This window comes from Aptenodytes patagonicus, chromosome 10, assembly GCF_965638725.1.
Source record: "Aptenodytes patagonicus chromosome 10, bAptPat1.pri.cur, whole genome shotgun sequence".
Classification (NCBI taxonomy): domain Eukaryota; kingdom Metazoa; phylum Chordata; class Aves; order Sphenisciformes; family Spheniscidae; genus Aptenodytes; species Aptenodytes patagonicus.
The window spans coordinates 24,701,540-24,773,314 of record NC_134958.1 but is presented as its reverse complement, the minus strand read 5'-3'; the positions used below and the strand labels follow the sequence as shown (position 1 = coordinate 24,773,314).

The 71,775-nt window shown below is 46.2% G+C and overlaps 2 protein-coding genes and 1 long non-coding RNA gene across 4 annotated transcripts; 2 read left to right on the top strand and 1 right to left on the bottom strand.

Moving 5' to 3' along the window:
- Positions 1 to 20,682: 20,682 nt before the first annotated feature.
- Positions 20,683 to 59,132, top strand: LOC143165203 (uncharacterized). 2 transcript variants are annotated; one of them, XR_012996220.1, is made up of 4 exons: positions 20,683 to 20,804; positions 24,938 to 25,048; positions 25,754 to 25,844; positions 58,581 to 59,132. It is a non-coding gene; the product is annotated as an uncharacterized LOC143165203 (long non-coding RNA). The 2 variants fall into 2 exon arrangements; XR_012996221.1 differs by lacking the exon at positions 58,581 to 59,132 and adding an exon at positions 27,814 to 28,147.
- Positions 49,880 to 50,821, top strand: LOC143165200 (olfactory receptor 12D1-like). The gene has a single exon (XM_076348656.1). The coding sequence runs from the start codon at positions 49,880 to 49,882 to the stop codon at positions 50,819 to 50,821; it is 942 nt and encodes a 313-aa protein (XP_076204771.1).
- Positions 51,877 to 56,022, bottom strand: LOC143164986 (olfactory receptor 6B1-like). The gene is made up of 2 exons (XM_076348139.1): positions 55,095 to 56,022; positions 51,877 to 51,923 (listed from the first exon to the last, which is right to left on the bottom strand). Exons 1-2 carry the CDS (start codon positions 56,020 to 56,022, stop codon positions 51,877 to 51,879), a joined length of 975 nt encoding a protein of 324 aa, XP_076204254.1.
- Positions 59,133 to 71,775: the final 12,643 nt, after the last annotated feature.

The window sequence follows — 71,775 nt, the reverse complement described above, 5'->3', positions numbered from 1 at the left end:
AACAGCAGAATACGTAAGACGTAAAAAAGCATTGCTGCTTCTTCACCTTCAGCCACATTCATATTTCAATTCTGCTCATCTGTAACTTCCTGCTACAACCTTTGATCTCATCAAAAAAGCTTCTAACTCATAATGTGCATCGCTCCTGATGCTTTCTTTCTACTATTGTGCCTACATTTCATTAAGCCTGTTTCAAGTTTCACACTTCTAATGGTTGCCGTCTCTTCCAGACAGTTCTTTGATCTTAAAAATGGCACGATTTCCGTTTTTTTATCAACAGCCACCAGAAGGTGCTCCAAAGTATCATACAATCATCAGCATTTCTTTCGAATGTTGCTGAGAATAAAGGAAGAGGATGCCTTAGCATGTGATCGCAAACTGTTTTTGTTATTGGACTGTATACTTTGCCTAAAGAATGTCTTTTTGTTGAGCAGCAGCAGGTGAATGGGACAAAAGCCAGCACCTCATCTCCTACCGCACTGTGATGGAGCAAGACTGAATTTGCAGGAGCCGAGTGAGCTGGTGCAAGGTCCAGACAAATCGGCTCATCCCACTGAAAGCTGATCGTACTGCCCCACTGAGACAATACGATCAGTTCTGTCAGTATCGCTAGTCTTCTAAAATGCAAACGAGTAAGCACATGCTTTCACTTTTTTTCTGTTTCAGGTAAGTCTGCTTATCGCTATGGGTAAGTTCTTTATACAATAAAGAAGAGAGTCCTGAGATTATTTTACTGGGGCAGGTAGGCACAGGTATTTCTAGCTTACAAGATAGACTGCAGGTTGGGTAGGAAGGCTCTGCAGAGGGACCTGGACAGGCTGGATCGATGGGCCCAGGCCAATTGTATGAGGTTCAACAAGGCCAAGTGCCGGGTCCTGCACTTGGGCCACAACAACCCCATGCAGCGCTACAGGCTTGGGGAAGAATGGCTGGAAAGCTGCCCGGCAGAGAAGGACCTGGGGGTGCTGGTCGACAGCTGGCTGAACATGAGCCGGCAGTGTGCCCAGGCGGCCAAGAAGGCCAATGGCATCCTGGCCTGTATCAGAAACAGTGTGGCCAGCAGGAGTAGGGAAGTGATCGTGCCCCTGTACTCGGCACTGGTGAGGCCGCACCTCGAATAGTGTGTTCAGTTTTGGGCCCCTCACTACAAGAAGGACATCGAGGTGCTGGAGCGTGTCCAGAGGAGGGCAACGAGGCTGGTGAGGGGTCTGGAGAACAAGTCTTATGAGGAGCGGCTGAGGGAACTGGGGTTGTTTAGCCTGGAGAAAAGGAGGCTGAGGGGAGACCTCATCGCTCTCTACAACTACCTGAAAGGAGGTTGTAGTGAGGTGGGTGTCGGTCTCTTCTCCCAAGTAACAAGCGATAGGACGAGAGGAAATGGCCTCAAGTTGCGGCAGGGGAGGTTTAGATTGGATGTGAGGAAAAATGTCTTTACTGAAAGAGTGGTGAAACATTGGAAGAGGCTGCCCAGGGAAGTGGTGGAGTCCCCATCCCTGGAGGTATTTAAAAGACGAGTAGATGAGGCGCTTAGGGACATGGTTTAGTGGGCATGGTGGTGTTGGGTTGACGGTTGGACTCGATGACCTTAGAGGTCTTTTCCAACCTCAATGATTCTATGATTCTATGATTCTATGGTTCTACAAGACGAGTATTCTTCTCTGGACATTCAATGCAGTGATGATTAATATTGATGAATGCAACTAATGAAAAAATAATTACTTCCAAAATATTCCTTGTAAAGAGGTTAAAACACATATAGATACATTTCATAGTCTTTCTTGTCCATTCCACTGTCCTATGTACTTTTATTGAAAATAGGTGATTTTTGAAAGTCATTACGAGCGACCTCCAGCCCAGTCACGCTCTTTCTCATACTTCTTTAGCTTATTATTTCAGCATGAAAACAGCAAACAAAGAGAAAACTTCTAAACGGATTTCACAATAAAAGAACGTGAGCATGTAGCCTAAAGGTAATTTACTCACATATGCGTCCACCCTAAAAAACTGATCATATTTCTCTGAAAATACTTTTGGTCTGATCTTTGAACAAGCTCTGTTGCAAGCATTAGATTTGATAATACTACAGACTTCTCAAAATTTTAGTCAGTCACCTGCATTTGAAGAGGTATAGATGCAGTTCTAATTTTAAGACTCTTGCTTAAATACAAGTGCAAAGAAAAGACTTTGCATGCTGAAGCTTGCCTATTTTTCCAACTACATAAATTACATAATAAAAAAAAGATAATTCTGCACAAACCTCACCTCACTACCAATCAGCGTTTTTCTCACTGTAGTAAGGCCCTCTGATAGTGAGCCAGAAAGCAAAGCCGAGGACAAAACACCTTATTTTGTGGAGTTAAAAGACTGAGCATTTCTGTTCTCCTGTTTTCTTCCACATCTACTTGGCATTCTTCTAGCTGAGAGATTAATACTGCAGGTGTGATGAAAAGGACTACCGCAAGTTCCCAGGGGCTCGTAGTTATTCAGGTAGGATGCGAGGAGGAAGCTTTACAACCTGTACCAGAAATCTCTGAGGACCTAGTTAGAGGGGGGGGAGGGGGGGGGGGAAGTCTTTTTATCATGTCCAGAATGTGCAAAACATCAACAACATCCTGCGGGAAGTAAATTTCCTATTGCTTTGATCAGTGTCCTGAGATGGGATTTGTGAATCAAATCTCATTGACTGAGTTGCAGAGCAACGAACAAAGTGTTCCCTAAACACGATGTGTAGATGAGCCACCTGCAAAACAGAAGACAGAAAATGAAGCAGCTCACAGAGACTAGCAATAGAGGCATGAGTCGCCCAACCTCAGCTGAACTGGAGCAGTGTTTGGGCAACGATTCCTAAATCTCTTTCAACTACCAGAATTGGTGAAACCAAGTATACGTTCCATCCATTCTGATCCGTTAGGATTTCTAATGTTTTATTTTTGTTGGCATTTGACAGATAAGGAGGAGTTTCTGGCCTCTTTGTAGTCAAAACCATCCCAAATTTCTTGCATCTTAAACTTCGTTTTCAATCCTGCGGGAAAATGCCCACAACTGTTTACAGAAGAAACACGTTCAATTCTAGTCCAAGTAGTTCAAATGTCGGTGTGTAAATCCCGCTGGAAATTTTGAATCACACAGATGCCTCTTTCTAGGAAGCTGGCTTTAACATTTCCTTTCTAAAGCTCCTGGCAGCTCAGCCCCAGCCTGATCGCGGGTTTGAAAACTCAGTATGCTCAGCATAGTTTTGTAGACACACAGAATAACGTAGGTTGGAAGAAACCTCTGCAGTCCCCAGTCCTTCTCCCGCTCAAAGCAGGCCAACTGGATAGGGTCGTGTCCAGTAAAGTTTTCCACAGTTTCAAGGATATTTAGGCAAACTCTCTGGGCAGCCTGTTCCAAGTCTGAATACCCTAAAGGTGAAAAAGTATTCCCTCTGGTATCTAATCCAAATTTCCCATGTTCCGACTTGCGCCCATCACCTTGCGTCTTATGACCGTGCTCCTCTGAGAAATATTTTCTCTAAGAGAATCCACCCCCACGCTAAGTAGTTGCAGACAGCAACATGATCTCCTTCCCCTAGGAAGGGACAAGGATGAAGAAACCCAGTCTCCCAGCCCCTCCGTGTCCTCGAGGTGTGCCAGACCACGAATCACCCTGGTGTCCCTGTGTTCCTCCCCCGGACTCGCTCCACTAGGCAATGTCTTTCCAGTCCTGGGCAGTCCGACGTTGGACACATTCTTCCGGATGTGATCTCAGAAGTGCCAAAGAGAGGGGAAGGATCGCTCCCCTCCACCTGTGCTCTTGCCAATGCAGCCCAAGATGCATTTGGACTTCCTTGCAGCAAGGGCACACTGCTGGCACACACTTGACTTCTTGTCCACCTACGCCCCAAAAGTTGCTTTTTCTGCAAAGCTGCTTTCTACCCAGTCATCCCCTGGCCTGCCCTGTGGCGTGGGATTGTTCCTTTCTTCCCAGATGTGCAAGTTTTCATTTGCTTTTGTTGAACTTCAGGGGAAGTTGCAGTCAGACCATTTTTCTGGCCTGTCAATGTCCCCCTGAAGACGGGCTCTTCCCTCCAGTGCGTCACCACTCCCTCCGGTCTGGAAGCATCAGCAAACATGCTGAGAGTGCGCTCTAGTCCATCATTCAGGTCGTTAATAAAGAAATTAAGCTGTAGTAGCCACAGTACTCATCCCTGAGAATTGCGACTAGTAGCTAGCTGCTAGCAGGACTTCTTACCACACAGCCGTTTGAGCCTGGCAATCCTGACCGTTGACATTGTTCTCTGCTTGCCCGGTGCATATCTTCCAAATTTAGATCTAAGGAGTCTGTAGGAGACTGTACTGAAGGCCTTGCTCAAATTAAGGTATACAACATCCACTGCCCTCCCATGTCTATCCAGACCGTTACCTCATCATAGAAGTCCGTGAGATCGATCAGGCCTGAATTGCCCCTCTTGTATTCATGCTGGCTGTTGCCAGCCGCCGCCTTGTCCTTCATGTACCTCAAAATGGCTACCAGAAGGATTTATTGCATCACCTTCCCGGGTACTGAGGTGAGACTGTGGTTCCTCAGCTCCTCCTTGCTGCCCTTCTTGAAGAGGGGTGTGACGTTTGCCTTTTTTCAGGCATCAGGACCTCTTGCGGTCACCATGACCTTTCAAAGACAAAAAAGAGCGGACTTGCAGCGGCATCAACCAGTTCCTTCAACACCACCCTTGGGCGCTTCCCATCCAGTCTCATGAACTTTTGTATGTACAATTGACTAAGTGCTCTAACGGTGTCTTCTGATCCTGCTCCTGCTGCTTCACTCCCACATACTTTGCTAGTAGGCTTAAGGAACTGGGGACCCTGAAGGCAGAACTTATCAGTGAAATGCCAGGCAAAAAAAGGCATTGCATTCCCCAGCCTTTTCAATGTCCTGGGACACGAGGTCTGCTGCCCATCGACCAGTGGACTTACATGTTCCTTAGCCTTTCTTTTTCTGTCAGTGTACTTCTAGAAACTCCTCTTCTTGCCCTTCCAATACCTCGCTAGTTCCAACTCCAGCTGAGCGCTGGCTTTCCTAACTCCATCCCTGCATGGTCTGTATTCCTTCTGGTTTGCCTGTCCCTGTTTCCACCTTCTGTGCACTTCCTTTCTTGTTTGAGCCAGGGGAGTCAGGAGTCGCCCCAAGGGCTCCTGGTATCCTTTCTGAAGCAAAACAGCCGCCCACACAAAATGTGGGAGCAATACAGAGATTTGGCTGCCCTACATACCACTCCAATAGTAAGACAGTTTTGGTTATTCCCCTTCCCATTGTCCTCCAATAATGTCCTAGCGGACCTTGCATCTTCCCACACACCCGTAAGGTAGCATCTCCTCTAAATGCACACACATACCCTCTGCTTCATTTTGTGTCACACCATCATTTGATTACCTATGAACTCTTAAGGAATCTTAACAAATCACTTAAATGTCTCAAGTCTAAAGAGGAGCCATATTGGAGTGATGTATTGGGCAGGCTACTCTGGTAGTGTGCTTCAAGATATTATTGACCTGAACAATGAGGGGAGGAAAGTTGTAGAGAGAAGAGTATCCCTGGGCACCTGGAAAGATGTGTCAGCCTACCTTCCTGCTCATTGCATTAAGAAGTACTAAAAAGTGACACTCAGAAGTAAAAGAATGACAGACAAACAAACAAACAAAAAGCAGGAAACAACCCTCATTATTGCCCATAACGACAGCCACAGTTACCTCACAGCAAGCAGGAATCAAAGAACTGTTGAGCAATGCTGACAGGCAGGCAAAGTCTTTTTGTCTAAAAGGCTAGGGCATATACAAAGTCAGGGAAGCACCAAGCCAGGCATTACTCCAAAAACCAGGTGGTATAAAGGTGGACAAACAGCTCTTGCAGGAAGCGTGAGCCACTTGGGCCAACTGACCTGTGGAACGGCAGCAGCTGAAGGAAACGGCAGTAAGAACATAAACACAATTATCTCTGGTCTCTCTGGGGCTGAACGCAGAGCGTAGCATCATTCCAACTTTGTGTGGTTTTCCCCTTAAGGTTGTTAAGCGATGTTAGAGCACGGCCACCTCCTCCAGCTGCTCTGGCCCAGGACCCTCCCGCCCAGGGGGGGAGACGCGGCTGCTGCTTTTCTGTCTGCAGGTTCAACCAGCAGCAAAGCTGAGCACGTACCCCAGACGCGCGCACACACACACACACAGATACACACACAGAGAGGACACTGACACAGCCGGTCACGCAGATTGCCACAGATAAGGCGCTGCCTTCAACAGCACCTTCATGCAGGACTCACATAAAACATAAGCACAGACAGCCAAGTCCCCTTCCTCCTCTTCACCTGGTAGAGGTAGAAGTTCAGTAGTGAAAGCACACACACGACACACTCTGGGTTCACAAACATGCACACATATGCAGATCCCTCAAGTACCAGCACGGCCTGTCTGCCCGTCCCTGCCCAGGTCCCAGGCCCCCTTACCCACTTCACGGGTCCCCTACTCGCCATCCGGTATAGCTTGATGCTCGCTGGCAAACACACACACACTCACACACTCGCCTGTCCTGGTTTCGGCAGGGATAGAGTTAATTTCCTTTCTAGTAGCTGGTACAGTGTTTTGGATTTAGGATGAGAACAAAGTTGATAACGCACCGATGTTTTAGTTGTTGCTAGGTAATGCTTACACTAGCCAAGGACTTTTCAGCTTCCCATGTTCTACTGACTGAGAAGGCTGAAGGTGCACAAGAAGCTGGGAGGGGGCACAGCCAAACTGGCCAAAGGGACATTCCATACCACGGGATGTCATGCTCAGTACATAAACTGGGGAAAGCTGGCCGGGGGGGCCGCTGCTCGGGGACTGGCTGGGCATCGGTCGGCGGGTGGTGAGCAATTGTACTGTGCATCACTTGCTTTGTGTATTATTATTATTATTATCATATTATTATTATCATCATTTTATTTCAATTATTAAACTGTTTTTATCTCAACCCACGAGTTTTTCTCACTTGTGCTCTTCCAATTCTCTCCCCCATCCCACCGGGTGGGGGGGAGTGAGCGAGCGGCTGCGTGGTGCTTAGTTGCCGACTGAAGTTAAACCACGACAGTCCTTTTTGGCGCCCAACGTGGGGCTCGAAGGGTTTGAGATAATAACAGGTTAACCGGAGTGTATTAAAGAACTTATATCTGTTAGTAGTTGTGGGTCACAATGTTGGTTTCTCTGTTCTCGATATTGATTTGTATAATCTGCATCGCGCTCTTTTTCCTGCTGTACATGTTAAAGATTGGTGTTGGGTTTTGCAGTTTGCTGTGGTCTGCAGTGAATAGTAATGTCTCGCTTGTGAGGTTTGTTTTTAGAACATTGACCTTGACGTTAGTGTGGTATGTAAACTTCGCAATGAAGCCGTTACTGTACCACGGAGATCATTTCGTGGAGACAACTAGCAATTGCAGTAACTTTTCTGAGAGTTTTTTTACGGAGGAAATACAGAATGGCAGGGTCACTACCTTCTTCTATAATGTTTCCTCCTTCATTACAGTAATTTTTCAGTATTTTGAACATCCTTGGGCAGTTAAGATACTTCTATTAATACTTCTTGGGAATACTGTTTCGGTTTTGTCTAAAGTTGGTAAGCAATTTAAGAATATCATCCAGAGATCTGCCCCAAGGCTGAATAATTATGAGTGGCAGGGTGTGTGGGACAAGATGGGCAAGTACCTAGGCCAATGGGCACCCCCAGTGTTTTGGAACTTCACCCCTGAGCAAGTGCAGAATCCTGAAAAGTTAGTAGAATATTTGGAAAAAGTATGCTGTCACCCTGGCAACTCCAGAGAGATGCAGCTCATTGCAACGTGCTGGGGCCTGGCCCATGCCTACCGAGCCCTGTTCAACACCATTCAGTGCCCTCAAAGGGAAGGGAAGGTCTCTGGCTCTGACAGTAAAACGACATGCACTGCAGCCACTCAGACCCCGGCGACATGCACTGCAGCCACTCAGACCCCGGCAACAGGCCCTGTGGCCACTCAAACCCGGGCAACACGCACTACGGCCACTCCAACCCCAGCGACATGCACTGCAGCCACTCAGACCCCGGCGACATGCACTGCGGCCACTCCAATCCTGGCGACATGCACTGCAGCCACTCAGACCCCGGCGACATGCACTGCGGCCACTCAGACCCCAGCGACATGCACTGCAGCCACTCCAATCCTGGCGACATGCACTGAGGCCACTCAGACCCCGGCGACATGCACTGCGGTCACTCAGACCCCGGCAACAGGCCCTGCGGCCACTCAGACTCCGGTGACATGCACTTGCACTGTGGCCACTCCAACCCCGGCAACAGGCCCTGCGGCCACTCGGACTCCGGTGACATGCACTTCCACTGTGGCCACTCCAACCCCGGCGACAGGCCCTGCGGCCACTCAGACCCCGGCGACATGCACTGCAGCCACTCAGACCCTGGCGACATGCACTGCGGCCACTCCAATCCCGGCGACATGTACTGAGGCCACTCAGACCCCGGCGACATGCACTGCGGTCACTCAGACTCCGGTGACATGCACGTGCACTGTGGCCACTCCAATCCCGGCAACAGGCCCTGCGGCCACTCAGACTCCAGTGACATGCACTTGCACTGTGGCCACTCCAACCCCGGCGACAGGCCCTGCGGCCACTCAGACTCCGGTGACATGCACTTGCACTGCGGCCACTCCAACCCCGGCGACATGCACTGCGACCACTCCAACCCCGGCAACAGGCCCTGTGGCTGAACCAAAGAACCAGCCTGTGCCGGTATCAGTCGCCCCTGTACACAAGAAGAAATTTTGGAAGCGGAAGTCGGCTCGTTTAGTAAGGGAGGAAGAAGCTTCTTCTAAAAGGGAACCGGAGGAAGAACTGTACGAATACCCTGGAGAAGGGCCATCACGAGAACGGGAGGAGGAGAGCCGGCCGCTGATCGGGGAGGAGGAAGAGGAAGAACTCATAAACGAGGCAGTGACCACCCGATCTCTATCCCTGAGTGAGCTGCGAGATATACGAAAAGATTTCAGCTGTCGTCCAGGTGAGCATATTGTCACCTGGCTGCTCCGATGCTGGGATAATGGGGCCAGTAGCCTGGAATTAGAGGGTAGGGAAGCCAAGCAGCTGGGATCCCTTTCTAGGGAAGGGGGCATTGACAAAGTAATTGGAAAAGGGACACGAGTCCTCAGCCTTTGGAGGCAACTCTTGTCAAGCGTGAAGGAAAGGTATCCCTTTAAGGAAGATGTCATATGTCGCCCAAGCAAGTGGGCCACCATGGAGAAGGGTATCCAGTTTCTGAGAGAATTAGCTGTGCTGGAGGTGATTTATGATGACCTGAACAATGAACAACTATCCAAAGATCCAGACGAAGTCAAGTGCACACGACCCATGCGGCGGAAGTTTATAAGGAGCTCACCATCGTCATACGCCAATTCATTGGCAGTGATAACCTGGAAAGATGGAGAGGAACAAACAGTGGATGAATTGGCTAGTCAACTCCGGCAATACGAGGAAAGTCTTTCTTCCTCCATCGTCTCGGCTGTGGAGAAACTGTCCGAAAAACTGTCCCGGGAGATCCAGCAACTCAGAGAGGATAGGTCCTACTCCTCACCTGTACGGACCAGTATCTCGGCTATTAGAAGTAAGCGTTCTTTTGCTCAAGAGAGAGAATATAAAGGGTACACACCACGGGGCACCCTATGGTTTTATCTGCGTGACCACGGAGAGGACATGAGGAAGTGGGATGGGAAACCTACCGCAGCCCTAGGGGCACGGGTACACGAATTGCAAGGGAAAACAATCACAGAAAGAGGTTCTTCCAGGAAAATTGCTGCTCCAGTTTCCAGCGGGCAGTTCCCCAGAGAGAGTAGAAGGGCTGATCTTACTCTTGATCTTAATGAAGAAACTTCTGACCCGTACGTACAAGAAATGAGAAATGAGTACTGTGATGAGGATTAGAGGGGCCCTGCCTCCAGCCAGGGGGAGGAAAGGGACAACCGGGTTTACTGGACTGTGTGGATTCGGTGGCCTGGCACGTCAGACCCACAGAAGTATAAGGCTCTGGTAGACACCGGTGCACAGTGTACCCTAATGCCATCAAGCTATATAGGGGCAGAACCCATCTGTATTTCTGGGGTGACGGGGGGATCCCAACAGCTAACTGTATTGGAAACCGAAGTGAGTTTAACTGGGAACGGGTGGCAGAAGCACCCCATTGTGACTGGCCCAGATGCTCCGTGCATCCTTGGCATAGACTACCTCAGGAGAGGGTATTTCAAGGACCCAAAAGGGTACCGGTGGGCTTTTGGTATAGCTGCCTTGGAGACGGAGGAAATTAAACAGCTGTCCACCTTGCCTGGTCTTTCGGAGGACCCCTCTGTTGTGGGGTTGCTGAAGGTCGAAGACCAACAAGTGCCAGTCACTACAACCACGGTGCACCGGCGGCAATATCGCACCAACCGAGACTCCCTGATTCCCATCCATAAGCTGATTCGTCGACTGGAGAGCCAAGGAGTGATCAGCAAGACCCGCTCACCCTTTAACAGTCCCATGTGGCCAGTGCAGAAGCCTAATGGAGAGTGGAGACTAACAGTAGACTATCGTGGCCTAAATGAAGTCACGCCACCGCTGAGTGCTGCTGTGCCAGACATGCTAGAACTTCAATACGAACTGGAGTCAAAGGCAGCCAAGTGGTATGCCACAGTTGATATTGCTAATGCGTTTTTCTCAATCCCTTTGGCAGCGGAGTGCAGGCCACAGTTTGCTTTCACTTGGAGGGGTGTTCAGTACACCTGGAACCGACTGCCCCAGGGGTGGAAACACAGCCCTACCATTTGCCATGGACTAATCCAGACTGCACTAGAACAGGGTGGAGCTCCAGAACACCTGCAATACATTGATGATATCATCGTGTGGGGCAACACAGCAGGAGAAGTTTTTGAAAAAGGGAAGGAAATAGTCCAAATCCTGCTGAAGGCTGGTTTTGCCATAAAACAAAGTAAGGTCAAGGGACCTGCACAGGAGATCCAATTTTTAGGAATAAAATGGCAAGATGGACGTCGTCAGATCCCAATGGATGTGATCAACAAAATAACAGCCATGTCTCCACCAACTAGCAAAAAGGAAACACAAGCTTTCTTAGGCGTCGTGGGTTTTTGGAGAATGCACATTCCAAATTACAGTCTGATTGTAAACCCTCTCTATCAAGTGACCCGGAAGAAGAACGATTTCAAATGGGGCCCTGAGCAACGACAAGCTTTTGAACAAATTAAACGGGAGATAGTTCATGCAGTAGCCCTGGGGCCAGTCCGGGCAGGGCAAGAGGTAAAAAATGTGCTCTATACCGCAGCCGGGGAGAATGTCCCTACCTGGAGCCTCTGGCAGAAAGCACCAGGGGAGACTCGAGGTCGACCCCTAGGGTTTTGGAGTCGGGGATACAGAGGATCCGAGGCCCGCTATACTCCAACTGAAAAAGAGATATTAGCAGCATATGAAGGGGTTCGAGCTGCTTCAGAAGTGATCGGCACTGAAGCACAGCTCCTCCTGGCACCCCGACTGCCGGTGCTAGGCTGGATGTTCAGAGGGAGGGTCCCCTGTACACATCATGCAACTGATGCTACATGGAGTAAGTGGGTCGCACTGATCACACAACGGGCTCGAATAGGAAACCCCAGTCGCCCAGGAATCCTGGAAGTGATCATGGATTGGCCAGAGGGCAAAGATTTTGGAATATCGCCAGAGGAGGAGGTAACGCGTGCTGAAGAGGCCCCAATGTATAATGAACTACCAGAAAATGAGAAGCAATATGCCCTGTTCACTGATGGGTCCTGTCGTCTTGTGGGAAAGCATCGGAGGTGGAAAGCTGCTGTATGGAGTCCTATGCGACAAGTTGTAGAAACTGCTGAAGGAGAAGGTGAATCGAGCCAATTTGCAGAAGTAAAGGCCATCCAGCTGGCTTTAGACATTGCTGACCGAGAAAAGTGGCCAGTGCTCTATCTCTATACTGACTCATGGATGGTGGCAAATGCCCTGTGGGGGTGGTTGCAGCAATGGAAGCAGAGCAACTGGCAGCGCAGAGGCAAACCCATCTGGGCTGCCGCATTGTGGCAAGATATTGCTGCCCGGGTGGAGAACCTGGTTGTAAAAGTCCGTCACGTAGATGCTCACGTACCCAAGAGTCGGGCCACTGAAGAACATCAAAATAACCAGCAGGTGGATCAGGCTGCTAAGATTGAAGTGGCTCAGGTGGATCTGGACTGGCAACATAAGGGTGAATTATTTCTAGCTCGGTGGGCCCATGACACCTCAGGCCACCAAGGAAGAGATGCAACATATAGATGGGCTCGTGATCGAGGGGTGGACTTGACCATGGACACTATAGCCCAGGTTATCCATGAATGCGAAACATGCGCTGCAATCAAACAAGCCAAGCGGTTAAAGCCTTTTTGGTATGGAGGACGATGGTTGAAATATAAATATGGGGAGGCCTGGCAGATCGATTATATCACACTCCCACAAACCCGCCAAGGCAAGCGCCACGTGCTTACAATGGTGGAGGCAACCACCGGATGGCTGGAAACATATCCCGTGCCCCATGCCACCGCCCGGAACACTATCCTGGGCCTTGAAAAGCAAGTCCTATGGCGACATGGCACCCCAGAAAGAATTGAGTCAGACAATGGGACTCATTTCCGAAACAACCTCATAGACACCTGGGCCAAAGAGCACGGCATTGAGTGGGTGTATCACATCCCCTATCATGCACCAGCCTCTGGGAAAATTGAACGATACAATGGACTGTTAAAGACTACACTGAGAGCAATGGGTGGCGGGACGTTCAAACATTGGGATACGCATTTAGCAAAGGCCACCTGGTTAGTCAACACTAGGGGATCTGCCAATCGAGCAGGCCCTGCCCAGTCAGAACTTTTACGTACTGTAGATGGGAATAAAGTCCCTGTAGTGCACATAAAAAATATGCTGGGGAAGACAGTCTGGGTTATTCCTGCCTCAGGCAGAGGCAGACCCATCCATGGGATTGCTTTTGCTCAAGGACCTGGGTGCACTTGGTGGATAATGCGGGAGGATGGGGAAGTCCAATGTGTACCTCAAGGGGATTTGATTTTGGGTGAGAATAGCCAATGATCTGAATTATGTGATGTTAAGAACTAATTATAGTTATAATAGTTATACTAATAATACACAGATATACTAATAATACTAATAATATTATATGCCATACTAATGTTATTACAATAAGAATCACCCAGACTAATGAAGAATAACTTCAGTGAAACCAAGCAAAGCACAGTGATGATGGTACCAGAACTGACTTCAACATGGAACAATCCAACACCACATACCATCTCCATTTTTTCTTCCTCCGGTACCCTGAAAGATTATTATGACAGATGGAGCCCGAAGTCATGGACTAAATGAACTCACCGAACATTTTAGAGGGATGGCCCACAGACGAAGGGAATGATATCTGTGTGTGTGTGTATATATATATATATATATATATATATATATAAAGGGGTGGTGATTAATGAAAATGTACTGGAAAATATGAGACTTGAGCATGACGCAGATGGTATAGAATAAGGGGTGGATATTGTCCTGGTTTCGGCAGGGATAGAGTTAATTTCCTTTCTAGTAGCTGGTACAGTGTTTTGGATTTAGGATGAGAACAAAGTTGATAACGCACCGATGTTTTAGTTGTTGCTAGGTAATGCTTACACTAGCCAAGGACTTTTCAGCTTCCCATGTTCTACCGACTGAGAAGGCTGAAGGTGCACAAGAAGCTGGGAGGGGGCACAGCCAAACTGGCCAAAGGGACATTCCATACCACGGGACGTCATGCTCAGTACATAAACTGGGGAAAGCTGGCCGGGGGGGCCGCTGCTCGGGGACTGGCTGGGCATCGGTCGGCGGGTGGTGAGCAATTGTACTGTGCATCACTTGCTTTGTGTATTATTATTATTATTATTAACATATTATTATTATCATCATTTTATTTCAATTATTAAACTGTTTTTATCTCAACCCACGAGTTTTTCTCACTTGTGCTCTTCCAATTCTCTCCCCCATCCCACCGGGTGGGGGGGAGTGAGCGAGCGGCTGCGTGGTGCTCAGTTGCCGACTGAAGTTAAACCACGACATCGCCCCACAGACACTCCACATTCACAAGGCCCCTTGGGCCTACCAGCACGGACCATTCACCTGCCGGGTGGTATCCTGGCCAGGATACCCTGGCCCGGACCCAAGGCCCCCCTACTCGTCAACTGGTCCAGCTTGCAGTTTGCTGAGGGATACACACTCACTCTCCACGCACACCAGGACTGGAGAAGATACAGAAACTCGGCCTCTGGTGTGGAGCCCCTCACCCGCTTCACTCATGCCAGTCCCCCCCAGTAGCTGGGTTTTGGGTCACACACCATTCCCACCACTGGCTCTTGTAGCTGACGCTATGACCCCACTCGCTCCAGTAGCTGACACCACAGGCTGCAGGGCATCCACGCCCCCAGTCTGACTCCAGTAGCTGGTACCAATTTTCACGCACAGACACACAGGTCCCACCAGTAGCTGAGAAACGGTTTAATAAGAAGATACAAGGTGATGGGACAGGCTGCCGAGATGAGGCGCAGGGCTCAGCCAGACAAGTGCACTGACTGGCCCTGTTCTACCTGCAACCAGCCCATTTTATACTCCTTTCTGTCTACCCTCCCTTTGATCCTTCCTGTTTCCCCTTCATTGGGTCATTGATTGACCAGGTCTGGTTCTCCTCGTTGTCTCCCTTATCATTTGCCAGTCAGATTTGTGTCCCTGTAAGTTCTTGTTCATGGCTTCCTCCCTTTCTTACCATCCCTTGTCGCATTGAAAAAGGTCCTTGACCAGGTACCCCTAAAGGAGCAGGCACTGCCCTTCCACATATCCTTACAAAGGTGTTTAAGTTTTTCACCATATAGGCTATGTCTACACGGCCTTTGCTAGCTTTGACTAATGGCCCATGACTGCCCCCTATGTTTGGGGGGAGACATTCACGCTGTCCAAATGAGAACCAAAGTGTCAGGGGGTGTGGGATGCGGTGACTTCAGGCTCCACGCCAGCACACCACCACAAACAGGAGCTTCGGGAGTATGTGTTTCAACTGAAGACATGTTTATACAAGCACAAGGCATTTACTTAACACAGAAGTAAAAGCGGAAAACTGTTTGTATGAGGGAGTGGTTAACTGCAAAATGCCAAGTGACTCAGTTTATTCTCAAATTTTCTGCAACTGTATAAGCATCCTATCTCTTGCCCACTCTCCTCTCCCGTGGGGAGAAAATCAAAGGGAAGTGACAAGACTCGTGGACTGAGGTAATGACAGTTTAATAAGGAGAGCAAAAGCTGTACACACAAGCAAAAAAGGAATTAATTTCACTACTTCCCATCGTCAGGCAGATGTCCAGCCACTTCCTAGGAAGCAGGGGCTCAGCATGCCTAACTGTCGCTTGCAAAGACAAACACCTTAACCATGAACATGCCCCCGTCCTCCTCCATTCCCTGAGCTTTTATTGCTGAGCAAAACATCACGTGGTGTGGAATATCCCCTTTGGGCAGTTTGGGTCAGCTGTCCTGGCTATGTCCCCTGCCAGCCTCTTCCCTAACCCCAGCCTACTGGTCTTTGTCGGGGGTGGACTGGAGAGAAAGACCTGACTCTGTACAAGCACTGTTCAGCAATAGGCAAAATATTGGTGGCTTACCAACACTGTTTGAGCCACAAAGGCAAAGCACACGCCATACGGGCTGCTATGAAGAAAGTTGGCTCCATCCCAGCCAGACGCAGTACAATCTCCACACCTTATTCCATTCCACCTGCGTCATGCTCAGGTCCAACATTATCTGATACATCGAAGCATCCTCTGACCATCCCGTTCACACGTCGTTTCATTTCTATAGCCTACTCAAGCCTTTCCACTTGCCTAACCCACACGGCATTAAAATATTTCACCCTTCTACCCCATGCCTTTCTTTTTATTTCCCCTTTTATCTCTTTCTTATTGCCAAAATCCCCTCTTACCAACACGTGTGGCTTATGCTACTGGGGTGGGTTGACCTTGGACTGCAGCCAGACTCCCACCCAGCCGTTCTCTCATGCCCCCTCCTCAACAGGACAGGACAGGACAGGACAGGAGGAGAACGTAAGATGAAAAAGCTCTTGAGCTGACACAAGAACTGGGAGATCATTGGCTGATTACCATCACGGGCAAAACAGACTGGCTTGGGAAAAGTAATTTAGTTTATTGCCAATTAAAATAGATTGGATGGCGAGAAACAAAGACAAAACTAAAACACCTTCCGCCACCCCTCCTTATTCTTCCCAGGCTCAAGTTCACTCCTTCATTCCCAAATCTTCTACCTCCCCCCAGCCCCAAGCTGCGCAGGGGGCATGAGGAATGGGGGGTTGCGGTCATTTCATAACAGTTTGCCTCTGCTGCTCCTTCCTCCTCACGCTTTTCCCCTGCTCCAGTGTGGGTCTTCTCTGGGGGCTGCCGTCCTTCAGGATAAACCTGCTCTAGCGTGGGCTTTCCATGAGCTGCTGTTCCCCACTACCAAAACCCCGCCACGTACACCCAATACACCAGGAATTGTATAACTGTCCTTTTGTATTTTTAGTAGAGTGCCTTTGTTACTTCTGGTCTAAGAGACAGTGATGCAGATTAGGTATTAATCACACAAATTGGAAGAGAAAATGCTGCTCGGAGATAAGCCAGACCAGAATGGGGGTTGAAGTTAGATCGAAATAAGCAGAGAGAAAACAAAAGCACAAGTCACATTTCACTTTAATGAACACTCCACCTGGCAAGCCAGAAAAAGAATCAGACAGAAAGTATCAGGTTCAATGAGTTAAGAAACAATCCCCTCCCATAGCTTGCTTTCAGCCTACATGAGAAGGGAATTAATTAGAACAAAGCTACTGCAGCTAGCTGGCAATGTTTCAGTTCACCCTTTCTGTTTTGAACTGAGCAAGTTACGACCTACTTTGGGAAAGAGATCTTTGTGCTGAGAGGAGGAAAAACCAGATCAAGTCTCGACTTGAACCCAGTCTCTCCCATCAGCAGGAAGGACACTTCCAGGAGACACAGCTCCTCACCTCCAATCATAAGGTACTAACTTGTTTCTCAACTCATTATTGAGGGGTTTTTTTGCAGGGGGCAAAAGTTCCAGGCTATCGCTTTTGCTTTGATGGAGAGGAAAACAACCTTTTTTTTTTCCCAAGCTACAGGCATGTTATAGTTATGGAGATAAAGGTACAATGATGGGGTAGGATAAGAATTTTATAATCTACTTCTGTAATATTCCTACACTGAGTCAGGTTTACTTATTTGCTTGCAAGGCCAGAGGCACAACAACAACAATTTATTCTAATATGCCGAGTAAAAAAGGCCAGATATTTTATGGGTTTAACGGCAAAGGACTGCTAAAATGGCACAGATCTTTCTGAAAGGCATTTCACTTCGTTCATAAATTCCATTTAATTTTTTTACTAGGGAAACACTTATGTTCTGTGCAGCTACAAGGAATCCACCACCTGGATGGAGAAAAAACAGCCATCTGCTTCCTAAGGAACCACTTGTCAATGCATCTCCTCAGGCTCTGCTTGACTTTCTGATTCCTCGAGCTGTAGGTAATGGGGTTGAGCATGGGGGTGACAACTGTGTAAGACAGGGAAACCATTTTCTTCGTGTTGGATGAGAGGCTGGACTTGGGTCACAGGTGAACAGTGCCAGTTGTGCTGTAGAAGAGTCACTACCACCAGGTGAGCTGCACAGGTGGAACAGGCTCACCTCTGGCCCAGAGCCGAGGGTGTCTGAAGAACAGCATGGTTAACGCAAAGGTAAGAGATGGCTATCAGAAAAGGCAGCTACAGTTGCCAAACTTTTCTACAGACAATAGAAATAAGCAAGTATACTGTCAGGATAATTAGTGTTTCTCCACCATAGACATCTAAGAGAATACGAATCGCTGATGCCATCGAGGTTCCTATTTCTCTCGGATGAGTGAGCGGGTAATTCAGATGTAAAAATCTGCATTGCCGGTGCCTAAAGGTAGGTGGGATAGATTCCTCTTGTACATCATAGTAGCAGCTCCAGGCTCCAACTGGAGAAATAAACCACGGAAACACACTTATGTTTTGGTTTTGCCTTAGGACCCAACTAAGAATGAGGAATAGAAATTGAAATGTTACCTTCTGTTACTAAAACCGGTAGAGTTTTCTCTCTCTCTTCAGTAGGGGCAATAATTCCAAGGTCAGAGAGGAAGAGAAATCATGAATAGAGAGAAAAAAAGGAAAAAAACCAAAATCCCTTTGTTTTCCTCTGTAAGAGGTAGCATCTCCTCTCTGATTCCAAAGGCTCCGACCGCTAATGGCTGGAGGTATTTGAATTTTCACGTGCTCCCACTAGGATCAGGTCTCCAGACAGCAACTTTTTGGTATGATGAAATCACATGTTAAGTGATCTCCTTTTATCCATGGTCTATATAAATATGCAGTATGTTTTAGGATGTACTAGCAGTCTAAGTATAGTTGCAAGCAAAGTCCCCTTCCACATGTTTGGCGTTGTACGAGTAAGTGATATAATTGTTAACAGTAATAATAGGATGTTCTGTTATTCTTTTTCTTACTGAGTTTACTAATATTAGGGGGGAAATGGAGTTTGACATACGTCAGTTTCCCAGTAGCTGAAGAGACTTTCAAGAGATCATAAAAAATACTTGAGTGGCAATGGCGTTATGAATATAGAGCGTTGCAGTATGAAACCAATGCATTACATAGCCCTAAATACGGCAAGCACCAGTACAAGAACAGCTTATCTTATAGGTCTTTTTCTTTTTTTTTTTTTTTTACTGCTTTTGTCCACTTCATTCTGGAAATGGTAGATTTCTTTTGGTAGATGTCTGCTGGCCGTCTGAAGCACTCTCCATGATGGTGTGGTAAGAGTGTAAGACACCGGTGAAAAATTAGGTGATGTGAATTCAAGACTGAAGTATTTAACACATAATCAACTCCAGCAAAGTGCCTAGGTTTGTCTCCTGAAAAATCTAGAAAGACAAGTCAAACAAGTGGAACAAGAAGAAAGCTGTTGCACCAGTGCATCACAGTTGGGAAACGTCACAGAGGAGCCATTAATATTCTCCTGTTGCAAAAGGTTTCAGACTTGAGCCCCGACTCCCTGACTGTGCACCATGCAGATCTCATCCTGCTTCTGGTCTGCCATGAGTTACGTGGCTTTCTCGTTTGTGTGAGTTCGCCCATTCTCTCATTCGTGTCAATGCAAATGTCTTTAGCCATGTGTGGTGGTCTGGCTTTGGCCGGCTGCCAGGCTCCCACCCAGCTGCTCTCTCACTCCCCCTCCTCGACAGGACAGGACAGGAGAAGAAAATAAGATGAAAAAGCTTATGGGACAGGGAGATCATGTACCAACTAACATCATGGGCGAAACAGACTGACTTGGGGAAAATTAATTTAATGTATTGCCAATTAAAATAGATGGGACGGTGAGAAACAAAGACAAAACTAAAACACCTTCCCCGCACCTTCCCCTTTTTCCCAGGCTCAACTTCATTCCTTCATTCCCAAATCTTCTATGTCCTCCCCCTTGGAGTAGTGCAGGAGGATGAGGAATGGGGGGTTGCGGACACTTCATAACAGTTTGCCTCTGCTGCTCCTTCCTCCTCACGCTTTTCCCCTGCTCCAGCGTGCGTCCTCTCTGGGGGCTGCAGACCTTCAGGATAAACCTGCTCTAGCGTGGGCTTTCCATGAGCTGCTGTTCCCCACTACCAAAACCCCGCCACGTACACCCAATACACCAGGAATTTTATAATTGTCCTTTTATATTTGTAGTAGAGTGCCTTTTTCTTTTTCATGTTCTTTTTAATCTTTTTAAGTGTGACCTTTAACATTTAAAGGGTAAAAATATCCTGCCACATTGAGTTACTTTGGCAGATGTCCTTCTGCAGCATGTGCATAAAGAAACTACAGGTAATACACATCTTTGCCTCTCTGCATCATGGAGTTAAGTTGTCTGCCAACCTGACCTACCTTCCTAAGATCTAAATGCTGTAGTGACCTCTTTCTTATCTCAGAGGCATAACCCATAGTAAAGCCTGGATGTATATTCTCTCCACTGACTATAACGGCAGACTCAGATTTAGATTCCTACCTTTAGGATGATGTGTTTAGGACTAACAGGACCCCATAGCTGGGTTCCCTTACCAATAGGCACCAATCTCTTTCTTACCTGTCTGGAGCAGCACACTTCAGCCTAATATGAATGTCTAAGATGCTTTAGATGAAATTGCCCATGAAGGCACATCTTTCTGTCGACTGCAGATGAAGCCTTCTTACACAACCAGCTAAAGAGAATAGCTTAATCTCAGACTTTACCTGTGCTGCGTTATAAAGCTGTAACTTTCATTACTTAGTGAATTACAGTAGTGAAAGAGTGTCGCTATAGAAAAAAGAGAATCACCCCAGCAGCAACAGCTTCAGACTCTATAGCCCGAGGCCAGGAACTACCTAAGACAGCATGAACAGTTCATCAGAGGGAGGGACTTCACCTCTTTAAACAGGATCAGCAGAGCAAGTGTTGCAAGGAGTCCACCCCATTGCTTTTCTCTCAGGCAATTTTCTTGTTTGAAGCTTCAGTAACACACTGGCCCTTCACAGCTAACCTAAGAAGCTGATGCTGTTTGGAGCCTGTAGGAAGGGACAACAGCCTTGTACTAGAAGTGACCAGCAACTGATGAGTGAGTTTTAATTTTTGGCATTGTTACCCTTTAACTATTGTTATCTGTTTCTTACTGAGCTACTATAATCATTCCACCTTTGGAAGTGGAGGTATTCATGTGTTCAGATTAAAATGCTTAACAAGTAGCCATTTATATTTTAATTAATTGTTGACTCTTTGTAGTCATTAAAGAGAGAAACAGGAATTCCAAAGGAATGATTTATCTTATCCATGAGATAAATGCCAAGAAAACATCTATTTCTCTCCAGTTGTTGCAGATTAATCCTTCCTAGGTAAGAGGTGGATTTCTGCATTCTAGATTTTCAAAGTCAGACATGATGTGGTTGTTTTAATATTAAACTAGACAGGTTGCATTATTTATCTCTGCCTGAATGCCTCCTTCTTGGAGGAGGGCCTGAGATTTTTTTTTTTTTTAATGAGTAGCAAAATCACTAAGAAAGTATGGAGTTGTAAAGAGGGAGATAAATATATTAGCATAAATAAATTAGCAAAATATGAGCAAATGAGGCAACTATTTGCTTGTTTCCTTCTCCCTAAATGATGTTAGAAAAACTAAGTATTTTATCCTAGCTTTTTTTCCAGATAAATATTTAGGTCATTCATTGGTACTAAACTAGGAGGAGCTGTGGGCTCCCTCAAGGGTAGAGAGGCCTTACAGAGAGATCTGGACAGACTAGAGAGCTGGGCAATCACCAACCATATGAAATTTAACAAGAGCAAGTTCAGGATTCTCCACCTGGGACGAGCTAATCCTGGTTATACATACAACCTGGGGGAAGAGAGGCTGGAGAGCAGCGCTGCGGAAAGAGGTCTGAGGGTTGTGTTGATTCAAGTTGAGTACGAGTCAACAGTGTGCCCTGGCAGCCAAAAGGGCCAACTGTGTCCTGGGGTGCATCAAGCACAGCATAGCTAACTGGTCAAGGGAGGTGATTGTCCCATTCTACACAGCACTGGTGTGGCCCCACCTTGAGCACTGTGTGCAGATTTGGGCACCTCAATAGAAGAAGGACATCAGACTGTTAGAGTGTGTCCAGAGGAGGGCAACCAAGATGATGAAAGGCCTCGAGGGCAAGACTTATGAGGAGCAGCTTGAGTTCACTTGGTTTGCTCAGCCTGGAGAAGAGAAGGCTGAAGGGTGACCTCATCGCAGTCTACAACTTCCTCATGGGGGGGCAACAGAGGGAGAGGTGCTGATCTCTCTCTGGTGAGCAGCGACAGGACACAAGGAAATGGGATGAAGCTGCATCAGGGGAAGTTCAGATTGGACATTAGGAAAAGGTTCTTCACTGAGAGGGTGGTCAGTCACTGGAACAGGCTCCCCAGGGAAGTGGTCATGGCACCAAGCCTGTCAGAGATCACGGAGCATCTGGATGATGCCCTTAGTCATATGGTTTAGTTTTAGGTAGTCCTGCGAGGAGCAGGGAGTTGGACTTGATGATCCTTATGGCTCACTTCTGACTTGAGATATTCTATGATTTTATGATTAATTTTCAAAATGAACCTACCTCTGCTTCTTGACAGGCTTTTTTTTATTATTTTGAAAATTACTTTCCTTAAAGGGAAAAAATACACAGAAAATATTCTAATAATGCTAAAAATACAAAAATAAAATGAAAACATTAATGCTGAGTTCAAAAACCGTTTTGATTTTACCAAATATCCTTTCTCCACTGTTTTGTTTTTATTCTACTGGTTGTTTAAATCTGTTCTAGCTGGATCAGAACTTCCCACTACTCCTTGCTGGGGCTTTTTAATTCACCAGGCAAAAAACCCAACCCTAGTCATCTGCTCATAGACAGTTAAAAGTATATTTCTCTGCAAACCTCACAATATCTATTTAGGGGCAATCACAGATGGCTTTTTAAAAATAATAAATAAAAAGATGTAAATCATGAGCAAGTACGTTGGTGTCAGCAAGGGTAGCCTGGTGCGCAACTGGAATAAAGAAGAAGAGGAACAGACTGCTTGGCTGAGTTAAGGTATTATTCATGGATCTTCAGCAGCATAAATGGCCACACAGCCGTCATTCACAGAGAAGGAGCAACATGTGGGAGGTGATGCATCCTAAGTCCTCCTTGCTGTGTTATGCTTGTGTTATTTTTCAATCTACAAGTGATTCCGTTTGCCCCTTTTGCATTATCTAGGAATGATAAGTACAAATTGCGTGAATGACTACAGGAAGTATATGTGGAGCTGGGGAGACAATCCTAACGTTTGTGACGTTAGGGGAGATGAAACTGAATATTATAAAATTACCTTCCCATCAGGCTAGCAGACAAGAGACTGAGAGCAGAGATTTGCTAGACTGAGAGACTGAGAGCAGAGATTGTCTAGACTGAGATCACTATTTAACCAGCACTCCTCCTCTGGCAGGCTCTGAATTACCTTTCTCAAGCACGCATGACCAGACACTACACACAGTCATCCCAGCGACTTCTAACCAGTGACCTGTACAGTGGTACCTCTACAGTCCTCACCCTACAGGAAATTCCTTGCCTGGTATATGACTGTGGTACACCTGCCTGTTTTCCTAAAGTTTTATCTTTTGATTTCACAAATTTACAATATTTTTTTTTTTCAGTCTCCCGGCTGCTTACAAAATGTTAATGCAAAATCAAACTGTGGTGACTGAGTTTCTTCTATTGGGACTTTCCAATGATCCCAACTTCCAGATTTCACCATTCCTGGTGGCCTTATTTATTTATCTAATGACACTGACTGGGAATGCACTTATTGTGCTGGTAATAAAAGTGGATCCTCACATTCAGTCCTCCATGTATTTCTGGGTCATCTAGCTTTTGCTGATGTTTGTTACTCCACAGTGACGGTCCCAAAGATGCTGAAGAACTTCCAGGAAAAGGAGAAAAACATTTATCTCAATGATACTGTACTTTTTTTTTTCTCTGTCAGCTTGTGCAGAAGTTTTTATGCTCTCAGCAATGCATTATGACCAATATGCATATGACCATATGACCAATATGCATATGACCTATATGCTTATGACAATATGAAACCCTTTTCATTACACAAGGCTGTATCCACCTAGTATCTGGGGCGTGGGTGATGGGATTTTTATATGCTTTTGTAAACAGTATTCCTCTTTTCAGATTAAGCTTCTGTGAACGCAATACAATCAGTCATTTCAGCTGCAAACATCCACTGTTACTGGACTTGAACTGCACTAGGACTTTCATCAACTTTGATAGGCTTTGATAGACCAATGTCAATCCAATACAACATCTTAACACACATGTTAAACCCCCTTATTTATACTCTGAAAAACAAGACTGTGAAAGAGAGTTTGTTGAAAATTACAAAGAAACTCCTGGTTTTCAAATAGCATAAAACTTGACTTAATTTAGTTCAAGTATGGAACTATCAGTACAGAAAGTTCTTGTAACACAAATCAGTTCATAAATTTGGCATCCCATGTACCATAATTAACTTTAAACCAATGCCTGTGATGGTCACACATCCCAGAAGAGTCAAAGAATAAAAAACACATCAGATCTATATATCATTAAAGCCAATGTTTTTTTTCGTATTTAGTTGTACTGGCTTGAGCTGGGATAGAGTTAAGTTTCTTCATAGTAGCCCATATGGTCCTATGTTTTGGATTTGTGATGAAAACAGTGTTGATAACACACCGATATTTTAGTTATTGTTGCTGAACAGTGCTTACATGGCATCTGCTTCTCACGCTGCCCCACCAGCAAGTAGGGTGGGGGTGTGCAAGAAGCTGGGAGGGGACACAGCCGGGACAGCTGACCCCAACTGACCAAAGGGATATTCCACACCATATGACGTCATGCTCAGCAACAAAAACTGGAGAAGGAAGTTTGCTGGGGGCTGCCTTTGCTCAGGGACTGGCTGGGCATCTGTTGGCTGATAGTCAACAATTGGGGATTTTTTGCATCACTTGTTTTTCTTGGTTTTGTTTTTCTTTGGGTTTTTTTTCCCCCTTTTTTTCCTTACTAAACTGTCTTTATCTCAGTGCAAAAATTTTTGCATTTTTACCCTTCCAATTCTCTCCCCCATCCCACTAGGAGGGATCATTTTACTGAACTCAGAGTTTTGTAAAAGGATTCATGAAAATCTGTTACGGCATGGCAGTATGATGTTTTGTGTTAGGATATCTGGCTAACAGTTACTCAGACAGACAGTGATGAGAGGAACGATGACGAGATGGGGAATACAACCAACCTCATTCATCTGACTCAGCCACCCAAAAATCCATCAAAGGTGATTCAACATGTGAAACTACCTCCCAAGTGCTATACAAACTAAGGAGAATTATTGCATAAAGGGGTATAAAACTTACTATGGGTGCGTGCACATGGGGAGAAATTTGGAGAATGAACAAGAAAATTTGGAATTTGTACAGGGTTATTTAGGGAAAGGGCCACAGGTGGAGTAAAGGGAGGGATCAAGGTGGATCAGGGAGGAAAAACATGGGAAAAGGAAGAGAGGGAAGATAGACCACGTATAAGTGGGCTACTGGAGAGACTGAGGATCATCAGGGAGCCAGCAGCTGAAGGGACCAAGAGCCTAGGGGACAGCTACTAGATAGACCAAGGGTATGAGAACCAGAGAGTAGATAGACTCATGGAAGGGTAGAGGAATATAGGCATGGGATGATAAGAGATGAAGTACAGGCTTGACACATGAGACCTGGCAGAAATAAACTACTCATCAATGGTCAGATAAAAAAATGCAGACTTAGAACTGGACAAAACTGGTTTCAGGGGTAACGAGGAGAACAAAGAACAAGTATCTAAGATACATAGAACACATACAGAAAATCTAGATGTAACATGGAGTTGCAGATGAGTGAAGAAACAGCAAAGCTTAAAAGCATGTTAGCTTTTAAGCATACAAAAATGATTCCAGGTGAATCTTACAGGGAGGAAGAAACTAGCAATATCAACATCAATCCTTCGGGAGAAGGATTCCAGATGCTGCCGACCTGCTGTAACACCCTCACCAACAACACCAGACTGAAACCACTGACCTGAGGACCCAGTGGAGCAGTGTGAAGGTGAGCATAGCATCCAAAAAAGGATCAAAAACAAAGAAGTGCGGATATATTTCAACTGTTCTATTGCTATTATTGAAAATTTTTCTGTATAGATTATTTCCTTTTCTGGAATAATAATGATTCTTATGTTAGACTGTTAAGATTTTTTATATAAAGTGTGCTCTACCCATAAAAACAGAGACCAGTTTTCCAAGCCCACTTGCCAGAGCCTCACAGGGAGACTACAGTACCAAACACCACTGAGGGTGGTGAGAGCCCTAGGGAGCAACACAGGTAAAGGCACAGGTGCCCCCTGCAAGCCTACATGGATGTCCCCATGTCTGCCAACATCAGCAATTGGTAGAACTGGGGTAATCCTGTTCCTGTCAAAAGAGAGAAAATCAGGGTTGAGAGGATGAAGGTCGACGGGTTATATACATGAGATAGGTACACAGGCCATTTGTGAACAGTGGGCTAGGTCTTTATGGTCCTTTGACACTTAGAATCCCAATATCAGTGGGATCCAGAGGGGCTGCATGCCACTGAAAATAGCTGAGACTGACAGGCAGGCCTTACAGATAAGACTGAATGCTGTGACTTGAACTTCACTGGTTAGATCTGAAAGGATAGCTTGCTAAAAGAGGAGAGGAGAGGAGAGGAGAGGAGAGGAGAGGAGAGGAGAGGAGAGGAGAGGAGAGGAGAGGAGAGGAGAGGAGAGGAGAGGAGAGGAGAGGAGGGGAGGGGAGGGGAGGGGAGGGGAGGGGAGGGGAGGGGAGGGGAGGGGAAAGGAGGAGAAAGGAGGGGAAAGGAGGGGAAAGGAGAGGAAGTAATTTACTTGAGAAATTCAAGATTTCCAGAATATTTTATCCCAGTTCTTTTACAAATAGTATAGGATGCAGCTGTTACTGAAAGATGGTATCAACATAGTTAATTTTGCATGTGGTTAGGCATAAAAGGTAAAGGTTTAAATCCTCAGAAACAGGATGCACAGATTGTAACTGGATACTATACCTGTTTAGCAAAAAGTAGTGCTATGATTGCAGGGGTGAGGGGAAAGAGCTCTCTGTATTATGCCAGTCTTTTAGAAGGGTGATATTCCAGTTAGAATATATAATTCATCCCAAAACCATGGTACAGTTGGAGTATGTACAAGGTAGAACACATGCATCACATACCACTTTGCGGAAAAAAAAAAAAAAGGTGCAAAAAAAGATGAGGAAACGAAACGACAGGATCATGATAAATGGATAGAAGAACTGAATTAAATTATTCATACCATGCTAAACTAAACCATAGTGAAGCAGTCAGGAACACAGGTGCTGAACTTCTCTTATATGTGAAACTTGATCCATATATGTAGATACCTTTGCTGCCAATTGAAAAGTCCCAATTTATGACCTGTTACCATGCATGAACACTAAAAAGAAAACAGAGGATGTCCAGTGTATCTTTCTGCTTAGCGAAAGCATTTAAGTTTAGATTCAGCTCCACACTGAGACCTCCAAACTTACGTGTCTTCAGCATAGGGATTGGATTCAATTGCCCAAACATAGATCTATAGTGCAATTCTTGACAACATAAGGTATCCTAGTTTTAACACAGGATGGTGGATGTGACCTAGAACTTAAGACAATCCCTTATCCTTCTGGAATGCTATTTAGAGCCCAGCTGGGACACTCTATAGGGCCTAAAATGTTTCTCTACGCCTATGTATACGTAACTGAATACCAGTCCTAGACTGCCTCTATAAAAGAAGGAAAAACATAGGCACTTCCTACTGCCATCCTAGTTGTCTCGATAACTACTTCATACAGGATGATTGCTATCTGGAGGTGCTTGTAAAATGATTTTCTTAGGACATTTAAAGTGATGTCAGGTTCTTTGCAAGTTATGTCAGAGTTTGCATGACATTCAGGAATCAGTATGTTAGGCTGGGATTTGTTTGGAGCTGTGCATTGCTAATGCTTTCTTTCCATCTTTTTCTCTCGAGTCTTCTTTCTTGAAGAAATGTGGTTCTTAACGGGTCAGATATGACTTCTCGTCCAAGTGTGCCGCCAGGTATAAGTAACTCACATGCTTGTGCTTTGAAGCTGTGCAGAAACAACACTTTGCCATGTACAGGCTGCCTTCTCTGCCAACACCAAGCTAAAGGATGTCAGCATGGAGTCTCCCTCTGGCTAGAGCGTCCTTGATTTCTATTCGCTGATGAATCAGTTGAAGAACAACTTGGAGTGGATCTCTAACTTTCAGATGTCTAAGCTTTGGTGATAGGTCCTCAATCTTGAAAGACGTATTGAAAAACAAGCAGTGGAACAGAATCTGTTTTTCAGGTAATCTATTAATCTGTCTAACAATTCACAGTATTCATCCCCCCATCCTAGGTGCAGGACTTTTCACATCCCCTTGTTGAACTTCATGAGGTTCCAGTCGGCCCATTTCTCTAGTCTGTTGAGGTCCCTCTGGATGACATCATGACTTTCTGGTGTATCAGCCACTCCTCCCAGTTTTGTGTTAGCAGCAAATTTGCTGAGGCCCCATCATACAGATAATTAATGAAGTGTTGAGCAGGATTGGAGCCAGTACTGACCCCTGGGGTACACCACTAGTTATAGGCCTCCAACTAGACTGTGCCATGGATCACCACTCTCTGGGTCTGTCTGTTCAGCCAGTTTTCAATCCACTTCACTGTCTGCTCATCCAGCCCATACTTCATCAGCTTCTCTATGAGGATCCTACGGAAGACAGCATCAAAAGCCATTCTGAAATCAAGGTAGACAATACTAGAGAATCACAGAATGGTTGAGGTTGGAAGGGACCTCCGGAGGCCATCCGGTCCAACCCTCCCCTGCTCAAGCAGGACCACCTAGAGCCAGTTGCCCAGGAGCATGTCCAGACTGCTTTTGAATATCTCTAAGGAGGGAGAATCCATAAGTTCCCTGGACAACCTGTGCCAGTGCTCAGTCACCCTCACAGTAAAAAAACATTTCCTGATGTTCAGAGAGAACCTCCTGTGTCTCAGTTTGTGCCCATGACCTCTGGTCAGTGGGCACCACTGGAAAGAGCCTGACTCCATCTTCTTTACTCCCCTGTGGTTTAACCTCAGGCGGCAACTGAGCACCACACAGCTGCTTGCTCACTCTCCCCTCCCCCTGGTGAGATGGGGGAAGAGAATCGGAAGAGTAAAAGTGAGAAAACTCATGGGTTGAGGTAAGAACAGTTTAATAATTGAAATATAATAATAATAATAATAACAATAATAATAATAATAATAGAATATACAAAGCATGTGATGCACAATGCAGTTGCTCACCACCTGCCGACCGATGCCCAGCCAGCCCCCGAGCAGCGGCCCCCCCGGCCAGCTTTCCCCAATTTATGTACTGAGCATGACGTCACATGGTATGGAATATCCCTTTGGCCAGTTTGGGTCAGCTGTCCTGGCTGTGCCCCCTCCCAGCTTCTTGTGCACCTCCAGCCTTCCCAGTCGGTAGAGCATGGGAAGCTGAGAAGTCCTTGACTACTGTAAGCACTGCTCAGCAACAACTAAAACATCGGTGTGTTATCAACATTATTTTCATACTAAATCCAAAACACAGCACTGTACCAGCTACTAGGAAGAAAACTAACTCTATCCCAGCTGAAACCAGGACATCCCCCCATCAGGTGTTAATACACATTGATAAGATCACCCTGAGCCTTCTCTTCTCCAGGCTGAACAGTCCCAGCTCTCCCAGCCTTTCCTCATATGTGAGGTGCTCCAGTACCTTCACCATCTTGGTGGCTATTTGCTGTACTGTCTCCAGTATGTCCATGTCTCTCGTACTGAGGAGCCCAGAACTGGACACAGCTCTCCAGATGCAGCCTCACCAGTGCTGAGTAGAGGGAAAGGATCATATCCCTTGACCTGCTGGCAACAGTTCTCCTAATGCAGCCCAGGATACCATTCACCTTCCTTGGAGGAAGGGCAAAGAAGGGCATATCTAACTGCTCTCCCTCCATCTACCAAACCAGTCATAGAATCATAGAATCATAGAATCATTAAGGTTGGAAAAGACCCTAAAAGGTCATCGAGTCCAACCATTGACCCAACACCACCATGCCCACTAAACCATGTCCCTAAGCGCCTCATCTACACGTCTTTTAAATACCTCCAGGGATGGGGACTCAACCACTTCCCTGGGCAGCCTCTTCCAATGCCTGACAACCCTTTCAGTGAAGAAATTTTTCCTCATGTCCAATCTAAACCTCCCCTGGCGCAACTTGAGGCCATTTCCTCTCATCCTATCGCTTGTTACTTGGGAGAAGAGACCGACACCCACCTCACTACAACCTCCTTTCAGGTAGTTGTAGAGCACGATAAGGTCTCCCCTCAGCCTCCTTTTCTCCAGGCTAAACAACCCCAGTTCCCTCAGCTGCTCCTCATAAGACTTGTTCTCCAGACCCCTCACCAGCCTCGTTGCCCTTCTCTGGACACGCTCCAGCACCTCGACGTCCTTCTTGTAGTGAGGGGCCCAAAACTGAACACAGTATTCGAGGTGCGGCCTCACCAGGGCCGAGTACAGGGGCACGATCACTTCCCTACTTCTGCTGGCCACTCTATTTCTGATACAGGCCAGGATGCCATTGGCCTTCTTGGCTGCCTGGGCACACTGCCGGCTCATGTTCAGCTGGCTGTCAACCAGCACCCCCAGGTCCTTTTCTGCCAGGCAGCTTTCCAGCCACTCTTCCCCAAGCCTGTAGCGCTGCATGGGGTTGTTGTGGCTGAAGTGCAGGACCCGGCACTTGTCCTTGTTGAACCTCATAGAATTGGCCTGGGCCCATCGATCCAGCCTGTCCAGGTCCCTCTGCAGAGCCTTCCTACCCTCGAGCAGATCAACACTCCCGCCCAACTTGGTGTTGTCTGCAAACTGACTGAGGGTGCACTCGATCCCCTCATCCAGATCATCGATAAAGATATTGAACAAGACCGGCCCCGAAACTGAGCCCTGGGGAACACCGCTCGTGACTGGCCGCCAACTGGATGTAACTCCATTCACCAGAACTCTCTGGGCCCGGCCGTCCAGCCAGTTTTTGACCCAGCGCAGAGTACACCTGTCTAAGCCATGAGCCGCCAAAGACTTCATCACAGAAGTTTATTAGGTTGGTGAAGCATGATTTCTCCTTGGTGAAGCTATGCTGACTACTCCTGATGATCACATTCATGTTCTTCATGTGCCTGGAAATGGTTCACAGGATTAATTGCTCCATCACCTTCCTGGGGACCAAGGTGAGGCTGACCAGCCTGTAGTTCTCTGGGTCCTCCTTCTTGCCCTTTTCAAAGACAGGAGTGACATTTGCTTTCCTTCAGTCCTCAGGCGTCTCTTCCAATCACCATGATCATTCAAAGATTATTGAGAGTGGCCTCACAATGACATCAGCCAGCTCCCTCAGCACTCATGGGAGCATCCCATCAGGATTCATGGACTTATGTATGACTGGTATTCCCTGACCTGATCTTCTCTCACCAAGGATACACCATCCTTGCTCCAGACTCTCCCCCTGGTCTTTAGGGTCTGGGATTCCTGAAGCCTGGTCTTGCTAGTAAAGACCAAGGTAAAGGCGGCATTCAGTACATCAACATTTTCCATGTCCTGTGTCACCAGGTCCCCCAACTCATTCAGCAATGAGCCCACATTTTCCCTAGTCTGCCTTTTGTCACCTATGTACTTACAGAAGCCCTTCTTGCTGTCTTTGACATCCCTGGCCAGATTCAATTCCATTTCAGCTTTGGCTTTCCTAACTGCATCTCGGCATGCTCAGACAAAGCATGAATATTTGAAAAATAATAATTCTTAATTATCTCATGCACTTTCATCATGCAAACTGCCAGCCAGATACTTTAGGGAATATACCTGTGTGGCCGATCAAAAACTCCCCACCCACACACACGCATGCACGTACACGCACCACACACTGGAGGAATGCTCTGAAGAGGCAAGCAGAGGCTAGGAGCCCTTCATGCTCAGGGGAGGATGATGGAGCAACTGTTCACAGCTGTTGCAAAAGAAACCAAAATCTTCTCAATATGAAAGGAAACTGGAGGGTTGGTTTTGGGGTTTTTTATTGACAAACAAGCAAAAACTATAACAACCAGTTGTACTTAAAGAAATGCAGACCTAGAGCAGGGCAAAACTCATTTTAGGGTTATGCTTATTGTTAAAATAACATAGTTTGTGTGTTTATTAGGGTGGAAGCAAGCCTTGCCAGGCCCAGCAGCATCGCAAGCGAGAGCTAGACAAGATGAACACATGTATGTCCAGCCACACGGCTGCAGACCCTGACCTGTCAGGGACAATTCTGCCTGACCTCAGTCCCCAAAGTGGACTGTTCCCTGAAAGAACTATGGCATGGGGACAGCCCACACTGGAGCAGGTTTAACCTAAAGGACTGCAGCCCCCAGAGAGGACCCACACTGGAGCAGGAGAAAAGTGTGAGGAGAAAGGAGCAGCAAAGGCAAACCGTAATGAACTGACCACAACCCCCCACCGCTCAGAGCGGGAGGAGGTAGAAGATTTAGGAATGAATCATAGAATCATAGAATCATTGAGGTTGGAAAGGACCTTTAAGATCATCAACTCCAACTGTTAACCTAGCACTGCCAGCTCCACCACTAAACCATGTCCCTAAGCACCACATCTACATGACTTTTAAATAGCTCCAGGGGTGGTGACTTCACCACTTCCCTGGGCAGCCTGTTCCAATGCCTGACCACCCTTTTGGTGAAGAAACTTTTCCTAATATCCAATCCAAACCTCCCCTGGCGCAACTTGAGGCCATTTCCTCTCGTCCTATCGCTTGTTACTTGGGAAAAGAGACCAACACCCCCCTCGCTACAACCTCCTTTCAGGTAGTTGTAGAGCGCGTTAAGGTCTCCCCTCAGCCTCCTTTTCTCCAGGCTAGACAGTCCCAGTTCCCTCAGCCGCTCCTCATAAGACTGGTGCTCTAGACCCTTCACCAGCTTCGTTGCCCTTCTCTGGACACGCTCCAGCACCTCGACGTCCTTCTTGTAGTGAGGGGCCCAAAACTGAACACACTATTCGAGGTGCGGCCTCACCAGTGCTGACTACAGGGGCACAATCACTTCCCTACTCCTGCTGGCCACACTGTTTCTGATACAGGCCAGGATGCCATTGGCCTTCTTGGCCGCCTGGGCACACTGCCGGCTCATGTTCAGCCAGTTGTCGACCAACACCCCCAGGTCCTTTTCCACTGGGCAGCTTTCCAGCCACTCTTCCCCAAGTCTGTAGCATTGCATGGGGCTGTTATGACCCAAGTGCAGGACCCGGCACTTGGCCTTGTTGAACCTCATAGAATTGGCCTTGGCCCATCGATCCAGCCTGTCCAGATCCTTTTGTAGAGCCTTCTTACCCTCAAGCAGATCAACACTCCCGCCCAACTTAGTGTCGTCTGCAAATGATCATCCAGATCGTTGATAAAGATATCATGAAGAAATGAAGTTGAGCCTGGGAAAAAGGGGAAGGTGCGGGGAAGGTGTTTTAGTTTTGTCTTTGTTTCTCACCGTCCCATCTATTTTAATTGGCAATACATTAAATTAATTTTCCCCAAGTCAGTCTGTTTCGCCCATGATGTTAGTTGGTACATGATCTCCCTGTCCCATAAGCTTTTTCATCTTATTTTCTTCTCCTGTCCTGTCCTGTCGAGGAGGGGGAGTGAGAGAGCAGCTGGGTGGGAGCCTGGCAGCCGGCCAAAGCCAGACCACCACACATGGCTAAAGACATTTGCATTGACACGAATGAGAGAATGGGCGAACTCACACAAACGAGAAAGCCACGTAACTCATGGCAGACCAGAAGCAGGATGAGATCTGCATGGTGCACAGTCAGGGAGTCGGGGCTCAAGTCTGAAACCTTTTGCAACAGGAGAATATTAATGGCTCCTCTGTGACGTTTCCCAACTGTGATGCACTGGTGCAACAGCTTTCTTCTTGTTCCACTTGTTTGACTTGTCTTTCTAGATTTTTCAGGAGACAAACCTAGGCACTTTGCTGGAGTTGATTATGTGTTAAATACTTCAGTCTTGAATTCACATCACCTAATTTTTCACCGGTGTCTTACACTCTTACCACACCATCATGGAGAGTGCTTCAGACGGCCAGCAGACATCTACCAAAAGAAATCTACCATTTCCAGAATGAAGTGGACAAAAGCAGTAAAAAAAAAAAAAAAAGAAAAAGACCTATAAGATAAGCTGTTCTTGTACTGGTGCTTGCCATATTTAGGGCTATGTAATGCATTGGTTTCATACTGCAACGCTCTATATTCATAACGCCATTGCCACTCAAGTATTTTTTATGATCTCTTGAAAGTCTCTTCAGCTACTGGGAAACTGACGTATGTCAAACTCCATTTCCCCCCTAATATTAGTAAACTCAGTAAGAAAAAGAATAACAGAACATCCTATTATTACTGTTAACAATTATATCACTTACTCGTACAACGCCAAACATGTGGAAGGGGACTTTGCTTGCAACTATACTTAGACTGCTAGTACATCCTAAAACATACTGCATATTTATATAGACCATGGATAAAAGGAGATCACTTAACATGTGATTTCATCATACCAAAAAGTTGCTGTCTGGAGACCTGATCCTAGTGGGAGCACGTGAAAATTCAAATACCTCCAGCCATTAGCGGTCGGAGCCTTTGGAATCAGAGAGGAGATGCTACCTCTTACAGAGGAAAACAAAGGGATTTTGGTTTTTTTCCTTTTTTTCTCTCTATTCATGATTTCTCTTCCTCTCTGACCTTGGAATTATTGCCCCTACTGAAGAGAGAGAGAAAACTCTACCGGTTTTAGTAACAGAAGGTAACATTTCAATTTCTATTCCTCATTCTTAGTTGGGTCCTAAGGCAAAACCAAAACATAAGTGTGTTTCCGTGGTTTATTTCTCCAGTTGGAGCCTGGAGCTGCTACTATGATGTACAAGAGGAATCTATCCCACCTACCTTTAGGCACCGGCAATGCAGATTTTTACATCTGAATTACCCGCTCACTCATCCGAGAGAAATAGGAACCTCGATGGCATCAGCGATTCGTATTCTCTTAGATGTCTATGGTGGAGAAACACTAATTATCCTGACAGTATACTTGCTTATTTCTATTGTCTGTAGAAAAGTTTGGCAACTGTAGCTGCCTTTTCTGATAGCCATCTCTTACCTTTGCGTTAACCATGCTGTTCTTCAGACACCCTCGGCTCTGGGCCAGAGGTGAGCCTGTTCCACCTGTGCAGCTCACCTGGTGGTAGTGACTCTTCTACAGCACAACTGGCACTGTTCACCTGTGACCCAAGTCCAGCCTCTCATCCAACACGAAGAAAATGGTTTCCCTGTCTTACACAGTTGTCACCCCCATGCTCAACCCCATTACCTACAGCTCGAGGAATCAGAAAGTCAAGCAGAGCCTGAGGAGATGCATTGACAAGTGGTTCCTTAGGAAGCAGATGGCTGTTTTTTCTCCATCCAGGTGGTGGATTCCTTGTAGCTGCACAGAACATAAGTGTTTCCCTAGTAAAAAAATTAAATGGAATTTATGAACGAAGTGAAATGCCTTTCAGAAAGATCTGTGCCATTTTAGCAGTCCTTTGCCGTTAAACCCATAAAATATCTGGCCTTTTTTACTCGGCATATTAGAATAAATTGTTGTTGTTGTGCCTCTGGCCTTGCAAGCAAATAAGTAAACCTGACTCAGTGTAGGAATATTACAGAAGTAGATTATAAAATTCTTATCCTACCCCATCATTGTACCTTTATCTCCATAACTATAACATGCCTGTAGCTTGGGAAAAAAAAAAGGTTGTTTTCCTCTCCATCAAAGCAAAAGCGATAGCCTGGAACTTTTGCCCCCTGCAAAAAAACCCCTCAATAATGAGTTGAGAAACAAGTTAGTACCTTATGATTGGAGGTGAGGAGCTGTGTCTCCTGGAAGTGTCCTTCCTGCTGATGGGAGAGACTGGGTTCAAGTCGAGACTTGATCTGGTTTTTCCTCCTCTCAGCACAAAGATCTCTTTCCCAAAGTAGGTCGTAACTTGCTCAGTTCAAAACAGAAAGGGTGAACTGAAACATTGCCAGCTAGCTGCAGTAGCTTTGTTCTAATTAATTCCCTTCTCATGTAGGCTGAAAGCAAGCTATGGGAGGGGATTGTTTCTTAACTCATTGAACCTGATACTTTCTGTCTGATTCTTTTTCTGGCTTGCCAGGTGGAGTGTTCATTAAAGTGAAATGTGACTTGTGCTTTTGTTTTCTCTCTGCTTATTTCGATCTAACTTCAACCCCCATTCTGGTCTGGCTTATCTCCGAGCAGCATTTTCTCTTCCAATTTGTGTGATTAATACCTAATCTGCATCACTGTCTCTTAGACCAGAAGTAACAAAGGCACTCTACTAAAAATACAAAAGGACAGTTATACAATTCCTGGTGTATTGGGTGTACGTGGCGGGGTTTTGGTAGTGGGGAACAGCAGCTCATGGAAAGCCCACGCTAGAGCAGGTTTATCCTGAAGGACGGCAGCCCCCAGAGAAGACCCACACTGGAGCAGGGGAAAAGCGTGAGGAGGAAGGAGCAGCAGAGGCAAACTGTTATGAAATGACCGCAACCCCCCATTCCTCATGCCCCCTGCGCAGCTTGGGGCTGGGGGGAGGTAGAAGATTTGGGAATGAAGGAGTGAACTTGAGCCTGGGAAGAATAAGGAGGGGTGGCGGAAGGTGTTTTAGTTTTGTCTTTGTTTCTCGCCATCCAATCTATTTTAATTGGCAATAAACTAAATTACTTTTCCCAAGCCAGTCTGTTTTGCCCGTGATGGTAATCAGCCAATGATCTCCCAGTTCTTGTGTCAGCTCAAGAGCTTTTTCATCTTACGTTCTCCTCCTGTCCTGTCCTGTCCTGTCCTGTTGAGGAGGGGGCATGAGAGAACGGCTGGGTGGGAGTCTGGCTGCAGTCCAAGGTCAACCCACCCCAGTAGCATAAGCCACACGTGTTGGTAAGAGGGGATTTTGGCAATAAGAAAGAGATAAAAGGGGAAATAAAAAGAAAGGCATGGGGTAGAAGGGTGAAATATTTTAATGCCGTGTGGGTTAGGCAAGTGGAAAGGCTTGAGTAGGCTATAGAAATGAAACGACGTGTGAACGGGATGGTCAGAGGATGCTTCGATGTATCAGATAATGTTGGACCTGAGCATGACGCAGGTGGAATGGAATAAGGTGTGGAGATTGTACTGCGTCTGGCTGGGATGGAGCCAACTTTCTTCATAGCAGCCCGTATGGCGTGTGCTTTGCCTTTGTGGCTCAAACAGTGTTGGTAAGCCACCAATATTTTGCCTATTGCTGAACAGTGCTTGTACAGAGTCAGGTCTTTCTCTCCAGTCCACCCCCGACAAAGACCAGTAGGCTGGGGTTAGGGAAGAGGCTGGCAGGGGACATAGCCAGGACAGCTGACCCAAACTGCCCAAAGGGGATATTCCACACCACGTGATGTTTTGCTCAGCAATAAAAGCTCAGGGAATGGAGGAGGACGGGGGCATGTTCATGGTTAAGGTGTTTGTCTTTGCAAGCGACAGTTAGGCATGCTGAGCCCCTGCTTCCTAGGAAGTGGCTGGACATCTGCCTGACGATGGGAAGTAGTGAAATTAATTCCTTTTTTGCTTGTGTGTACAGCTTTTGCTCTCCTTATTAAACTGTCATTACCTCAGTCCACGAGTCTTGTCACTTCCCTTTGATTTTCTCCCCACGGGAGAGGAGAGTGGGCAAGAGATAGGATGCTTATACAGTTGCAGAAAATTTGAGAATAAACTGAGTCACTTGGCATTTTGCAGTTAACCACTCCCTCATACAAACAGTTTTCCGCTTTTACTTCTGTGTTAAGTAAATGCCTTGTGCTTGTATAAACATGTCTTCAGTTGAAACACATACTCCCGAAGCTCCTGTTTGTGGTGGTGTGCTGGCGTGGAGCCTGAAGTCACCGCATCCCACACCCCCTGACACTTTGGTTCTCATTTGGACAGCGTGAATGTCTCCCCCCAAACATAGGGGGCAGTCATGGGCCATTAGTCAAAGCTAGCAAAGGCCGTGTAGACATAGCCTATATGGTGAAAAACTTAAACACCTTTGTAAGGATATGTGGAAGGGCAGTGCCTGCTCCTTTAGGGGTACCTGGTCAAGGACCTTTTTCAATGCGACAAGGGATGGTAAGAAAGGGAGGAAGCCATGAACAAGAACTTACAGGGACACAAATCTGACTGGCAAATGATAAGGGAGACAACGAGGAGAACCAGACCTGGTCAATCAATGACCCAATGAAGGGGAAACAGGAAGGATCAAAGGGAGGGTAGACAGAAAGGAGTATAAAATGGGCTGGTTGCAGGTAGAACAGGGCCAGTCAGTGCACTTGTCTGGCTGAGCCCTGCGCCTCATCTCGGCAGCCTGTCCCATCACCTTGTATCTTCTTATTAAACCGTTTCTCAGCTACTGGTGGGACCTGTGTGTCTGTGCGTGAAAATTGGTACCAGCTACTGGAGTCAGACTGGGGGCGTGGATGCCCTGCAGCCTGTGGTGTCAGCTACTGGAGCGAGTGGGGTCATAGCGTCAGCTACAAGAGCCAGTGGTGGGAATGGTGTGTGACCCAAAACCCAGCTACTGGGGGGGACTGGCATGAGTGAAGCGGGTGAGGGGCTCCACACCAGAGGCCGAGTTTCTGTATCTTCTCCAGTCCTGGTGTGCGTGGAGAGTGAGTGTGTATCCCTCAGCAAACTGCAAGCTGGACCAGTTGACGAGTAGGGGGGCCTTGGGTCCGGGCCAGGGTATCCTGGCCAGGATACCACCCGGCAGGTGAATGGTCCGTGCTGGTAGGCCCAAGGGGCCTTGTGAATGTGGAGTGTCTGTGGGGCGATGTCGTGGTTTAACTTCAGTCGGCAACTGAGCACCACGCAGCCGCTCGCTCACTCCCCCCCACCCGGTGGGATGGGGGAGAGAATTGGAAGAGCACAAGTGAGAAAAACTCGTGGGTTGAGATAAAAACAGTTTAATAATTGAAATAAAATGATGATAATAATAATATGATAATAATAATAATAATACACAAAGCAAGTGATGCACAGTACAATTGCTCACCACCCGCCGACCGATGCCCAGCCAGTCCCCGAGCAGCGGCCTCCCCGGCCAGCTTTCCCCAGTTTATGTACTGAGCATGACGTCCCGTGGTATGGAATGTCCCTTTGGCCAGTTTGGCTGTGCCCCCTCCCAGCTTCTTGTGCACCTTCAGCCTTCTCAGTCGGTAGAACATGGGAAGCTGAAAAGTCCTTGGCTAGTGTAAGCATTACCTAGCAACAACTAAAACATCGGTGCGTTATCAACTTTGTTCTCATCCTAAATCCAAAACACTGTACCAGCTACTAGAAAGGAAATTAACTCTATCCCTGCCGAAACCAGGACAGGCGAGTGTGTGAGTGTGTGTGTGTTTGCCAGCGAGCATCAAGCTATACCGGATGGCGAGTAGGGGACCCGTGAAGTGGGTAAGGGGGCCTGGGACCTGGGCAGGGATGGGCAGACAGGCCGTGCTGGTACTTGAGGGATCTGCATATGTGTGCATGTTTGTGAACCCAGAGTGTGTCGTGTGTGTGCTTTCACTACTGAACTTCTACCTCTACCAGGTGAAGAGGAGGAAGGGGACTTGGCTGTCTGTGCTTATGTTTTATGTGAGTCCTGCATGAAGGTGCTGTTGAAGGCAGCGCCTTATCTGTGGCAATCTGCGTGACCGGCTGTGTCAGTGTCCTCTCTGTGTGTGTATCTGTGTGTGTGTGTGTGCGCGCGTCTGGGGTACGTGCTCAGCTTTGCTGCTGGTTGAACCTGCAGACAGAAAAGCAGCAGCCGCGTCTCCCCCCCTGGGCGGGAGGGTCCTGGGCCAGAGCAGCTGGAGGAGGTGGCCGTGCTCTAACATCGCTTAACAACCTTAAGGGGAAAACCACACAAAGTTGGAATGATGCTACGCTCTGCGTTCAGCCCCAGAGAGACCAGAGATAATTGTGTTTATGTTCTTACTGCCGTTTCCTTCAGCTGCTGCCGTTCCACAGGTCAGTTGGCCCAAGTGGCTCACGCTTCCTGCAAGAGCTGTTTGTCCACCTTTATACCACCTGGTTTTTGGAGTAATGCCTGGCTTGGTGCTTCCCTGACTTTGTATATGCCCTAGCCTTTTAGACAAAAAGACTTTGCCTGCCTGTCAGCATTGCTCAACAGTTCTTTGATTCCTGCTTGCTGTGAGGTAACTGTGGCTGTCGTTATGGGCAATAATGAGGGTTGTTTCCTGCTTTTTGTTTGTTTGTCTGTCATTCTTTTACTTCTGAGTGTCACTTTTTAGTACTTCTTAATGCAATGAGCAGGAAGGTAGGCTGACACATCTTTCCAGGTGCCCAGGGATACTCTTCTCTCTACAACTTTCCTCCCCTCATTGTTCAGGTCAATAATATCTTGAAGCACACTACCAGAGTAGCCTGCCCAATACATCACTCCAATATGGCTCCTCTTTAGACTTGAGACATTTAAGTGATTTGTTAAGATTCCTTAAGAGTTCATAGGTAATCAAATGATGGTGTGACACAAAATGAAGCAGAGGGTATGTGTGTGCATTTAGAGGAGATGCTACCTTACGGGTGTGTGGGAAGATGCAAGGTCCGCTAGGACATTATTGGAGGACAATGGGAAGGGGAATAACCAAAACTGTCTTACTATTGGAGTGGTATGTAGGGCAGCCAAATCTCTGTATTGCTCCCACATTTTGTGTGGGCGGCTGTTTTGCTTCAGAAAGGATACCAGGAGCCCTTGGGGCGACTCCTGACTCCCCTGGCTCAAACAAGAAAGGAAGTGCACAGAAGGTGGAAACAGGGACAGGCAAACCAGAAGGAATACAGACCATGCAGGGATGGAGTTAGGAAAGCCAGCGCTCAGCTGGAGTTGGAACTAGCGAGGTATTGGAAGGGCAAGAAGAGGAGTTTCTAGAAGTACACTGACAGAAAAAGAAAGGCTAAGGAACATGTAAGTCCACTGGTCGATGGGCAGCAGACCTCGTGTCCCAGGACATTGAAAAGGCTGGGGAATGCAATGCCTTTTTTTGCCTGGCATTTCACTGATAAGTTCTGCCTTCAGGGTCATAGAATCATAGAATCATAGAATCATTGAGGTTGGAAAAGACCTCTAAGATCATTGAGTCCAACCGTCAACCCAACACCACCATGCCCACTAAACCATGTCCCTAAGTGCCTCATCTACACGTCTTTTAAATACCTCCAGGGATGGGGACTCCACCACTTCCCTGGGCAGCCTGTTCCAATGTTTCACCACTCTTTCAGTAAAGACATTTTTCCTCACATCCAATCTAAACCTCCCCTGGCGCAACTTGAGGCCATTTCCTCTCATCCTATCACTTGTTACTTGGGAAAAGAGACCAACACCCACCTCGCTACAACCTCCTTTCAGGGAGTTGTAGAGAACGATGAGGTCTCCCCTCAGCCTCCTTTTCTGCAGGCTAAACAACCCCAGTTCCCTCAGCCGCTCCTCATCAGACTTGTTCTCCAGACCCCTCACCAGCCTCGTTGCCCTTCTCTGGACACGCTCCAGCACCTCGATGTCCTTCTTGTAGTGAGGGGCCCAAAACTGAACACAGTATTCGAGGTGCGGCCTCACCAGGGCCGAGTACAGGGGCACGATCACTTCCCTACTCCTGCTGGCCACACTATTTCTGATACAGGCCAGGATGCCATTGGCCTTCTTGGCCGCCTGGGCACACTGCCGGCTCATGTTCAGCCGGCTGTCGAACAGCACCCCCAGGTCCTTCTCTGCTGGGCAGCTTTCCAGCCACTCTTCCCCAAGCCTGTAGCGCTGCATGGGGTTGTTGTGACCCAAGTTCAGGACCCGGCACTTGTCCTTGTTGAACCTCATACAATTGGCCTGGGCCCATCGATCCAGCCTGTCCAGGTCCCTCTGCAGAGCCTTCCTACCCTTGAGCAGATCAACACTCCCGCCCAACTTGGTGTCGTCTGCAAACTTACTGAGGGTGCACTCAATCCCCTCATCCAGATCATCGATAAAGATATTAAACAAGACCGGCCCCAAAACTGAGCCCTGGGGAACACCGCTCGTGACCGGCCGCCAACTGGATTGAACTCCATTCACCACAACTCTCTGGGCCCGGCCATCCAGCCAGTTTTTGACCCAGTGCAGAGTACACCTGTCTAAGCTGTGAGCCGCCAGCTTCTCGAGGAGAATGCTGTGGGAGACGGTGTCAAAGGCCTTGCTGAAGTCCAGGTAGACCACATCCACAGCCTTTCCCTCATCCACTAGGCAGGTCACCTGGTCATAGAAGGAGATCGGGTTGGTCAAGCAGGACCTGCCTTTCATGAATCCATGCTGGCTAGGCCGGATCCCCTGGTTGTCCCGCTCATGCCTTGTGAGCGCCCTCAAGATGAACCGCTCCATAATCTTCCCCGGCACCGAGGTCAGGCTGACAGGCCTGTAGTTCCCCGGATCCTCCTTCCGGCCCTTCTTGTGGATGGGCGTCACATTAGCAAGCCTCCAGTCATCCGGGACCTCCCCCGTTAACCAGGACTACTGATAAATGATGGAGAGTGGCTTGGCGAGCACCTCCGCCAGCTCCCTCAGCACTCTCGGGTGGATCCCATCTGGCCCCATAGACTTGCGTGCATCCAGGTGGCGTAGCAGGTCATTGACTGCTTCCTCTTGGATTACGGGGGGTTCATCCTGCTCGCCGTCCCCGTCTTCCAGCTCGGGGGGCCGAGTACTCTGAGGATAACTGGTCTGCCTGTTAAAGACTGAGGCAAAGAAGGCATTGAGTACCTCAACCTTTTCCTCATCCTCAGTGACAATGTTCCCCCCTGCATCCAATAAAGGATGGAGATTCTCCTTGGCTCTCTTCTTATCATTAATATATTTGTAAAAACTTTTTTTGTTGTCTTTAACGACAGCGGCCAGATTGCGTTCTAGCTGGGCTTTTGCCTTTCTCATTTCTTCTCTGCATGACCTAACAAGATCCCTGTACTCTTCTTGAGTCGCCTGCCCCTTCTTCCACAAGCGGTAAACTCTCCTTTTTTTCCTGAGTCCCAGCAAGAGCTCCCCGTTCAGCCAGGCCGGTCGTCTTCCCCGCCCGTTCTTCTTACGGCATACAGGGACAGCCTGCTCCTGCGCCTTTAAGACTTCCTTCTTGAAGATCGTCCAGCCTTCCTGGACCCCTTTGCCCTTCAGGACCGTCTCCCGCGGGACTCTCTCAACCAACATCCTGAACAGGCCAAAGTCTGCCCTCCGGAAGTCCATGGTTGTGGTTTTGCTGCCCCCCCTCCTTACTTCACCAAGAATGGAGAATTCTATCATTTCATGGTCGCTAAGCCCAAGACGGCCTCCGACCACCACATCTCCCACCAGTCCTTCTCTGTTTGTAAACAGCAGGTCGAGCGAGGCACCTCCCCTGGTAGGCTCACTTACCAGCTGTGTCAGGAAGTTGTCTTCCACACACTCCAGGAACCTCCTAGACTGCTTCCTCTCTGCCATGTTGTATTTCCAGCAGACATCCGGGAAGTTGAAGTCCCCCACGAAAACAAGGGCTAGCGATTGAGAGACTTCTGCCAGCCGCTTATAGAACGCTTCATCTGCCCCTTCATCCTGGTTGGGTGGTCTATAACAGACTCCCAGCAGGATATCTGCCTCGTTGGCCTTCCCCCTCATCCTTACCCATAGACACTCAACCGTACCATCATCACAATCGTTGAGCTCTATACAATCAAAACACTCCCTAACATACAGGGCCACCCCACCGCCTCTCCTTCCTCGCCTGTCCCTTCTGAAGAGTTTATAGCCATCCATTGCAGCACTCCAGTCGTGAGAGTCACCCCACCATGTTTCTGTGAGGGCGACTAAGTCATATCTCTCCCGCTGCACAATGGCTTCCAGCTCCTCCTGCTTGCCGCCCATCCTGCGTGCATTGGTGTATATGCACTTGAGCTGGGCTATCGATTTCGCCCCCGGCATCGGCACGCCACCCCTAGGCTCATCTCTAGCGAGCCTGGTTTTATTCCCTTCCCCCTTCAAACCTAGTTTAAAGCCCTCTCAATGAGCCCTGCCAATTCATGAGCCATGATCCTTTTTCCCTTGTGAGACAGCTGGACTCCGTCTGTCACCAGCAGGCCCAGTGCCATGTAAACCTCCCCATGATCAAAAAAACCAAAATTCCTCCGATGGCACCAGCCCCTGAGCCACGCGTTGATCAGGTGTGTTTTCCTGCTCCTTTCAGTATCCTTCCCTGCCACTGTAGGGATAGAGGAAAACACTACCTGTGCTCCCGATCCTTGAACCAGTCGCCCCAGTGCCCTGAAGTCCCTTTTGATCGCTGCAGAACTTCTCTCTGCAACCTCATCACTGCCAGCCTGTATAACCAGCAGCGGGTAGTAATCAGAAGGCCGTACCAAACCAGGGAGCTTCCTAGTGATGTCTCTGACCCGGGCCCCAGGGAGGCAGCAGACTTCCCTGTGGGACGGGTCCGGTCGGCATATCGGGCCCTCTGTTCCCCTCAGAAGGGAATCGCCTATGACAATTACCCTCCTTTTTTTCTTAGCAGCGGCAGTCATAATGCGTGGGGCTGACTGCCTCACCCTAGGCGACCCCCCGGATGGACCTTCATCTACATCCTCGTTTGCCTCGCCCTCAAGTTCCAGGGCCCCATATCTGTTGTGTAAAGGCAACCGGGAAGGTGAGGGAGGCCGGGCGGGGGTTCGCCTGGCACGCCGAGCAGGGACCCGTTTCCATCCCCCCCCGTCGCTTAGGTCCCCTCTTTCTACCTGGTGGCAAGAAGGCAGGGGATCCTCTGCTTCTCGCGGAGCCTCCATCTGCTGCCAGTTCCTTAAGCCTACTAGCAAAGTATGTGGGAGTGAAGCAGCAGGAGCAGGATCAGAAGACACCGTTAGAGCACTTAGTCAATTGTACATACAAAAGTTCATGAGACTGGATGGGAAGCGCCCAAGGGTGGTGTTGAAGGAACTGGTTGATGCCGCTGCAAGTCCGCTCTTTTTTGTCTTTGAAAGGTCATGGTGACCGCAGGAGGTCCTGATGCCTGAAAAAAGGCAAACGTCACACCCCTCTTCAAGAAGGGCAGCAAGGAGGAGCTGAGGAACCACAGTCTCACCTCAGTACCCGGGAAGGTGATGCAATAAATCCTTCTGGTAGCCATTTTGAGGTACATGAAGGACAAGGCGGCGGCTGGCAACAGCCAGCATGAATACAAGAGGGGCAATTCAGGCCTGATCGATCTCACGGACTTCTATGATGAGGTAACGGTCTGGATAGACATGGGAGGGCAGTGGATGTTGTATACCTTAATTTGAGCAAGGCCTTCAGTACAGTCTCCTACAGACTCCTTAGATCTAAATTTGGAAGATATGCACCGGGCAAGCAGAGAACAATGTCAACGGTCAGGATTGCCAGGCTCAAACGGCTGTGTGGTAAGAAGTCCTGCTAGCAGCTAGCTACTAGTCGCAATTCTCAGGGATGAGTACTGTGGCTACTACAGCTTAATTTCTTTATTAACGACCTGAATGATGGACTAGAGCGCACTCTCAGCATGTTTGCTGATGCTTCCAGACCGGAGGGAGTGGTGACGCACTGGAGGGAAGAGCCCGTCTTCAGGGGGACATTGACAGGCCAGAAAAATGGTCTGACTGCAACTTCCCCTGAAGTTCAACAAAAGCAAATGAAAACTTGCACATCTGGAAAGAAAGGAACAATCCCACGCCACAGGGCAGGCCAGGGGATGACTGGGTAGAAAGCAGCTTTGCAGAAAAAGCAACTTTTGGGGCGTAGGTGGACAAGAAGTCAAGTGTGTGCCAGCAGTGTGCCCTTGCTGCAAGGAAGTCCAAATGCATCTTGGGCTGCATTGGCAAGAGCACAGGTGGAGGGGAGCGATCCTTCCCCTCTCTTTGGCACTTCTGAGATCACATCCGGAAGAATGTGTCCAACGTCGGACTGCCCAGGACTGGAAAGACATTGCCTAGTGGAGCGAGTCCGGGGGAGGAACACAGGGACACCAGGGTGATTCGTGGTCTGGCACACCTCGAGGACACGGAGGGGCTGGGAGACTGGGTTTCTTCATCCTTGTCCCTTCCTAGGGGAAGGAGATCATGTTGCTGTCTGCAACTACTTAGCGTGGGGGTGGATTCTCTTAGAGAAAATATTTCTCAGAGGAGCACGGTCATAAGACGCAAGGTGATGGGCGCAAGTCGGAACATGGGAAATTTGGATTAGATACCAGAGGGAATACTTTTTCACCTTTAGGGTATTCAGACTTGGAACAGGCTGCCCAGAGAGTTTGCCTAAATATCCTTGAAACTGTGGAAAACTTTACTGGACACGACCCTATCCAGTTGGCCTGCTTTGAGCGGGAGAAGGACTGGGGACTGCAGAGGTTTCTTCCAACCTACGTTATTCTGTGTGTCTACAAAACTATGCTGAGCATACTGGGTTTTCAAACCCGCGATCAGGCTGGGGCTGAGCTGCCAGGAGCTTTAGAAAGGAAATGTTAAAGCCAGCTTCCTGGAAAGAGGCATCTGTGTGATTCAAAATTTCCAGCGGGATTTACACACCGACATTTGAACTACTTGGACTAGAATTGAACGTGTTTCTTCTGTAAACAGTTGTGGGCATTTTCCCGCAGGATTGAAAACAAAGTTTAAGATGCAAGAAATTTGGGATGGTTTTGACTACAAAGAGGCCAGAAACTCCTCCTTATCTGTCAAATGCCAACAAAAATAAAACATTAGAAATCCTAACGGATCAGAATGGATGGAACGTATACTTGGTTTCACCAATTCTGGTAGTTGAAAGAGATTTAGGAATCGTTGCCCAAACACTGCTCCAGTTCAGCTGAGGTTGGGCGACTCATGCCTCTATTGCTAGTCTCTGTGAGCTGCTTCATTTTCTGTCTTCTGTTTTGCAGGTGGCTCATCTACACATCGTGTTTAGGGAACACTTTGTTCGTTGCTCTGCAACTCAGTCAATGAGATTTGATTCACAAATCCCATCTCAGGACACTGATCAAAGCAATAGGAAATTTACTTCCCGCAGGATGTTGTTGATGTTTTGCACATTCTGGACATGATAAAAAGACTTCCCCCCCCCCCTCCCCCCCCTCTAACTAGGTCCTCAGAGATTTCTGGTACAGGTTGTAAAGCTTCCTCCTCGCATCCTACCTGAATAACTACGAGCCCCTGGGAACTTGCGGTAGTCCTTTTCATCACACCTGCAGTATTAATCTCTCAGCTAGAAGAATGCCAAGTAGATGTGGAAGAAAACAGGAGAACAGAAATGCTCAGTCTTTTAACTCCACAAAATAAGGTGTTTTGTCCTCGGCTTTGCTTTCTGGCTCACTATCAGAGGGCCTTACTACAGTGAGAAAAACGCTGATTGGTAGTGAGGTGAGGTTTGTGCAGAATTATCTTTTTTTTATTATGTAATTTATGTAGTTGGAAAAATAGGCAAGCTTCAGCATGCAAAGTCTTTTCTTTGCACTTGTATTTAAGCAAGAGTCTTAAAATTAGAACTGCATCTATACCTCTTCAAATGCAGGTGACTGACTAAAATTTTGAGAAGTCTGTAGTATTATCAAATCTAATGCTTGCAACAGAGCTTGTTCAAAGATCAGACCAAAAGTATTTTCAGAGAAATATGATCAGTTTTTTAGGGTGGACGCATATGTGAGTAAATTACCTTTAGGCTACATGCTCACGTTCTTTTATTGTGAAATCCGTTTAGAAGTTTTCTCTTTGTTTGCTGTTTTCATGCTGAAATAATAAGCTAAAGAAGTATGAGAAAGAGCGTGACTGGGCTGGAGGTCGCTCGTAATGACTTTCAAAAATCACCTATTTTCAATAAAAGTACATAGGACAGTGGAATGGACAAGAAAGACTATGAAATGTATCTATATGTGTTTTAACCTCTTTACAAGGAATATTTTGGAAGTAATTATTTTTTCATTAGTTGCATTCATCAATATTAATCATCACTGCATTGAATGTCCAGAGAAGAATACTCGTCTTGTAGAACCATAGAATCATAGAATCATAGAATCATTGAGGTTGGAAAAGACCTCTAAGGTCATCGAGTCCAACCGTCAACCCAACACCACCATGCCCACTAAACCATGTCCCTAAGCGCCTCATCTACTCGTCTTTTAAATACCTCCAGGGATGGGGACTCCACCACTTCCCTGGGCAGCCTCTTCCAATGTTTCACCACTCTTTCAGTAAAGACATTTTTCCTCACATCCAATCTAAACCTCCCCTGCCGCAACTTGAGGCCATTTCCTCTCGTCCTATCGCTTGTTACTTGGGAGAAGAGACCGACACCCACCTCACTACAACCTCCTTTCAGGTAGTTGTAGAGAGCGATGAGGTCTCCCCTCAGCCTCCTTTTCTCCAGGCTAAACAACCCCAGTTCCCTCAGCCGCTCCTCATCAGACTTGTTCTCCAGACCCCTCACCAGCCTCGTTGCCCTTCTCTGGACACGCTCCAGCACCTCGATGTCCTTCTTGTAGTGAGGGGCCCAAAACTGAACACACTATTCGAGGTGCGGCCTCACCAGGGCCGAGTACAGGGGCACGATCACTTCCCTACTCCTGCTGGCCACACTATTTCTGATACAGGCCAGGATGCCATTGGCCTTCTTGGCCGCCTGGGCACACTGCCGGCTCATGTTCAGCCGGCTGTCGACCAACACCCCCAGGTCATTCTCTGCCGGGCAGCTTTCCAGCCACTCTTCCCCAAGCCTGTAGCGTTGCATGGGGTTGTTGTGGCCCAAGTGCGGGACCCGGCACTTGTCCTTGTTGAACCTCATACAATTGGCCTGGGCCCATCGATCCAGCCTGTCCAGGTCCCTCTGCAGAGCCTTCCTACCCAACCTGCAGTCTATCTTGTAAGCTAGAAATACCTGTGCCTACCTGCCCCAGTAAAATAATCTCAGGACTCTCTTCTTTATTGTATAAAGAACTTACCCATAGCGATAAGCAGACTTACCTGAAACAGAAAAAAAGTGAAAGCATGTGCTTACTCGTTTGCATTTTAGAAGACTAGCGATACTGACAGAACTGATCGTATTGTCTCAGTGGGGCAGTACGATCAGCTTTCAGTGGGATGAGCCGATTTGTCTGGACCTTGCACCAGCTCACTCGGCTCCTGCAAATTCAGTCTTGCTCCATCACAGTGCGGTAGGAGATGAGGTGCTGGCTTTTGTCCCATTCACCTGCTGCTGCTCAACAAAAAGACATTCTTTAGGCAAAGTATACAGTCCAATAACAAAAACAGTTTGCGATCACATGCTAAGGCATCCTCTTCCTTTATTCTCAGCAACATTCGAAAGAAATGCTGATGATTGTATGATACTTTGGAGCACCTTCTGGTGGCTGTTGATAAAAAAACGGAAATCGTGCCATTTTTAAGATCAAAGAACTGTCTGGAAGAGACGGCAACCATTAGAAGTGTGAAACTTGAAACAGGCTTAATGAAATGTAGGCACAATAGTAGAAAGAAAGCATCAGGAGCGATGCACATTATGAGTTAGAAGCTTTTTTGATGAGATCAAAGGTTGTAGCAGGAAGTTACAGATGAGCAGAATTGAAATATGAATGTGGCTGAAGGTGAAGAAGCAGCAATGCTTTTTTACGTCTTACGTATTCTGCTGTTGGCGCATAGATGGAAGGTTTTATTTTAATATTTTCCCCTCCGTAGTATTTTACTCTGTTCTAGACAAAAAATGGAAGACTACATTGAAGTTCTTTTTCTCCAAGTTCATTTCTTGAGTTTCTAGGCAGCTTTTATGTTTGATTACCTGTGTTATGTTTTGCTCTTTTCTGCATTTGTTTGTATGAAAATAGCACAGAAACAGATGAGTCTCGTAATGCTGTTACTCCTCACAGCTGTGGAACCTTGACATTTTGCCCGTGCTTCTTACTGTTCTAGCAATGCTGAACCAGACAGAGGTCAGTGAGTTCATCCTTTTGGGCCTCACCGACATCCAGGGGCTGCAGCACTTTTTCTTCATCTCCTTTCTGTTGCTCTACTTGACCAGTCTTCTGGGAAATGGTGCCATTGTGACCATGGTGATATCTGAGCCCCGGCTCCACACACCGATGTACTTCTTCCTGGGGAACCTGTCCTGCCTGGACATTTTCTACTCCACAGTCACTGTTCCCAAGATGTCGACTGGCTTCCTCTTTGGGCATCAGCCCATCTCTTTTGGTGGGTGCTTGGCCCAGCTCCACTTCTTCCACCTCCTGGGCAGCACTGAGGCTGTGCTCCTGGCCACCATGGCCTACGACCGCTGTGTGGCCGTTTGCAACCCTTTGCGCTACGCCCTTGTCATGAGCCCACGGACTTGTCTGCTGCTGGCTGTGGCCAGCTGGTCCACTGGTTTTGTACATGCCATGACGCACTCAGTCATGACCTCTCAACTGAGATTCTGTGGCCACAACCACATCCATCACTTCTTCTGTGACATCAAGCCACTGTTGAATTTGGCTTGCAGTAGTACCAGCCTCAACATGACCCTCCTCAATGTCGTCACCACTTCTATTGTTCTAGGCCCCTTCACTCTCATAGTCCTCTCCTACCTCTACATCATCTCCTTCATCTTCCAGAGAGTCCGGTCCCGGGAAGAAAGATGGACGCCCTTCTGCACCTGTGCCGCCCACCTCACCACTGTGGCACTGTTTTACATACCAGTGCTCTTCAATTATACACCACCCTCCTCAGGAAGCTCCCCTAAAAGGGATGTGCAAGTGTCTCTCCTGCACAGTGCTGTCACCCCAGCTCTGAACCCCTTGATCTACACTCTTAGGAACCAGGAGGTGAGATCTGCCCTGAAAAAAACGTTAGGGAGAAAACTCTTCCCTGCAGGAAAGTGACTAAAACAAGGACAAGGCTCAGAATGTGGTTACTCCACCTCTCGTATTTATAAGGAAAGAGGTCAAAAGGACACTGTATTGCAAGAGACTGAAAAACTACTGGTTCTCTCATGTAGTTTAACACATTTAGAAGTTAATTGAGTAGATCTAAACCAGGGGAGATCTTCAAGGACTTGATGCTTCTCCCCTCATTTTTAGATGTTTTAGGGTACCCCACCTGGTCGCCGGCTTCCAACACAGAAGCACGTGTGTCTCTTGCAGGACTTGAGGCATAGCTGACAGCCCCATGCAGTTGTCCTGAGTAATCTAAGGTATGAGATGGTTACTTGACGGCTTTGTTTAGGCAGCTGAATGACTCTCCTGTCATTCAGACCTTCTGTAGAGCTGAAGAGAGCTAGCACGTGTTCCCTTTTGGGTGGGCAAGGCCCGAGAATGATATTGTCAACCCGCTGGAGGGATCTCTTTCTTTCCGTTAAGTATAAGGGGAACCTTACTAATGAACCTAGGTTTAAATGTAAACTTAAAAATGGATGTGAGCTTCACCTCTACTAGCTTCAGCAGCGTGGCTTATCTTGCCTAGATTTGCATACTGAAATGTATGTATGTGCCTAGCTACTTTTCCAGATTCACATTATGGTCAATGATGAAACAGTTGATTTGCATTTGCACAGACTCCTACGGACATGTTAAATGTCCTCAAGTATCCTAGCCAGACTTTGCCTGTGGATCCAGAACAGAACAGGTCTGTTGCAGGTCCTTTGTCATACTTCATGCCTGTGAAGTATGGACATTTCTAGTAGCACGAGATATCTACTTATATTTAGGCACTAACTCCCAATTTTAGTGTGGGGTGCAGCGGTTTAGAAGTGCTTCATTTTTAGCTGCTGTGGTTCTTTGCACAGACATTCACCACCTTCAGTCTTAGCCTGGACTGCAGTTCCATGTTGAGTTAGATGACAAGCATATGACATTCTCGGACACTAGGTGTGCTGTGTCTGCCTTTTGGATTACTGAGGGCAGAATAAAGGGGTACTCTGAACTGTCTGCTTAATGGCCTAGGTGCAGAGAATGGAGGGCAAACTCCTGGCTACAGGAGTGATTTCTGGCGACGATACCTTGACCCAGCTGGCCATGCATTTGCAACCCACAGGTTTTAGAAAGATTTCACCCTTTCCAGCTTGACAATTCAGATCCATGCAATAGCATTAAGCATCTGACAGTGAGGCATTTAAAACAATACTCGCTGTAAGAGCACGAGCGTGATTTGGTTGCCTAAGAAAAGGCATCTATAGGCATCATATGAGAAACTTGTGTGTCCCCCACCTGATGCTCTAGAAAGGCACAGGAATCCATTTGGTTCTGCTTCACATGTGCCCGTCCTGTGGAACATGCAAGGGATCAATATAAGATGTGAACAGACTCCTGGATGTTGGCAACAGACCCTGAAGAGATCCAGGCTTAGATGTCCCCGTGTCAGCTAAGCACCTAAATTCCATCGGGATGCAAATACCTCAGTGTAGGAGCTTGCTGCCACTTCAGATGCTCAGAGGTATCCTGCGTGGCCTTCAAGTTGCCACTTCAAAATGACATGCAGGTCATGTCGGTCCTTGCACAAACCTACAGACTTGTTCTAAAGGCTTGGGTATAAACGAGTGTCTTCAACGGCATCAAGTGCATATGTTCAGACAACTACATCGAGAGCCTTGAGCTGAGTTCCGCTCTCTGGCCCGTCTCACTTACCCCTGACTGTGTTAAATACTTTCCTCAAGACTTCTAAAGATGGTGACCCCAGCTTCCAAAAAGGGCGTTACGAACAAGATAGACGGTCTTTCTGTCAGCACAATCCTTCCTCACTGAACAATCAGGCAGCACTTCTGCACCCTCCCTGAGCACCCACATGCTCCCTTCAGCACTCTTGGCCACTAGGAACAACTGCCCCTGAGACGGACAGAAGACTTGACACGCTTTTGTGATACGCTTGGAAGCAATGTCATGTTGTGGCACAACGTTTTGTAACAAGGTATGTAGGAAGACAAGAGACTTGAATTTCAACACCAGCTTTATTGCGATGCAGGGTGAATCAGAATGAACGGGAATGAAGCTAACTTCAGCACTGGGGCCTGCAGTCCATGAAGAGATGCACCTCTTCTTTTAGCTAGAGAGTTGTGAAGGAACTGTTGGTCTCCCTGCATGACACAGACGGGTGTTCAGCTCTGCACTAGTGCTGGCGAAGGCTAGACGTGTGCTTTCTTTGCGGACCAAAGCAAAGAGAGATCTCTGCTACCAACTCAGTTGGTGCAGGCTGCCTTTTCCCCAGTAAATGACAGCTTGCACCTTGTGGAATAAACGGCCCACGGCCACATGGCATACTGTTTACGTTAGATCTCTTTTGGGTCTCATCTAGCGCGTAGCCAACTAGCACGACTCCAAAAATGTGGATGTTCTTGTTTAAATTTTTCAATTCAAAAAGGGGTTTTGTAGCAGCTTAGCGAGGTGTGGTGATTTTCACTTTTTATTAATATCTTGCCCAGTATCTCTGTTCTGTGACCCTGGCGGTAACAGGAAGAAACAAAAAGGGCGTTTGAGAGTTCTGCAAAGAAGTAGTGAGGGGAATTCTTATTGAGCTTATAAGAAACCAATGCCCGGTGGTAGGTATGGAATTGAAGAGAGGTATCAAGACACGGTGTAAGGTAGTCTACGCTCCCTCTGGCCACTCTACAAAAGGGACATTTGGGACTATACAGTGTTTTCATGGAATAGTTTCCACCCGGTGGAACTTTCTATTTTCTTTGTGCCGATGCCATGTCGTGGGTACATATGTGCTAAAAACCTGTTTGGAAAAAATGTGTTTCAGCTATGTCTTGTAAACAATCAATCTGAGTCTTTATGACCAAACTGAGCCTGTGATTACTGCTATGGTGTTGAGACTAGAAGAGGAGTTTCCTAACAGACATAATCTGGAACAGAGGAACCTGGAATTACCAAAAAACCCTACCCAAGCCCTTAAAAAAATTCCACATGCCCAAACGTTAATCAGTGACAAGAACTAATGTAACTCACATAGACAATTTCAAATTTGATGAATTTTAAGAGATTCTGAGAGCTGTGGTCAAGTGTGTGTTAAGAGTAGCTGAATCTAATGTACTAAAAGAGCTAGGGAATCCCTGCAGTCCTGGATGGGGGAGTTGAACGACTGCTCCTTACCCTCGTTTTCATGTCCTGCTAGCAGTGAGCCTGAGCATGAACTCCCAATAGGTGCATGTACACGCACGTGCGCACGCGCGCGCGCACACACACACACACAGAGCCACCAATGGATCAATACGGACAGAAGGACACTATCTTTACAGGTCTCCACGTAACACAGACAGCATGACTGTGGATCGCTACTAATTGAAAATCCCCTTCATGGGTTTCTCTGTCTACCAGACCTTTTGTCTCCCCAGTCCTGGTCTCCCAGGACCTTGGTCTTTTCAATGTCTGACATCCAGAGTCCCAGCCTGTCAAGCAGTTGGACTTCAGACTTATGGTCTCTCCAGTATCTTGCTCCCTGACACCAGCCTCTCCAATTTTTGGCCCTTAAACTTCTGTCACTCCAGAAGCTGGCTTTCAGGCCTCTTGTCCTACTCAATAGCTTTATGCTCATTACCAAACCACTCACATATACGCACATGCACACATAAAAGGGAACATCTCGAGGCAGGACATAGAAAGGAAAATAGTTTAATAAAAAGGTGGGATGGATTGCGGTAGCCAGGTACAGCGCTTGGCCAGACAGCTGTTGTATTGACCAACAGCCTACTTATGCATGACCAGTCCCTTTCAGCTCCTTTTCTCTTCATTTTCCCATGCTTGACACCTTTCTTTATCTTCCTTTGGCCTTTTCCCTAAAAAACCTGTAACATCTCAAATTCTTTTGTTTAATCCCCAATTTTCCCTCCACCCTCAGACTTCCTACAGCAAATTCTATACTACTTTACGCAGCAGTCCCTTTGAGTTTGCATAGCACTTGGGAGAGTTTAATCTGTTGAACCACCTTAGCAGGTTTCTGTACCAGTGACAACAGCTCAGTCATTCACCTCTGATGGTCTTAGGGGCGACTGATTCAGATGGATCAGGCTGTCAGCATTCTCCACCCTGTCATTGTTCCTCTGATCACCCTCTGTGTCCATTTTGAACAGTCATTAGCCCGATATCCTTGTGGCGTGCTTACCGGTTCCAGTTTGTCATAGCTTATCCTTGCATTTGGAGAGAAGGGAGACCTTAGAGACACTCATTTTTTCACAGAGAGCTTTTTTCAGTGCTCTTTTCACTTCCTGGTTCCTCAGACAGTAAATGAAGGGGTTTAGGATGGGAGTGACAATAGTGTACACAGCTGACACAAGCTTATTCAAGTCGAAAGGGTCGATCTTCTTGGGCCGGGCATACATGAAGAGGGTGGCTGAGAAGAAAATGGTGACCACAGTTAGGTGGGAAGAACACGTGGAGAAGGCTTTCTTCTTACTCTGGGTATTGGGGATGTGCAGGATTGTCATGACAATTAATAGGTAGGAGACAATAGTGATGAAGAGGGGAACAAGCAGTATGAATAAGGCCAACACAAAGTCCACCATCTCTGCCAGTGACGTATCAGTGCAGGCGAGGTTCAGCACAGGGCTAACATCACAGAAAAAATGGTTGATAACATGGGGACCGCAAAAGTTCAGCTGAGAGACGAAGGAAATCTTGATCAAAGACACAGTGAACCCGCTGAACCAGGAGACAACTACCAGGTATAGGCACATTTGGTACGTCATCATGACCGGATAGCGCAATGGTTGACAGATGGCCACATAGCGGTCGTATGCCATTGCAGAGAGAAGAACACACTCAGTGCACATGAAGGAGCTGAAGAAAAACAGTTGGGTCATGCATCCCACAAAGGAAATACTCCTGTCTTCAGCAATAAAATTTGCCAAGAGTTTAGGGATAGTGACTGAGACGTACCAGACCTCAATGAAGGAGAGGTGACCAAGGAAAAAATACATGGGTTTGCAGAGCTCACAGTTTGTCTTGATCAGGGCAATGATGACCACATTCTCCAAAACAGTTAAAATGTAGGTCAGCAGAAATACTATGGAGAGCAGTACATGCAAGTCCGGTAGGGCTGGGAATCCTAGCAAGAGGAACACGTGGCCCTGAGTGGAATTCTTCTCCTCCATGCGGAGGAGTGCAGAGCTGAGCCTTGGAGATTAAACATAGACCCGGAAAAAAGAAAGCAGTATATGAGGCAGTTAAAAGTTAAACAAAAATTCCAATCCCTAGACGGGATTTGTCTGACTAAGCTTTAGATGCTTGCCTTACAGGTTCCCCTTTCAGTCAATGGAAAGAAACAGGCAGTTCATCTGACCTACTGACACCTACCTTAGGATGACATATACTGCATCAAAAGTGCAGGCCTGGTAAAGACAAGGGAAACGTAGATGACTAGTACAGGAATAGGCACCCAAGCAGAAGCCATTTAGAGTACATTCTGATGAATCCCACCCCCGACTTCTATGTTCATCTTTATTCTAGTTGTTTACTAAATCTTTGGTCAAATTTTCAAAGGCGTTAATGGGAGCTAGAAAAACTAAGCATCTAGCCTTTTGGATTCAGGTGTCTCAGAACTGTGATCCTGAAGTTAGTGGAAAGTAAGAGGTGGGCATCCTCTACCACTACTTTTGCCTGTTGAAACAGTTTGCATATGGAATGTACGGGTTTTTTGAAACAGGAACATTTACAAGAATTGGTACGTTGTTACGAGGCAATGTTAAAACTATATTGACGGACCATTTCCTAGGAAAATGAGAAATTCAAGTAAGTGATTTCAGCCTGGGGAGAAAAAAATAATTAATGACACAGAAATTCTGGTTCCTGGATATTGACCACAGGTGGCTGACTTCTGAAACATTCCTTTATAAAACATCGTTGAAACATTTGAGAAGTTAATGAACTGGGTTTACACGCCAGCAAACATGACCATGTCCTAGATTAAATCCAGGATTTTCCTTAAATCATCCAGAAGCAGACCCTACATCTGTCTTCAGGTGGGATGACTCATTATCAAGAGGTGCCCAGCTCTGTCGTTAATCACAGAAAACGGAACTGGCTAGATGTTAGACACCAGACGCCAAGGAAGAAGGATCCTGTCCTTGATAACTTACTCTCATTTAACTACAATAAGATCTGGACACCGAGCGCCTTATGGTCCTCGACAACCAGCCTTTCTATGATTTTGCCATGGTGATAGATAAAAGTAATAGATTTTCTATTACTGTTGATGTTTACGTTAGCCTTGCTATTTTGTTGCTCAATTTAAGAGTCCTGTTTGTGGGTTTGGTTTTTTCCCCCACATATTTTTAAGATGGTAATCACAAGTGTTATAGGCCAAGCTTTGTATCTAGGACTTCATTTAGGCACAAATATTAGCTACCCAAAGTCAGGCTGCCCAAACCAAAGTTTACTCTTTGTTCTTATAAAACAGACAATAGGCTCCTGATCTTGATGTTGGCCAGGTGCTGCATGCACTGCTCCCTGCCACAGCTATTGCTACACACGCTGACCGTGCCTGGCTAATGTGACAAGAGGGATGGGATTCATCAACCCTAAGGTAGACATCCAGCTTCTAGGCATCTAACTCAAACCTAGCTCTTTACGCCTCCTCTATAGTCTATAGAGGGCACTAGGCACAACCAGTGGGAGATTCATCTCCTCCTAATATAGGTGTCTAGATAAGGACAGACGTGTCACATCCTAGGAGATGACCTCCGCTGATGACAAAGGGCATCTAGAGCACTGATTCACATGTAGTCGTTCTCATGTGGACACCGGAATTCCACCCTTGCTTCTTCGCTTAGGGCAATATTGTTACGAACTTCTGTTATCTTAGGCAATCACATCAAAGGAAGTGTTAAAAGAATCTTTTCAGGAAAGAGTAGGAATGCGAAGAAATGGATCAAATCAATATTCTGTTTCTGACTTTCTGTTGCAATCCCTGCCCTGCCACTTCTCTCTCTTCTCTGGGCTCTCACATCACTTCTCTCTTTCGTATACCTTCTCTCTCTTTCCCTCCTATTGATCTCTCATCCACTGCAATTTTTAGACATTTGTCTTACAAGCTACCTTTTTAACATTTCCAAGTAGCATAATTTCTAACTGCAAGAAAAGAGAACCACCCGCCCAGATCTCCAGGATATTGTTTAAAAAAACAAATGCACCTTTTCATAAGCCTCTCTTTCAAGTAAGAGACTATAAAGTGTCAATGACTTAATTATAAAACAAAAGGAAACATTGACTCTGTGGAAGTGTGAAACAGAGGAGTGCAAGATCCGGGGAGGGAATAAGAAGCAACAGCGTAGTACAGACCCCGGACTCAGGAGAGCAGACGTCAGCATATTCAGGAAACGGGCTTGGCTAAGCAGGCAACACACAATGGGGCTCCAACGCAAAAAGGCGGCATACAGGAGACGGAAACAAAGCAGGGATTTAGAAACTGCAAAGCAGGGATTTAGAAGCACTTTCCAGGGATATGGGCATTGGGTTAGGAAAGCCAAAGCTCAGCTGGAGTTCAGACCAGCAAGGGACATCAAGGGCAACAAGAAGAGCTTCTACTGCTACATTAGTAGTCAAAGGTTGAATAAGGAAAATGGGGCCCTGTTGCTGAATGACCCAGGTGAGTAAGTGACAGCGGGCACAGGTAAAGCGGAGATACTTAATGCCTTCTCTGTCTCACTTGCAGGGGACCAGCTGCTATGTTCATGGGCAGGGATGCCATCCAGAGGGACCTGGACAGGTCAGAAGAACGGGCCAAGAGGAAACGCATGAAATTCAAGAACGACAAATACAAAGTCCCACCCCTAGGAAGGAAGAAGACCTTGCAGCAATATGAGCCGGGGACTGGCGGGCTGAGGAGCAGCTCTGCAGGAAAAACCCTGGGAGATTTTCGAGATCTGACAGGATAAAGCTCTGAGCCACCTGGTATGACCTCGTAGCCGATTCTCCTCTGACCTCATAGCGGATTCTGCTTCAAGCAGGAGGTTGTACTAGAGACCTCCTGAGGTCCCTTCCAACCTGAATTGACCTATGACCCTAAAGAAGTGCATATGAAATTCCTGTTAGGCCAATTTTAACAGCTTCCTTTTAATTCTGAGGGGAAAAAAAAATACTTAGAGCTGTTTTCACATGCTACCTGAAGGCAAAATACAGGTGAAAAGAAGTATGAAACATTATTTATTTCACTACTTTTATTAACTTGTTGAGCTGTTCATACTATAAAATAAATAAATATACCTCGGTGGAGATTTTTAAAACACTAGTGCTTTTTCTCTTATTATTCTCATTTTTTAAAATGAGAATTGTCATTATGATCCTTGTGAGTTCATCAGGGTGAAAACAATTTTGCTGGAAAATGTTTTTTGCCTATTAAAAAAAAGCAACCCTGAACATCATTGAAACAATTTCAATTAAAATCTCGCACCAGTTTACAGACTTGGATCTAAAAAGCCTATCAGACTTTAAGGTGCATCTTTTACACCTAATTTTAGATCCATTTTACACACTTCAAAAGGTGCATTTTCTCCCCATTCATTGTCGAGTACAATGCCTAGAGGATCAGCTAAAATTTAGACAATGACGCTTTTCAGATCAAATGAATTGCCACTAAAAAGGGTTCAAGAACAATAGTCATATTAGCAGCTGCAGCCGTTTTACTGTGGTCAGTTTATATGCAGAAAGTTAGGACTGATTAGTGCAGCATCAGGACCCTGTAAAGTCCAAAATTTCTGGAGGAATGTATTTGACACTATCATCTCAATAAAAATAATTTCTGTTGGCTTATGAAGCCTGTTTCAAATCACCGCCTCATTAACATTAACATTAACATTAACATTAACATTAACATTAACATTAACATTAACATTAACATTAACATTATTATTGCTCTTTGCAGTTCACTGTTTTGCCCATATATAAACGTAGTATAAACTTATTTATCAAAATGTGATTTATATATACAAAAAAAAAATCATGAAAGAAGATTTAGCCTCATAATCACCAATTCAACCTGTTTCCTCATTTATGTCTGGTACGAACATGTGCAGTGCATCTCTCCAAAATAAAATGATGGACATTGGGTGCAAGAACTTACAAGACTGAGACTTGAGGAAGTTCACAAGCAAGGCTGAAGGAGACCAGAATTTGAGGCTCGTCACATGAAAATAAGACAATCAGCTACACATTGGTCCCATCTTATGGGGCTTCTCCAGATTTTTGTATTTCCTTTTTATCCTTGAAGTCGTATATGGAGGAGAAATCAGAAGTGTCTTTAAGTAGACATGGTTCCACAGACTTCAGTGAACCTCTGACATTTTAGAGCAGGCTGTGACTGCTTGTTGTATACAGGAGCATAATTCCACACAGAGGCCTTTGAGACCTTGTCAGCAAGCCTTCAGACCATTCCCCAAAGGATCCTGCCTCTGGAGAGATGACTGCAGGACTGACTTTTTTTTTTTTGTCCCTTGCCACGTTAAACACTGCTCTCACGTTTTTGGATAGTTCTGAGAGTTCTGTGGCCCGGTAGTTTCAGCACTGAGCTGGAAAACAAAATCCCTAAAAATGTGATCGTATTATCTGAGTTGCAGATACGTAACAAGGGCTTCGTGTGTGCTTGTCATGCCATTTTGAGGGAGGCAGTATAGGCCAGAATGATGGTATCCAACCAACAGTGATAATCTCTCTCTCAAGCCCTGCACAGATTTTGTGCATGGGGCAGGAGCAGGAAGGGTGCTATGACTCAAGTCCAGTAGAAGCTCCAGCAATTGCTATTGCTTCTTTTCTTGTATCTAATAAAGGCAACAAGGAGGGGGAACAAAGACGGGAGGAAGCCAGATCCTACAGAGAGAGACTTCAGTGCCTGAATTCACAGCAGGTAGAATGAAGATCTTCTAATACGGTGAATGCAGTTCTGGGTGCGGTTTAGCTGACCAAAGCTGTAGGTGGATCTGGAGATCTTAGATACACCAATTTTTTCACAGACAGCTTTTTTCTGTGCTCTTTTCACTTCCTGGTTCCTCAGACAGTAAATGAAGGGGTACACTTGGAAGTAATGATTTGTTAGAGTCATAGAATCATTTAGGTTGGAAAGGACCTTTAAGATCATCAAGTCCAACCATTAACCTAACACTGCCAAGTCCACCACTAAACCACGTCCCTAAGCACCACATCTATACGACTTTTAAATACCCCCAGGGATGGTGACTCAACCACTTCCCTGGGCAGCCTCTTCCAATGCCTGACAACCCTTTCAGTGAAGAAATTTTTCCTCATGTCCAATCTAAACCTCCCCTGGCGCAACTTGAGGCCATTTCCTCTTGTTCTATCGCTTGTTACTTGGGAGAAGAGAACAACACCCCCCTCACTACAACCTCCTTTCAGGTAGTTGTAGAGCACGATAAGGTCTTCCCTAAGCCTCCTTTTCTCCAGGCTGAACAACCCCAGTTCCCTCATAAGACTTGTTCTCCAGACCCCTCACCAGCTTCATTGCTCTTCTTTGGACACACTCCAGCACCTCAATGTCTTTCTTGTAGTGAGGGGCCCAAAACTGAACACAGTATTTGACATGAAGTCTCACCTTACGGCAAGGGACAAGAAACAAAATCAGTAATGCATGACAGAATTAATACCCTTGGAATATGGGAATGTTTCTGAACTGTTCACTCCTCTTTTCCTATTCTTTTTAATTATGTATATGATGACCATGACTAGAAACATCCTCACCACTGTTCTTGCTTTGGTTTATTCTCATTCACTGGAATTTTGAAATTAGTCCTTGGAGACCTGCTCTAGTCCTCCACCATCCTGCCCAAGACCATAGCTGCTTGGATCACTGCAGATATAACCATTTCTGTTAACAGCTGCATTGTGCAATTTTACTGGTTTTGTGTTCTGACAGCTGCAAGGTACCGCATCAATGCCTAATAACCATTACTTAACCCTAAGTAAAACTCTCCACTATACAACGCTTACCGAAGGTAAGATTTGGCTCCTCTGGTAAGGAGCACTGGGATGTCTGGATTACTTTTAAGTATTGTGGTAACAATGGCATCCGTTGTCCCGATGGATGCAACCATTTCTTTTGTGATTTTTTATCCCTCTGATCAATCTTTCTTGCAGTGACACTAGCCTGATGAAACCACTTGTCTAGGTCACCACGTCTAACATCAGATGTTTCTAGCAGACCTGTTCAACTCTTTATTAGTTTCATCTATAGTCACTGGGGATGAACACCTCCAAAAGTGAAATTATTCCATGTAAAGATTGTGTTAAGAAAAGATTAATACAGTGACCTTTAAGATCTAGGAGAATTGTCCCCCTGGTTTGCTGAAGGCAAGACTGCTGCTTTTGCCCATTCCCCAGATGCAGCCAGGGGTGAGGCTAAGCCCATATTCCCTGTACACACACATACACAGCACTCATGCAGCCTTCCACACAGATCAACACAGGCACCGAGCAGTGCCTTTACCATCCGGGATCCATGCCCAGACCCTGGACCAGTGTCCATCTCTAACTGGGGCTTTTTCCAGGTGCTGGTCTCCTCCTACCCATTGGCTAGTCCAACTTGAAACTCACCAACAGATCACACACCCACAGTGTCATACACAGGACACCAATACAGAAAAGAGTTAGGAACAGAGTTTAATAAGATGAGTCACATTTTGGTGATCAGGCACGAGTCTTGACCAGAGAAGCTTACTGACCAGCAGCTTTTTTGCACCTGACCTGCGCCTTTTTGTCCCCATCCTCTCCGTTTTGCCAGGCCTGCTCCACCTTGCTCCACCTCTCTTTCTCTGCCCCTGTCTCCACCCAAAAGAAACCCCACCTTCCCCTAGTAACTTTTCCCTCTTTGTCCCAATTTTGCTATACCTATACCCAAATTCAGTATTTCTTGGTATGACTGCTACATAGGCCATCTCAGACTTACATGGTATCACTTGGTGCGGTTACGTATGTACTGTCATCCTACTCCATGCCCTGAAAGGTTCTCAAACTCCCTTTTTTTATCTGTGAAGTTTGGCCATTTCTCACATCACTCCTCTTTAACCACCCGTGAACCCCAGCCACCCCTCACAGAGCTCTCTAGCTTTTGGTATCCACCGTGTCCAGCAGTGTCTTGTGTCTTGTCTAGCAGTTTTCCACGTCCTGTTCAGTCAGCTGAGCCTCAATCCAGGGAGGGCCCAGTCAGTGGTCTGCATACTGAAACAGATCGGTGTCCAAAGGTGGAGTAATCACTTTCCAGAGGTGCTGCCCATAAAAGGGATCTGGGTAATAGGCTTGGGCTTTGGGTGAAGGCAAGGTTTGGCTCCTTTCACCAAAATAGTCTTCCAGAAGTATTCAATCTCTCCTTTGCTTTCTAACACCTGCACTCAGGCCCCTCCTATAACCTTGGGAATGAAATACATCACCTCAGCATCACAGTATGTACAAAATCATTACTCTGAAAAGCTGCATTCCACCATTCATTCTATTTCAGGCACTTTGAATGGAAAAGCAACACCCAGAAAAAAGAAGCATTATGTCTGAGACATGTAGGAACATCACACAGGGCCAGTGTCAGCACAAGCACCCATTAGGATGCTAGCCACCACCACCAGTAAATGTGAGTGACTCTGTACTCCTGACAGCTAAGGATCACTCCCTGAGGCAGAGGCATTTGTCGGAACTATTAACTTCTGCGTCAAATTTAATCATCCAGGCACCCACTATAAATCCCTATGTGGAGGGAGGCAGGCACTTCTAGATCATATCTGAGTTCATCCTGATGCAGCAGACAAGGAGTGATCAGCTGAGTTGTCTTCCAGAAGTTCCCATTTCTGTTGATTAGAAGTGGAGTTCTGGTGACTGATTTCACTGCAAAAATCTCATTTTACTTCTCCCTGTATATGTTCCACGAAAGTCTGAGGAATTTTTTTAAATTCTCTTTAAGGAAGATTCATTCTGTTGTGCTTGACACCTCTCTGAGGATGAGAGGAGGTAAGTTGCAGGTATGCTTATCCTTCTCCACGAACTACAGATGGATCTTGAGTGTTGAGCTGAGACCAAGCTTCTAGCTTGTAAGCAGCTAAAAGTTAGGTCAGAGAAGTCTTCTTCTAGGGAATATTCAAGCATAATTTCTGTATCTTCACATATTATACCTGTGATCTGAGCTTGCAGTTAGTCTCCTACAGACAAGCTTAGTGCAGATTACTCCTTAGGAGAGCATGGAGGCCTTCCTTCCGAGGCACAAGCACCTCTGAAGTAACATGCTGGGAATTTCAGAAAACAGTAAAACTACTGGTTGCTGGTGCCTGTTGTTACTGCCTTCCCCTCAAAACAAAAGAAAACAAAGGAACTAAACTCATCCAATCAAATTCTCCTTCCACTTCAGGCAAGTCCTTTAAGTCTTATATTCATCCTCAGGTCAGAGGAAGAACATAGGAAGGAAAAAATAATTCAGCCCTCCTGGAAATAGCATGAAAATCTCCTTTTTCAACTAGTTATACTGCAAGCTCACAAAAGTTCCCTAGAAAAAGCAGCATGACAATGACCATAAGTGGTTATCTAGTCTATCTACCTGCTCCTTTTTGTGTTTCTTGACAAGTCAGATCATTCCCCATTTTAACTTTGGGCTATGGTTAGTTGCTGTCACTCGTACTGAAGCAAAATATTTTAGCTTGTTCATATCCGCTTAATGTCTTAAATTTAATGTTTTATTTTTAAAATATATATTGATTTATTTCTAAAGGAAAAGTTGTTGTTTGGAAATTAAAAATATACAAACCTGGTAAACATCAACATTTTTCCTAAATTTTAATCCATTAATTTAGTTGCCCAAAACATTTTTCTAAAATTGACTGAAATCTGGCAAATATTCCCCATGCTTCTATAATCATATTTTTCATTTGTTGAAAGAAAAAAGTCTGTGTGTGCATGACACTTATTTGTGTTCTTAATACTTTAGCTAGCTCACTATCCACTAAATTTTCTTCTGCCTTTTTCTCCATTTATACAAATATTTATTTGTCTGCCTGTCTACCTATCAAATATTTTTTCCATCAGCTTGATATTTGTCCTACCTAATATTTGTCTGTTTAATTCTTGGACGAGTATCATCACTAATCCCCGCCTTTGATCTTCTCTCATTTTATGGTGCTCGCATCTATGTATTGGTGTGTGTCTTCTGATCATATGCCTGTGTCATGGTTTAACCTCAGTTGGCAACTGAGCACCACACAGCCGCTCACTCACTCCCCACCCCCCCCGATGGGAGAGTCGAAGAGTAAAAGTGAGAAAACTCATGGGTTGAGGTAAGAACAGTTTAATAATTGAAATAAAATAATAATAATAATAATAATAATAATAATAATAATAATAATAATAATAATAATAATAATAATAGTAAGAAGCAATGCAATTGCTCACCACCTGCTGACCGATGCCCAGCCAGTCCCCAGCAGCGGCCCCCCCAGCCAGCTTTCCCCCAGTTTATGTACTGAGCATGACATCACATGGTATGGAATGTCCCTTTGGCCAGTTTGGCTGTGCCCCCTCCCAGCTTCTTGTGCACCTCCAGCCTGCTCAGTCGGTAGAGCATGGGAAGCTGAGAAGTCCTTGACTAGTGTAAGCACTGCTCAGCAACAACTGAAACATCGGTGTGTTATCAACATTGTTGTCATCCTAAATCCAAAACACAACAGCATAGCAGCTACTAGGAAGGAAATTAAGTCTACCCCAGCCAAAACCAGGACAGCCTGTCTCTAGCAATGCGGCAGGGTTGGTTGTGTTGGTATTATCTAATAGTCAAGTGAAAGAGTTTGAAAACCCTTCTTCAAAATGTTATAAAATGTTCTTAGTTTTTTGAATAATCTTATATATGTCATGATTTTTGGTACATAAATGCATTTTTCATCCTAACTGAGTGGGCAGATAATTTTACAAGAACAGCACCAGAGGGAATTGAAGCCGTCACTGGATTTGCAATGTAGTGTTGTTTCTGAAGATGGTGAGAGGGCTGATTTTATCATGGGCAGCTTTGCCCTTCATGACTCCTAAGAGAAACAGCCGAAGACACACAGTCCGCAAGATGCTTGATCACAAAGATAACATTGTTTGGTTTTCTTTGACAGCATCAGCCCCTATTGGAAAATTATGTTTATTAAGTTCATTTGGAGTATATTAATTTAACATAATCAGGCCTGAATAAGAAACAAGAAATCCCCTGTTGCATTATATGCTCATTAAAAACTTGAAGTCTAGCAAAACTCTTTCTCAAAGACTATTTCTCTTATTAGCCACCTGACGACTGCACAGAGAATTAGCAGCAAGAAAAAGCTTGTTACAGTTTGCTTGGTCTATCAAGCCCTTGGGTAAAAATTACTCAGTGTGAAGGTCGGTCACAGGAGTAAAGTTTCCTGGAGTTTTAATGGGGCCTGCTGAGGCTGTTAGAGATGGAGCTGCTGCAGGACGTCTAAGTGGCCCTCCTGGGGGGCTGATCAGAGCAGAAGATCAGAGCATGGTTGCAGGAAAATGAAGGAGGGAATAGTGCTTTCACCAAGCAGCCCCTTTGATGTGTCCTGTCAAAGAAAGGGGCTGGGTGCTGATCCATAGCAGGACCTTTTCAGGCCTCACCTCTCTCAGGCTTCTTTCTGGTCAGTGTGGGGGGTGCAGAGGAGACACCCACGTTCCTGGGAGGCTGCAGCAGCCGCACAGCAAAGGTGCCTGAGCAAAGGTGTATCAGTCTGGCCCACACATCACTGGTATCCCAGGCTTGGGGCTGCCCTCTTCCCCTGTGCGCCTCAGGCTCAAGCGCTGCTGCTTAGTCCTGAAACACAGCCCTCACCACCTCACTTTTCCTGATACCCCTCTGGCCAAGCCTGCAGGCCCCCGGCAGTCCAGCCACATAGAGATGATACCCAGCTTCTCCACACAGAGTCCCTCCTGCCCCAGACCAGATCCCCACCCCACCAGACCCCACTGCTTCAGTGGTGCTTCATAGACTACCCCTACAACCCCTGAACTTCCACTCTCTGCAGACCGTTCCCCTAGCTTTCCAGAAATGGATGGGTGCTCTTCAGCCATGAAGATTATCTTCTCCCTGGTGGTGACAGCTTACAGGTCCCAGTTGTCCCAGTCCTGCCCTCCAGCTCTGTTCAGTGGGTGCCCAAGTTCCCCCTCTCAGTGTCATACCCTCTTCCCCATCCCGAAGCCTTGAACAATTCCCCAAAATACTGCCCCCTCCGACCTCCCCCACGTCTGCAATGCTCATCCAGCTCACCCATTGCCCCTCATTGAACTGCCATCACTCTTCTACAAGTGTCCCCAGCGGGATGTTCAATGGAAATGATTCTGTCAAAGGGTCATTGTAATTGTTTTATGTGTCTGAGATCAAGGTATGAGTTCCTCTCTACTGAAGAGAGTTGTTTTAACAGTAAAATGCACATGTACTCATGATGTAGGTGCTCAAAAAACTACAGTTCCTCTGTCACTGTCTAAAAGTAGAGAGAATTGTCTGTCCACAGTGTCTTTGGGCCTGGTTTCATAAACCTTAGGGATGCACACAGCAAATCACAACCTCTGAGTCAGAACCAAGTGAAATCCAATCTATTTCACCAAAAAAAGAAGAGACGGCTTGAAATGCATAAACAGAAAGGAGGGAGTATTTCAAGTTAGACTAAATTATCATCTCATCTTTTGTAGATACTAAAGATGTCTTAACTAAGATAACTCAGAACGTGCAGACAGTTCCATGAAGACATCTCAACCCAGTTTGAAATCTCTGGTATTCATGGTTATGTGTCAAGTGCCAGCCTATACAACTATTCTTGGGTTATAGCTATTATTATTGGATTAAGTCCTCATAAAGAGCAATGCATCATTATTGGTTTTAATTGTTGAAAAAGTAGCCAAAGACACACACAAAAAAATAAATAAATCCAGAGTTCACGAAATATGATCAGTGTTAATCCTGGAATTGTATCCTGGGAATCCACAAAAGAGAGCTGTGGTCATCTGCAGGGATTTATCTACCCATGATCCACCAGAAAATGGCAGGCAGCTGATACCTGAATATCCTCCAGGAACACCCCTCCCTTGGCTTCCTGACAGCCAGCTTGCCCTGAGGACTCTACGCCTGCCTCGTTAACAAACATGTAAGGCCCATCAGATAGGACACTGTTTTCTTGAACTGTCTGACTCATACACTCTTTGCAACTCCCTTGGGACCAGATTCTTTCGGAAACAGGACAAACTGGTCTCTAACTGATACCCTCATCCTGGTTGTCAAGGCTTGGCTTGCTCCTAAATCCTCACGAGCCCACCTAGCACATTCTGCGTTTTCTAAAACATTTCAGTGACATCAGTTGCCTTCCTTTTTTTCCTATATTTTTTAATTTCCTTATTTAGGAAGTTTCACAATGTTTACATCTCAGCAGGAAATGGTTATTTTCCCCCTCCCAATTAAAAAAATGTTCTTCAGTTGTAGATTTCAAACTTCCATCAGATATATTCGAATTACAGCTTTCTATTTCATTGTGTCTATAATTTTTTTCTGAAGTTAAATAGGAGTATCAATTTAGATGGTATGAGAGTTAAGTTCTACAATAAACATTTTGGTTAAAGAATCTCTGATTTTTCTGCCTATTTATACCCTGATTCATTACCTTGTTTTATCTCTGTTGTCAGAGGAAAGCATTTCATTAAAGAGAGAAAGAAATATGTCATGTTTATAGGATATTAGGTTCTCTCCTGTCCAAAACCCAAATCGTATCCTCCCAGGTTAAAGCTTCATTAGAAAAATAGTAATTCTCTGGCATCTGTAATTATTCCCAAAACACACGTGCATGAAGGGAGAGATAAGCAGAAGGAATGGGACTCTACGGCAATGTACAGCATATATTGGAGTACATGAAAGAAATTTTAGCAGATACAATAAGGACACTGTTAGAGAAGATGATTTCAGATATCTACTTAAGGATGAGATGAATCACACCCAAGAAGTGACAATGTCCTTGTATTGGCTATAAAGGGAGTCATCATACCCGGGCATATCTACACGGTAGAACACCACAGTTAGCTGTGCCTGTCCACCCAAGCTGTTTGCTGGCATTTGTATAAGGTTGCCTCTTTAGATCCAGCTGCAGTGGCTCCTATGCCTGATAGGTGAGATCAGTTTTGCCCTTTATCTTCTGTGGAGTGAATAACAGCAGTCCTGAAGATCCCTGCACACCTAACTAGGTTTGATCATAGTAGGAGCAGTTAACATGCGATAGACCAAGATCTTGGCACAGCTATTTCAAAAAACTGCAAAACTCAGAGTAACAGGGTCTGCATACAGAAACTGCTACTGCAGGGGATGCCAGGTTCCGAGTTTCAACATCCACCATGTACCCTTGCAACACAAATAAGAAGCTATCTGCATCAGCTTGCTTGGGAATGAAATTTCTCTCTCTCTTGCAGCCCACAAACATAATACAAGTAAATTTACAGAGTATCTGAGCAAACTACGCAGCCTCACATGCCTATATGCAATGTTTTTCTGCATGTAGAATGCCCCTTTGCTGCTACACTCTCCTAGCACAAACCTGGCAAATCAAGAGGAACTCTCAATATTAAGTGGAAATTATAGAGACATATTAATTATTAAAGAACCTTTAAATGTCTCAGGCCTGAAGACAGGTTAAGGCAGGTCTCAATGTTAAGGCAGGTTGGCTTTGTGCTGAGGGATTCAGACACACTTGAAACAAAGCTATCGAAATAAATAAAGAAGATCCAACAGTGAGCTGTGTTTCAGAAAATGATGGGAACCAACATGCAAACTTGGAAAACACTGCGTTATAGTCAGTATTCAAAGAAAGCTAATAGACAGTGCAAGAAATTGTCAGATTTACTGCAACCTTGGGTTGCAGTAAAGACATGGCTTGTCTGTTCCAGAGGGAGCTAGTTGTAAAGAACATTGATAAAGTGCATCCTGCATATGTACCAAAAACTTTGGTATTTAATCTAGACAGTTGTGTAGTGTATCTCTAAAACCAATGAGCAGCAACAACAAAATGGGAAACTACTTCAGAGAATCCATTACACTCAATTCCAGATGTAGGCTTAAAATCAATGTGACAATCAGGGCTTTAAGATATTTTTGCACCCATGACTCTGTCTGCAGTTGCTTGTCAACTCTTTTAAGCTACCTGAAAGTTACAATGGGATCAATCTTTCTTGAAACATGACTGTTGCTTACCAAGGGGATGAGAGGGGAAGTCTAGTTTACTAATTCAGAAAAGTTTATTTAATTCAGTAGGGCTATCTAAGGCATAGGTGTCTGTATCTGGCCCTCAGCCCCCATTTTGTTGGGCTAGATAAAGTCAGTACAGTGAGCACAACCTGGAATAAGATTCATTTCCTCCTAGAGAAGACATGATTTGATCATCTAATTTCACCCTAAAAGTACCTTTTTCTGACAGTTGGATATTAAGAGATATTAACTTAGAGGTAAACAACCACACAGCCAATGTTTAAAGTTTATTGATATCAGTTCCAGTGCTAATTTTAATCCAGCTAAAAACAGCCCAAATGAACCCTTTACTAGTCTAAACCAAGCATACAATTTCTGCCTTGACCCATCTCATTGTAATACAGAGGAGAAGAGAAATTCATTAGAAATGCCTCTCCATTCACTATAAAAGACGGGTACTTTAGATAATGATATTCAAGCAGTGATTCAGGTGCCCAAGCAGAGGTATCTTGTGCCATTTAGGGTGACCTAGGGCATCACTGACATCAGTACAGGGTTGATAGACATGACACAGACCCTACAAGACATCTGCAGGATCCCTTAATGTATCTGAACACACACCTGTGTTTAGGCAGTTATTTCTGCTTTTCGGTAGAGATGCTTACAGTCTAGATGGTAAGAATGTCATAAGGGGGTGGCTAAAACTTAAGGGTTGAAGTGTAAGCTGCTCATGGATATTGGGTTGTATTCTTAGACATAAATACTGGATATGCAAGTTCTGAGACAGTCGTCTTGTCTCCCTTTAGAGTCAGTGGATATAAAGAGTAGCTCTGATCTATGTGGTGTGTGGGCCAGCAGAACAGACCAGAGAAGACTGTTTTTCACCAATGGTCATAAAGGGAGTCCAGGGAACCAGCACAGCTCAGAAACTGAACTTCTAGATATAAAGCTAGGTCTTGTGAACCCTGGTTTCAGTCACCTTTCTGTTGACATAGGAAAACAACGCAGTGGACTGAGTATCTCACGCTGCTTTAGGTATATAATGGGAACTGTTAGGAAGGAAGAAGGAGGAAGAACTGTTATAGTGTAAAATGTGAAATGAGAGAGGGCAGTGAGGACTGGGAAAGGTGTGACTGTAGTACACAACTGCCAATATAGGGTAGCAGCAGCTAAGGTGGGCAGAATGGGCACCTTTTCTGTGGAGTGGTTATTAGAAAACAACAGCATGCTACGCTTGGATTATTAGGATTATTAGGTGGCACAGTAAATGGTGAGGAGTATTAGTGTGGTGGGCTAAGGGGCCAAACTCCCACCCAGACGCTCACTCACTTCCCCACCCTCAGTGGGATGGGAGGGGGAGAAAATAGGATGAGAAAGCTCATGGGTCAAGATAAGTACAGGGAGATGGCTTATCAATTAACACTGTGGGCAAAACAGGCTCAAGCTGGGGAAAATTAATTTATTTCCAATTAAAATTGATTCAGGCAGTGAGAAACAAAGATAAGCATTAAAACACCACATTTCATCCCCACTTTCCCAGGCTCAACTTCACTTCTTCACTGCAGGCTCCTCTACTCCCGACTTCAAGTAGTGCTGGGGAGCTGCGGGGGGGCTAGGGTCAGTACACAGCAGCTTCTCCCTGTCGCTCCTTCCCTCTTACTTTTCCTCGTTTCTG

Bases quoted from the DNA above. Each gene is read 5' to 3' on its own strand.
- LOC143164986 (XM_076348139.1), bottom strand. From the start codon at position 56,022: ATGGAGGAGAAGAATTCCACTCAGGGCCACGTGTTCCTCTTGCTAGGA. The intron at 51,924-55,094 runs GTGTCTCTAAGG...TATCGTCGCCAG, and splicing joins AGCTCTCTGTGAAAAAATGA to AAATCACTCCTGTAGCCAGG.
- LOC143165200 (XM_076348656.1), top strand. From the start codon at position 49,880: ATGCTGAACCAGACAGAGGTCAGTGAGTTCATCCTTTTGGGCCTCACC.